The sequence below is a fragment of the Malus sylvestris genome, chromosome 17, assembly GCF_916048215.2.
Source record: "Malus sylvestris chromosome 17, drMalSylv7.2, whole genome shotgun sequence".
NCBI classification, from domain to species: Eukaryota; Viridiplantae; Streptophyta; class Magnoliopsida; order Rosales; family Rosaceae; genus Malus; species Malus sylvestris.
The window spans coordinates 17,730,997-17,803,085 of record NC_062276.1 but is presented as its reverse complement, the minus strand read 5'-3'; the positions used below and the strand labels follow the sequence as shown (position 1 = coordinate 17,803,085).

General features: G+C 37.1%; 2 protein-coding genes and 2 pseudogenes across 2 annotated transcripts; 2 read left to right on the top strand and 2 right to left on the bottom strand.

Annotated features, from left to right (window-relative positions):
- Nucleotides 1–5,393: 5,393 nt before the first annotated feature.
- LOC126611264 (probable phospholipid-transporting ATPase 4) lies at nucleotides 5,394–11,528 on the top strand. Its single transcript, XM_050279472.1, has 11 exons — nucleotides 5,394–5,616; nucleotides 6,233–8,176; nucleotides 8,267–8,377; nucleotides 8,661–8,937; nucleotides 9,027–9,115; nucleotides 9,254–9,341; nucleotides 9,428–9,637; nucleotides 9,782–9,907; nucleotides 10,117–10,215; nucleotides 10,284–10,475; nucleotides 10,562–11,528. The coding sequence occupies exons 2-11, from the start codon at nucleotides 6,360–6,362 to the stop codon at nucleotides 11,234–11,236; spliced, it is 3,684 nt and encodes a 1,227-aa protein (XP_050135429.1). The 5' UTR covers nucleotides 5,394–5,616; nucleotides 6,233–6,359; the 3' UTR covers nucleotides 11,237–11,528.
- A 16,409-nt stretch (nucleotides 11,529–27,937) lies between these two features.
- Nucleotides 27,938–29,282, bottom strand: LOC126610922 (uncharacterized; annotated as a pseudogene).
- A 14,163-nt stretch (nucleotides 29,283–43,445) lies between these two features.
- LOC126612703 (small nucleolar RNA R71) lies at nucleotides 43,446–43,556 on the bottom strand (annotated as a pseudogene).
- A 16,458-nt stretch (nucleotides 43,557–60,014) lies between these two features.
- On the top strand, nucleotides 60,015–65,634 carry LOC126610921 (casein kinase 1-like protein 2). Its single transcript, XM_050279080.1, has 14 exons — nucleotides 60,015–60,264; nucleotides 60,360–60,400; nucleotides 61,245–61,314; nucleotides 61,410–61,558; nucleotides 61,651–61,746; nucleotides 61,867–61,937; nucleotides 62,194–62,255; nucleotides 62,344–62,407; nucleotides 63,576–63,660; nucleotides 63,773–63,899; nucleotides 63,995–64,077; nucleotides 64,152–64,215; nucleotides 64,492–64,634; nucleotides 64,812–65,634. The coding sequence occupies exons 1-14, from the start codon at nucleotides 60,183–60,185 to the stop codon at nucleotides 65,106–65,108; spliced, it is 1,434 nt and encodes a 477-aa protein (XP_050135037.1). The 5' UTR covers nucleotides 60,015–60,182; the 3' UTR covers nucleotides 65,109–65,634.
- Nucleotides 65,635–72,089: the final 6,455 nt, after the last annotated feature.

Below are 72,089 nucleotides of genomic sequence, written 5' to 3'. Positions count from 1 at the left end.
GCGCCCAATCATTGTTCACGTGGGCGCCACGTCATTAGTTAACGAATGACTTAACATAAAACTTAACGGATGTATGAGATTGTCCCAAAATTAAGACTTGAGGTATGACTCTGGGATGAAAAAAACTTCATGTACCAAATGTTGAAAACCACGAAACTTCAGGATAGTAAACAGAGATTAACCATATTTACTAACTTAGTATTATGTTTTTCTTTTTATTATTAATTGGTTTAGAATATATTTTCTTTAACTGGTAACAAATTGGTCATATTATCCATTAATATTAAGGGAACTTTAACGAAAAGTACCCGGTACTGTTCACTTTAACGAAAAACCACATTTTTACACTAAAAAGTCAATCCTGGTACTATTCACTTTACCCTTTATTTTGTCCTTATCATTAAAACTCAAAGTTTTCAAGTCGTTTTCATTAGTTTTCCTTAATATTAACGGGCTGAGTTCGGGGTCGAGTCATATTACCCATTCATTTTAATAGATGTTACACAACATGACTTGTTAAGATATTGGATATGACACGAAAACGACATGAACACGGAAAACATGACACGAATGATAGGTTTACCCTCTACCACAGTGGTGGAGATGAGTGTTGCCCTTGCACCGCAGTGGGGGTCCGAATCCCATTGGTCCCTAATCTAACTAATCTATCGTTTAACAAAAAATAAAAGCCTTTGCAACAAGGGAGAACGACTTAATGAATTAGGATCTACTAGATTAAAGATCTGGTTCAATATCATGTGACAAATAAAACACCAAAAGAAAAATTGACCCATCACTGGCACTTCGACCTAGAAAATTTTTCTCTTTTGTTTCTAAGTGAAAAATTACAAATTCGATAGTGAGTTTCGATACCTAATTAGAGCTCCACCCGTTTTGTGATCTATGACAAATTCTAACCCTCTAGCATGGTATTAACGCAGGGTCATTTTTGACCCTCAACTAGTAAAGGTTGGGAAAAAGGCGGAGAAAAGCTCAAGAAAGATCAAAGTTCAAAGAGAAAAAGGAAGTCGAAGGGCCCAATGGAATAGGAAAGAGGGCATTTCCGAGTGCTATAGCCGACTAATCAGCATTCTGTTTTAATAGAGCAACATAAAGTACTTTATGACTAACAAGGACACATTGGTAGACTAACAACTTTATGGAACAAGGCTTTAGGAACAGGCCTACTCAGACACCAACCCAGGCAATGTCTCAGTCACCAATCAAAGGCAGAAGTTTAGAAGGTAGTCACAAGTCGTTCAGTACGCATTGGTTTAGAAGAACTATTTCGCAACATTGCTAAAAAAATACAGGCTTATTTTTTGTTGTACCCCTTGGAACTCCATTTTAATCTCACCTTGCCCCCTGTAACTCAAAAGTCATCACTTTACTCCTTGAAACTCAAAATTTGTTCCACTTTGACTTGTGGACTTTCCCTTTTCCCTTAAACTTAGAGGTTGTCTCCTGAAACATATACGGGACCCAACACCCAATAAGATTATGCAACATGTGCAGTAATTTTGATTATAAAATTATCCATTATGCGTCAACATTCAACAATAAGAGAATATTAAATTTAAAAGAAATTGAAGAGAGGGAAATAAAATAAAAAAATAAAATAATTAGCATGGCTCACCCAATTTAAACTCATATAAGAAATTAATGAATCTAAGGCAATGTGGAGCAAATTTTGAGTTTTATAGAGACGACTTTCAAGTTTTAGGGGGCAAACTAAAATCAAAATCGAGTTCCAGAAGGCAAAGTGAAGCGAATTTTGAGTTTCAAGGAGTAAAGTGACGACTTTTGAGTTACAAAGAGTAAAGTGTGATTCAAATCAAGTTCAAAGGAGTGTAGCTAAAAATAAGCCAAAAACATACTTTGAAAACTTTAGTCATTATTTTAAATTTTATCATTTAAATTAAATAATTATCTTATTCCTTTGAAAATTTAACATGTAGCTTATGGACGTGGTAACTGCGTATCTTATGAGGATCTTGGTACGAAAATCTACATGAAAGTTCCAAAAGGATTTCCATTAATGGATCAAATAGTTCTAGACCACAGAACACCCTCTCGATTAGATTGAGATGTTCACTGTACTTGGATTGAAGTAATATGGGCAAATGTGGTATGATCGTATAAGTGAGTATTTGACTAGTTAGGTATCTGTGAACAACGAACTATGCCTTTGCGTGTTCATTATGAAGTCACATTCCGGATTTGTGATTATCGTAGTTTATGTCTATAAAATCAGGCCTCCAAGAGAACTCGAGAGAACCAATGCGCACCTGAAGTCAAAATTTGAGATAAAAGATATAGAGAAAACTTGATATTGTCTTGGCTTAGAGATCGGGCATTGTCTGAATGGTAGTCTTGTTCACCAGTTGAACTACACTATAAGGTGTTATGTCATTTTAATGAGGATAAAGTGAAGCCTTCGAGTACTCTTATGGTCGTCCGAATGCTAGATGGAAAGTGAGATCATTTTTTGTCCTAAGGACGATGAGGAAGAGGTTTTGGAACTAGAAGTTCCTCAACTTAGTGCAATTAGCGCATTATTGTACTTAGCTCAGTGCACTAAACATGATATCTCCTTCGCTGTTAATATTTTAGCGAATACAGTAACAAACCTACATGCAGACACTGGACAGGTGTTAAAGACATATTCTGCTACCTCAAAGGTACAAAGGATTTAAGTTTGTTCTATCACTATGAATCCTCGACTAGAGCCACAGCCCCTTCGATTCTCAAGTTGATTCTCACTTTGTTGGTTATGTTGACGCAAGGTACTTGTCTAACCTGCACAAGGCACGTTTTCAAATAGATTACGTCTTTATTGTATGAGACACCACAATATCTTGAAGGTCAATTAAGCATAACTTAGTTGAGACTTTTTCGAATTATGCTGAAATACTCACCCTACATGAAACCACTCCGGAGTGATTTTGGTTGAAAGCAATTATGGAACATCTATGAAGCACTTGTGGACTTTCTTCCTTTGTTGACATCCATACAACAATTTGTAAAGATAACGCAACATGTATCGAACTAATTAAGAAGGGATATATCAAAACAGACAACACCAAGCATATTGCACCAAAGTTATTTTCTCTCATCAGCAACATAAACATCAAAACATTGAAGTCAAGCAAATTCGTTCCCATGACAACTTAGTCAATCTCTTCACCAAATTAGTGCCAAAGTTTACTTTCCAGAAACTTGTTCAAGGAATTGGTATGCGTAAACTTTCTAAGTTATAACATTGTTAGTTCTCTTTGAAATCATGTCAAACTCAAGGAGAATATCCTGAAGTATACTCACCTAGTCTTAATGTACTCTTTTTCCCTACGATTAGGAGTAGTTTTTTTCCTTTAGGTTTTTGTTACCTGACTAGGTTTTAACGAGGCACTAATCCTGCCCTAGTCATACCCTTGTGTACATCATGTAGGCATTTAATTGGCTTTTCATCCAACTCACTGTCTTCCTTATACTATGGGTTTTTGTCTCATATTGGATTTTGCCATAGTCTGGTTTTGTGAAACTTATTTCCAAATGCAAGTTCTATGTGAGACAAAAACGTTCCCATATCAGTGCCGACGAGTTGACTTCTTCAACTTTGCTGATCCTAATGTTACATCTACTTGAGTATTTGCACACTCAAGGGCAAGTGTTACACATATTATCTAATTGTGATGGTATAAATCCTAGACAGATTTGGTTTCTAAATTATCCATTATTTTAGTAGTTCTTTCCCTATAGGATTGTACTTACTTGGAGGACAAATTAATTTTCTCCCCTTGGTTTACTATAAATAAAGGCCCTGACATTGGGAGAATCACACATCCTTAAGCATTCTACAATTTCTCCTTATGTCTTTGTTGCCGCACCCTCTCTCTCCCTTAGATAAAATAAGCCATAACAATACATTTATACATTAATAATATTAGCCCAAGATTGTTAAATAATGAATTTAGGCTAAATTATTATTTTTTCGGTAGCTTTTTTCAAAATAAAATTGGTGGGATTTTCACAATTTATATTTACAATCATTTTAACCTAAAAATGTTTATATTTCGAGAAAAGTTGAAAATTCACTAAATCAACCCCATGAAACATGTATTTTATAGAGTTTTTGGGTGAAATTTTTTATTTAAATATCTTTTTTAATTGTTGTAGTTATAGGATTTAATTTTGGGCTGTTCGAACTTTTTTTTATTGTTAAATTTGATCATATTTGATTTTAACAATTGGATTTAATGTATTAAAAAAAATTTAAGTTGCCCATATTTTAGATTTTAACCCACAACCTACTTTACACCCAACCATTAGAGAAAGATTGACTTGGTTTAAAACCTAAATTTTGGATTAAATTTGCCCAATTTTTAGACTTTAACGCAAAACTTATTTTAGATCTAACCCATTTAAAATTAGGAAAACTAATATAAAAAACTTGAAAACTTTGAGTTTCAACAATAAATAAGGATAAAATAAAGGGTAAAGTGAATAATACCAGTATTGACTTTTTAGTATAAAAATATGATTTTTCGTTAAAATGAACAGTACCGAAAGCTTTTCGTTAAAGTTGCATTTAAAATTTTAGGTTTAGGTTTTATTTAAGCGTAGTACCATTATGTAGTTTATAAATATATATATATATATATTTTTTTAACAAACAATATTATTTGCATTAAGGGAGAGGAGTTTGAGTTTAATATTATAATGAATTAGCAATAATGTGATTCAAATTCAATTTTTACGAGAATCAAATTTAATATCTTTCACTTTCACTTACTACGTGGCATACTGTGTTTTTTTTTTTTTTTAAAGAAAACACAGCAACCATCTTGAGCAATGACGATGACACTAGTACCGGGGCAGAAGCAGTGAGTTGCAGACATGCCACGTAGGACAACGTGGGTCCCAATGTGTTGCACAGTGGGAAGGGAGCTTTTATACAACCTTAAAACAGGAGGAGCGAAAGGCCGGCCGGTTCTCATTTGGTGGCTGCTCAAACAAAGACCAACGAAATATAATTGTCCCGGTCATTCCAAACCTGCTCTCAAAACAAAATCAAATCAATAACAGAAATAATTTCTAAAAAAGTAAATAGATAAAACAATTTTATTATTATTATTATTTTAAAGAAAATATATTATTTACACCTAACAGAGAAGGGCTCCTATTCGCATTTAACAAAAATTCAATCTAAAACATTTCACTTACAATTTAACAAAAATTTCACTACTCTGTAATACTAAATAATAAGTCAAAACAATTTATTATTTTTATATAAAAAAAGGAAACTCCCAAAAAGAAGAAACCTCCAAGAAGTTGTGTAAAATGGAAATTATATATAAATATATATAATAATTAAATAAATATAGGGAAAGGAGGGCCCGGAAATTCCTGGCATTGGTTTGTACTTCACGACAGGCAGAGAGAGAAAGGGGAAGCTTGGTTCTTTCTTTTCTTTCTTCCCTTTCTGTTCCCTCCCATCTCTCTCTCTAGACTTTGTCTTCCTCCTTGATCTGCAGCTCAAAGTTGGTTCTTTCCCTTTTCTGCAAAATGGGTTCTTCGTAATTTTCCTTGAAGATGAGCCAAGGCCTCTGATAGCAGGTACCCGTTCTGTTTTTGTGCGTGTTTTGTTTGAATTTGTGTGCTTTTTGGGAAAAAGATTTGTTTTTCTCCTGGGTCGATTTGTTTTTCTCTTTTGTTTTTTTTTTTTTTCCGAATGCGCTGCCTTGTTTGAAGGATTTTTAAGGTTTTTGTTAATGATTGTTTCAACGTTTGAGCTGGACATTGTCTGATTCTCAGCTTGGATTTTGATTTTTTTTGGATTATTTTTGTTGTTGAATTTCTTGAGTTGTTTGGTTTTTTGAGTTGAATGTGTCGTTGGGTTTGTTGTGGTTTCTTTTATCTTTTTGTTTTACCAATTTTTATGTAAATTTTCACGTTTAGAAAGGAACAGAAAATGCTTAGGATTAATCTTTACTGTGAATTCCTCAAATCTGAAAGGTTGGGAAATCTAGAAATCTTAGCATGCACGGCATTTGATTGCGGTTTTGAATTGGAGCTCTAATAAGAAAGGAATTTAGTTTTTTCCGAATCATTAATGCGTGATGTTTGATTAATTGCATCATGGTGTATGAAATATGTTGAGGATGTTCTGTTCTGGATATTGTGAATTTTTAGTTGCTGACAGTTAATTTTCGCCTCGGTTTGTGTATGGTAGGCATTTTTAAGGAGAAATTGGAGGCAAGGGTGCCGTGTTAATCGTAGAGCGAGGACAGAGATTCGAGTCCTTTTTTTTTTAATGGATATGTGCCAATTATAGTTGGCGTTGGCTGGGATTGATAGAAATGGCAGGAGGAAAAATAAGGGCGAAGCTTCGCCAGAGTAACCTTTACACATTCTGCCATAAGCCAAAAGCCAATGAGACCGAGGCGCCTCACCCAATCCAAGGCGCCGGCTTCTCAAGAACTGTATATTGTAACCAACCTCTTCTCCATCAAAAGAAGCCTTATAAATACCGTTCAAATTTTATATCAACCACCAAGTATAACCCAATCACCTTCTTGCCCAAAGCACTTTTTGAGCAGTTCAGACGGGTTGCCAATGTGTATTTCCTTTTGGCTGCCATTCTTTCCCTCACACCCGTTTCACCATTCTCTCCAGTGAGTATGATTGCTCCACTGGTATTTGTTGTTGGTCTCAGTATGGCAAAGGAAGCGATGGAAGATTGGAATAGGTTCTTGCAGGATATGAAAGTTAATCGTCGTAAAGTAATTGTTCATAAAGGGGATGGTGATTTTGGTTTTAATCCATGGCATAAGATTTGTGTTGGAGATGTTGTGAAAGTGGAAAAGGATCAATTCTTTCCTGCAGATTTGCTTCTTTTGTCGTCAAGTTATGAGGATGGGATTTGCTATGTTGAGACCATGAACTTAGATGGTGAAACGAATTTGAAGTTAAAGAGATGTTTGGAAGTAACCTCACCAATGGAGGATGATGGCGCTTTCAAGGATTTAACGGCAACAATTCATTGTGAAGATCCAAACCCAAATCTTTACTCCTTCATAGGTAATCTTGAGTATGATCGGCAGGTGTATCCTATTGAACCCAATCAGATACTCTTGAGAGATTCGAAGCTCAGGAATACAGCTTATGTGTATGGGGTGGTGATATTCACGGGTCACGATAGCAAAGTCATGCAGAATTCAACGAAGTCCCCTTCAAAAAGGAGCGGAATAGAAAGGAAAATGGATAACATTATTTATATTCTTTTCACCCTCCTTGTAGGGATTTCAGTGATCAGCTCAATAGGCTTTGCCGTGAAGACAAAATTCAGCATGCCAGACGCGTGGTACTTACGACCTGATAATACAACGGATATGTATAGCCCAAAAAAGCCTGCCTTGTCCGGCCTTATCCATTTGATCACTGCTCTCATCCTTTATGGATATCTAATACCCATCTCTCTCTATGTTTCAATTGAGGTTGTGAAGGTTTTGCAAGCAAGCTTCATTAACCACGACTTACTCATGTATGATGAAGAGACTGGGAATCCTGCTCAAGCACGGACATCAAATTTGAATGAAGAGTTAGGCCAGGTAGACACGATCCTTTCTGATAAAACTGGCACGTTAACCTGCAACCAGATGGACTTTCTGAAGTGTTCCATTGCTGGTACTGCATATGGTGTCCGTTCCAGTGAAGTTGAACTTGCAGCAGCAAAACAGATGGCTAGTGACCTTGAAGACCATGATGATGAGCTTGCCAATTTTCCCATGCGAAAACGTAACACACGTTTTTCATGGGAGAAAGGAATAGGATCAGAAATTGAGCTAGAGACAGTTGTTACGTCCAATGAAGAAAATGATCTGAAACCTGCCATAAAGGGGTTTAGCTTTGAGGACAGCCGCCTCATGGTGGGAAATTGGTTGAATGAGTCCAGCCCTGATGTGGTTTCATTGTTTTTACGGATATTAGCAGTTTGCCACACTGCAATTCCCGAGCTAAATGAAGAAACTGGCAGTTATACATATGAAGCAGAGTCACCTGATGAAGCAGCTTTTCTTGTTGCAGCAAGAGAGTTAGGATTTGAGTTTTGTAAAAGAAATCAGTCAGGTGTAATTGTCCGCGAAAGGTATCATCATTCCGGAAAACCAGTGGAAAGGTGAGTGTATGAATGATTTATATTACTATGGCATTGCATTTAAGTTTCTACTTCTGTCATGACATTTTGTTGTTTCTTGGGAAACTACAGGGAGTACAAAATCTTAAATCTATTGGAATTCACTAGCAAAAGGAAGCGTATGTCTGTAATTGTGCGAGATGAAGATGGACAACTTTTACTTATGTGCAAAGGTGCTGACAGGTTAGGCTACAAATTATCTTTAATTCTTTTGGGAAATTGACAGCATAGTGTAGTGCGGCTGCTGTCTTCAGTCAGCATTCATATGCTTTCCAAGTGGAGTATTATGCAGTGTCTTCTGTTAGCTTTCATTTGTTGTTTAGTGTTAAATGCTTAATTGGGGATTCGTTCAGGCCAAATATATTTAATTAAGTGAACAGTTAGATGCTTTAAGCAGTTGTTTGATTCTTACTTTGATCTCATCTCTCCTCCTCTCTCTCATCATACCCTTACTTGGCTTATGCAGCATAATTTTTGATCGACTTTCAAAGAATGGAAGAATGTATGAGGAAGCTACTACTAAGCATTTGAATGAATATGGAGAAGCTGGGTTGCGTACATTGGCACTTGCTTATAGAAAGCTTGAGGAGTCTGAGTACTCTGCTTGGAGCAGTGAGTTTCAGAAAGCAAAAACATCTATTGGGGCTGATAGGGATGGAATGCTTGAGCGAGTAGCAGATAAGATGGAAAGAGACTTGATCCTTGTTGGTGCTACAGCTGTTGAGGACAAATTGCAAAAAGGGGTATATAAAGCATTGGTTCTTGCCGTACTTTGATATTCACTTACTGATCTGCTGCAACTTAGTTTCTTTTTTCATTTTCTTTTCTTTAGGTGCCCCAGTGCATAGACAATCTCGCACAAGCTGGTCTTAAGATCTGGGTTTTGACGGGAGACAAGATGGAAACTGCAATCAACATAGGGTTTGTCTCTAACTAATCAAGCCAAAAACACTTCTTTGCATAATCTTAGGAGCAATCATTGTTCCTTGTAACTGTTGTGATGCTCCTCTAGATAAATGTAATGATTTTAGTTCTTTCTTTGGGGTTTTTGCTGTGCAGATTTGCATGTAGTTTGCTCCGACAGGGCATGAAGCAGATCTGTATATCAACAGCAAATTTAGACACGTTGGGACAAGATAGCAAAGAGGTATATATTTCATTGAGAAAAAGAGTGAATTTCTTTTCAGGAGATTAATTTATATAATGTTAGACTGTCTTTTCACTAATGAGCAGGCTGTGAAAGATAACATTTTGAACCAAATTACCAATGCCTCACAAATGATCAAGTTGGAAAAAGATCCGCATGCAGCATTTGCATTAATCATCGATGGAAAAACTTTAAGCTACGCTTTGGAGGATGATATGAAACATCTATTCTTAGGATTAGGTGTTGACTGTGCATCAGTCATATGCTGCCGTGTCTCTCCCAAGCAGAAGGCATTGGTAAGATTTATACCTTTTTTGCTATTACTCCATTTCCAGAAAAGTTCTTTTTTTTTTTGTTTCAATTGTCAATGGAGTGATATCCTTATGAATGTGGGTATAGCCACACTGTTTCTTCATTCGTTTAGTTTTTTCTTGCACCAGGTAACAAGGTTAGTCAAACAAGGCACTGGAAAAACCACATTAGCCATTGGTGACGGTGCAAATGACGTTGGAATGATTCAAGAAGCTGACATTGGTGTTGGAATCAGTGGGGTCGAAGGTATGCAGGTTGGTATCTTTTCTGACTGACTCTTTGTTATAATGTCTTTTTTTGGTACTACATTTCTGTCCTTGTTGGTACTGAGTCTACTGATATTGGTGTTGCATATAGATATTGTGATGTGATTGTGTATCATATGATCAATCTCATAATATTGGTAATTTCTTAGTGAAATGTAGAAGCATGGGATCTCACAATACATGGTAATTGCCTGCAGGCTGTGATGGCTAGTGACTTTGCTATTTCCCAGTTTCGGTTTTTGGAGAGACTTTTGGTAGTACACGGGCATTGGTGCTATAAGAGGATTGCTCAGATGGTAATATCAGTAAATGCATGTAGTTGTTGTTAGTCTTCCACCTATTAATGGGGATGTATTGCTTTCAGGTTTGCTATTTCTTCTACAAAAACATTGCATTTGGTCTTACCCTCTTCTACTTCGAGGCATTCACTGGTTTTTCTGGGCAATCAATATATGACGACTGGTACATGTTATCATTCAATGTCATTCTAACCTCATTGCCTGTAATTTCGCTTGGAGTTTTTGAACAAGATGTTTCGTCTGAGGTCTGCTTACAGGTTAGTCCTTCTAGCAATGCCCTTTTAATTATCTATGTTTTGTGATAGCCTTGCAGTGACATTTGAAAACATCGTGTGTTTTGCAGTTCCCTGCATTGTACCAACAAGGACCTAGAAATTTGTTCTTTGACTGGTACAGGATACTGGGGTGGATGGGCAATGGTGTCTATTGCTCTCTCATAGTCTTCTTTCTCAACATCATCATCTTCTACGACCAAGCCTTCCGTGCCAATGGCCAGACAGCTGATATGGCTGCTATGGGTACCACTATGTTCAGTTGCATCGTTTGGGCTGTTAACTGCCAGATTGCTCTCATAACGAGCCACTTTACGTGGATTCAGCATCTCCTTGTGTGGGGAAGTATTGCAATGTGGTACCTATTTCTCTTGCTTTACGGAATGCTGCCTCCAACTCGCTCCAAGAATGCCTACCAAATTCTAGTCGAAGCTCTTGGTCCTGCCCCATTATTTTGGTCAGCCACTCTCTTAGTAACAATCGCATGTAATCTCCCATACATTGTCCACTTAGCATTCCAAAGAAGTTTCAATCCAATGGATCATCATATCATCCAAGAAATCAAGTACTACAAGAAGGATGTTGAGGATCAGCGCATGTGGAAGAGGGAGGCGTCGAAAGCAAGACAAGAAACCAAGATAGGGTTCACGGCGAGAGTGGATGCCAAGATCAGACATTTGAGAGGGAAGCTACAAAAGAAGCATCATACCCCTGTAAGTACGCAAGGAGGGATGTCACCGTCGTGACCGTGTCCATGATTTTTACAGTTTTGAAATCTGTAATTTTTTAGGGTTTTGGGGTTGGGGGCGCCCCGGGGGGGGGGGGGGGGGGGGGGGGACGGAGGGGAAGGGTATTGCAGTTTTACAGTTTTTTAGTTGGTGGGCGTTTGTAATTCTTTGTGTTGGTGTTGTTTTGATTCCACTAACATGGGGTTGGTTAGAGTCCCCTTGGTTGTAGAAAAAGAGGTTGGAGCTGTTATAATGTACAATATCTAGTAATTCTTGGAGTCAATCTTTAAAAAGCAATGGACCAAGTAAATAGTTGGTTATCCAAACAATCGAAAGAAAATCAACCACAACAAGTGACCTAGAGATAAAAGCACGGACTACGACTCCTTAATAAACAAAAAATGAGGGAGGTTCTGGGTTCGATACTTTGAGCTGGTGAGGCTGTTTGATCTTGGCTAAGGGTAAGGTGAAATTCCTTATAGCCTCTCTCGAAGGAGTAAATAACAGTGTTTTGCTATCAGTTATCTCATTTTTTTTTTTTTTAAAAAAAAAAAATTCAAAAGAAGATCTCAACATATGGTGATTCTCACTCATGTTTTCTCCTGCACTTGTACAATTGTTTATGTACAGTAATTTTTCTCTGATATAGTCAATCCAACCACTACAAATAAGAAGAGGAGAAACAAAAAAGCGGAAATCACTTCCGAAACTGAAATATCCAATAATGCATTGTTGGACAAATTCCTTTCAAGTCTAATAATTTGATGCATCTACTGATTCTAAACCACCAGTCTAGCCTCTACAGCTTATATGGTGTTGGTCATTCATCAATTTTCCACATTTGTTTTAAAATCTATTACAAGAGTGACTTTTTCCCACCCTACAAGATTATCTAATACATACTCAATTCCAACTCTCTCTCTCTCTCTCTCTCTCTCCATATATATATATATGTATGTGTGTATATATATATATGTATGTATGTATATAGGGAACTATACAATATAAACTTTAATAACAAAAACTCTATGATGCTTGGAACTATAGAATATTTAGAAATTTTTAACTGTTAAATCTTAATTTTTGTATTTCTTTTATACAAAAATCTAACAGTGAATACACATAAGATACTCGTGGGCATCGTAGTAAATTCCCTTTATAAGAAAAAGTTCCGTTGTGGTTTTTTTTTTTTACCTCCGTTTCATGTTGAAACTTTTGAATACTGGGTATAGCACGGATCGTTTTCTGTTTTCGCAAGATGGAGGAGAGAGAGGGAGGGAGGGAGAGAGAGAGAGAGAGAGAGAGAGAGAGAGAGAGAGAGAGAGAGAGAGAGAGGTGTTGCAAGTTTAGAGAGCGAGAGGTGTTTTGATACTGTTGGGCTCGAAGTCTCCCTAGCATGTTGAATTTGAAAATATTCTTGTTTGGAGTATTTTTAAAATGACTGAAAACATTTTTGGATTCCAAAAGCACTTTAAGTGTTTTATGCAAGAAACACTAGTTATGTGCTTCTTGTAGGAGAACTTCAAATGTTTTTTCATAATTCACTTGCATTTTTACGAATGATTGATTGAAAAAGCACTGTCATCAAAAGATCTTCCAGTAATTTTAGACAAACCGCTCTTAAAGCAGCTTTTATAAAAGAACTTTCATTAAAAGCTGGTAAAAAATTTAGTAAAATTCCGAGTGACTTTTGAAAAATAAATAAATGATAAGAACTATTGTGTCACAACAAAGTTATATCATTACAACGGGACTAGTCACAATTAAAAATCAAATCTATATCATCATGCACTTCATTCAAGTCAAATCCAAAAGAATGAGACCTCAACCTGAACCGACTAGGCAAGATGCTAGTTTGAGATCTCAACTTTGTAGGTTTGTTTGAATATCCATTTTTCTCATGGTTCATTTGAAACACCCAAACTCTTTTCGATATTGGAAGAGTTCTCGTCCCAACTTCGAGTCCTCCTCTCATTTAAAATAATAAAAACTACCTGAAACTCAATATATGTGAACAAACTATATACAAAGCAATATTAAGAACATGAAATTATCAAATTATCAAATGCAGATAATCATTTGATTCATGCATTGTTTTTTGTTGCCATATTTGATTTATGCACCCGTTCAATTTCTTTCTACACAAATAAATTATAGAGTAAATTACAAAAAACTACCTCAACTATTGGGGTCACGACAATATCATACCTCATATTTTAAAATTAACAATGTCATACCGTATCTTTAGAATTTGGTCCAATGTTATACCTCCGTTAGCTTGTCCATGAATTTCCTAGTTAAATGCTGACCTACCTTGATCCAAGGCCCAATTCCTCGCCCAGATGGATTCCACATGGCCACACCTAATGTTTTCCCGCCAAATGACATCCACGTTAGAAAATATATTTGATTTTTTTTTTTGTAATTTGAATTTCAAATTTTCCCACCAAAAATTTAGACAGATGATCTACCATTTTAAGCACTGATTATCATCCTTGACCTCAAATTAGAAAAATCTCACCCAAAAAATAATGATATAACCACAACAAAATAAGTGTATTCAAGCACAGACTACTCATCATTTCCAAGAAAAACATGAAATAGACCAAATTAAGCATAAAACTTACTTAATTATCTAGAAATTCATAAACTTATTCAAAAAACTAACAAAATTCATCTAGCAACTCCAACCAACATTACAAAACCTACCGAATTCATAAAAACCTACTACATCATCCATTCAATTCACAAAATACGTACTAGATGCATAAAACCTGTTCTAACTTTACAATTCCTTTACAAAAAACAATTATTTGTGCAAAAAACGTGGCTGGATTGCTTGGTATTTTTGTGCTTGGTGCCTTTGGATGATTCAGTTATGGGTTTGCTTGGTCTTTCTCTGCTTGGTGCTTCTAGGTGATTCAACTACTAATTGTGATGCCTAAATCCAAAGTTCATTTAGAGACCAAGCAAGCTTTTTAACTAAATCCAAATGTTTTACAACTAAGGAAAATAGTGAGTTCCTCCTTTTCGGCTGGGCTTAGTCGTGAGCCAATATTGGCCGTCTTTTCCGGCTGATGGGGATCAAGAATGATGTTTTTGGCATCCTCTTCAGGTTTCCATCCTATCTCGTCTGCTTGGGCGCCATATTCTCGATCCTCCTGCTGTAATTGCTATTTGGTAGTTGATGCGAAAATTAACTTAACACACAAATTTAACCCTCTTTTGACAACTGTAGTATAAGTATAAGTAGGGATCGTTCTAGACCGGGGATTAGGAGGGCCTGCTAATAACCTCTAAACTGACTCAAAAACATAAAACTAAACTTAATAACACTTAACAAGACTTACAAGACTCAAAGCAAACTTAAAATACTCAAAACAGCTTAAAACAACTAAATAAACTTAAATTAGACACTAAGAATGACTTTGGATGAAAATTGACTTTTACTTGAATCAAAACATTAAAAAAAACAAATTAAAACAGATTCTAACTAATTAGACACACTAAAGTAAAGGGGGATTGAGTTTTGGACGAAGTTGAAACAAACAAACAAGTATGAAAAACTAGACAGATTGTAAAACAAATTTGAGAAATAAGATGATGGATGGGATAGATAGAGGCTTTTTTCTCCACACATGATATGTATGCAAACAACTCGATTTCCAGTTACTACTTCATTGAATTATGAACGACAATGCTCCAAATTAACCATGACATCACTAGTTAACTCTCAGATTTTCCTTGTTTTATTGGATTGGATGACATCATTCGACAACCCAAAACATTCTTCTAAAGTTCCCTACATGACATCATAATAGAAATACAATCAAAGATCATTACGTTTAATGAAAATCATAAGCATTGACAAAGCACTTGCAACTATGACATCATGTCACTCATGCTAGGAATTGAACTTAACGCGATCGTTTATAAGCGACCTTCACTACATGTGAATATAAGTTTGTAACGATTATGTGAAACTTCCTTATATTCTAGCAACGGATTTATGCATGCCAATTAAATGTCGACCCTTAATTAACAAATACAAATAAGTTATCAAGCAAATAGTTAAGCCAATTGCATTCACGATTCAAGAGTTCATAACTGGAATTTATCAAATTATATTGCACACATAATCATGGCTTTGAAATCACCCCTAGCCAAGAGGGGTTTAGCCACTCATATTTACAACAAAACGAAAGGAAATGAATTTAAACATTAGAAACAAAAGAAAGAAAACACCTAAATGCTCCAATGATCCAAGTTGGACAGCAAGCACGTCCAAGCACTTTCCTTCCCCTCCTTTGCTACGGCACAAGGTGTTGGTGAGTGTTTGAAGGTTTGTTTGTATAGAGGAATGGATATGAAGATGAATGGATGTGTTTGGATGAAGGTTGTGTTGAAATGGGAGCAAATCATCTAACTAAGTACAAACTAAATTTATGTTACACACACTTTCTTTTATAGAGGAAGTGCATGGCAATGGAGGGGAACATGGAGTGGTGTAGCAATTGAGTGCAATGATGCATGAAATATGAAATGATAGTGGGAACAAGGAATGGTGTAGCAATTGAGTGCAATGATTCAATGTAATGATGCATAAAATCTGAAATGATAGAGGGAACAAGGAATGGTGTAGCAATTGAGTGCAATGATTCAATATAATGATGCATGAATATGAAATGATGGAGGGAACATGGAATGGTGTAGCAATTGAGTGCAATGATTCAATGTAATGATGCATGAAATTTGAAATGATTGAGGGAACAAGGAATGGTGTAGCAATTGAGTGCAATGCGTGGTGTTTGAAATGATTCAAAGGTGAAAGTGAAGTGATGATGCACAGCATGGGGGTAAAATGGAGTGGTGTTGCAGCTAGGGAACATGAATGATTGTGCACATGGTAGAGAAAGGAAATAGAGGTGGAATGATGCAACAAATGAGTCAATGGAGGGAACATGGATGATGATGCACGGCATAGGAATCCAAAGGGAGTGCAATGGTGGTGCATGGCAATGATGGAAAAGTGAATGGTGGAGTGACACCCCTTTGTGGCTGAGCTCTTTGTCCTTTTTACATTAATTCTTCTTTCTCTTTAACACATTCCTAGCCTCTTTAGTCTTCAATTTCGTCCATCCACCTTGCTCCATGCATGTGTTATTCATTCCAAGCCCAAAACTGCTCCAAAATGCATCTTATTGCTTCATAAGGCCTAAGGACCTACAAACACACAAAAATAGCTTAAAATACATAATTAACTAAGAAATAACAACATAAATGCATGAGAACAAGCTAACTCAGTTGCATAAATATGCTCCTATCAGTAAGCCCTGCATCAAAGAAGTTAGTACTTGAATTTTATCATTATCCATTAACGAACCTGAATTTGGTTGGGCAGATGGTGGGTGAGGCTGTAGTGGTGCAAATGGCCTTTGATAGAGCCCAGGAGGTGGCTATCTATATCTTCTTTGTTGTTAAGTGTGAGGTTCCCTCCACTTCATATTTGGATGATCTCTCCAGCCCGGAATGTAGGTTTCCGGATTGTAGGTGTTGGAGAATGGGTCAGTTCTTGGTTGATTTTGGCCTTGATAACCTATGACATTGGCACTTTCTCATCCCCCCATTCTCTATCAATTGAGGACATTGATCAATTGGGTGTCCTTGCATAGAGCACACGCCACAAGCATTTGTTACTTGCACCTTGGATCCTTCAACAACATGTTATAAAATAATAGAGAGATTCACCATTTGGGATTGAAGTTCTGAAATAGCACTTACCTCATTAACTTGATTGTGCCATGGGGGTTTTCTTTGTCCAACTCCTTTGTATTGTTGTACATTCAAGGCTCGATTTGCTATTAAGATCTTTACAGAGACTGATGTTTTGTCAACCAAAGCACCTCTTACTGAGGCATCAAGCATTTGTCCCTCAATTGGAAGTAGTCCTTCATAGAAATATTGAATTAAGAGCTTTTCCTTCATTTGATGTTGTGGACAGGATGCAACTAAAGTCTTGAAACGCTCGTAATACGCTGGAAAGGATTCTCTTTAGCCTTGTTGAATTCCATTAATTATCTTCCTCAAAAGAATGACTCTTAACGTTGGGAAGCATTTCTTTAAGAATGTTTTCTTCATGCTTTCCCAAGAAGTGACGGTTCCAGGTGCTAATTCAAAGAGCCAATCTTTAGCCTTTTCCAAATGAGAGAATGGAAAGGATTTCATCTTCAGAATGTTCCTATCTACATTGATTGGTGTCATGCTTGAGCACACCACTTCAAATTCCTTAAAATGCTTGTTCGGATCCTCCATGGACAGCCCATGGTATTTGGGAATGTGATGCAGCAAACTAGACTTCAATTCAAACTTATCGGTCTTACCTTGAGCTGCTCTAGGGTATTGAATGCAAAGAGGGACAACATTGTCCAATCCCGAGGCTGAAAGTTCCTTAATTGTTCGATTGTCTACAACCATGTCCTATTCCTGTTCCTATTCCTCTTCTTCATATTTGGATTCAGAACTAGAACTAGGTGGATTGGGTTCTGGCAGCTTCCTCTTCCTTCTCAAAGTTCGTTCAAAATCATTGTCAAACTCCAATATATGCCCACGAGCTGGTTGAGAACTTCTAGTCATAAACTAATACCTAAAACAAAGAGAGAAGAAACTAAACTAAATTAGAAACACAAGAAAAACAAAAACAGAAATATAGGGAAGAATAACAATTTTGCTAATCCCTGGCAACGGCGCCAAAATTTGATGTGGTATAAACTAACACACAAATTAAGCCTTATAATTTGTACGATTGTAGTATGAGTAAGTAGGGATCGTTCTAGGCCAGAGATTAGGAGGGATGCTAATCAACAACAATTAAACTTAAAAACGGAAAACTAAGCTAGACTAACACAAAATAAGAATTGAGGGGGTTTTTGACGAATTTTAAGAAACAAAAATAAATAGCAGCAATCAAATTGAGTTGTAAAGAGAATATGGGTGAAAAGCTAGCTAGAGGATTCTTCTCTACGCATGAAACATATGCATACAAATCGATTTCTAGTTATTCTTTCTATAAACCATGAATGACAATGCCCCAAATTAATCGTGAACAACCCTAATTAACTCTCAAATTTTCCTAAGTTCATTGAATTGGACTCAGCGACGCAACCAAATTATCCTTCTCAAGTTCCCAAACTATGAAAAGCATGATAGAGACACATATTAAAGGTCATTAAGTCCTGTGAAAATCATAAACATTGACAAAGCATTCGTAACTATGAAAAGCATGATACTCATGCCAAGAATTTACTTAACTCAATCATGACTAGTGACTTTTACTACTTATAAATATAAGTTCATAACGATTAGGTGAAATTCCCTTATATTCTAGCATCAAATCCCTGCATGCAAACTAAGTTTGCATCCTTAACATACAAGAACAAGTTCTCTATAGAACAGATAAGTAAATCGCATTCATGTTTTAAAACAATAACTGGATGTAATCAATTTATATAAAACATATGATCATGGCTTCGAATTCACCTCTAGCTAAAAAGAAATTTAGTTACACATGTTCATCATAATTGAAAAGCAATCTAAAATAAACATTGAAACTAAACAAGGATAGAAAGAACTCTGAAAATCTCCAATGGTTGAATGCAATGTGCGGCACACTCATTCTTCTCTGATCCTTGCAGGTTGCGGCACAAGCTTTGAATAAGGCATGCGGCACAAGTCTTCTCTCTCAATTGTTGCGGCAGAAATACATATATATAGGGTAGGGTTCGATAGAAACCAAGGAGAAAAAGGATTAGGGTGTTTGAATGGATTAAGACTCCTAGAATCAAATGGGAAGTATTTAGAATAGAATAAGGACTCCTTTTGTAGCTGGAGATAATATGAGATAATGTTGTATAAAATGGGATAATGTTTGGATAAGGTAAGATAAGATAAGGTAAATTGGATAAGATAAGATAAGGTAAACTGGATAAGATAAGATAAGTCTGGATAAGATAAGATAAGATTGGATAAGGTTAGATAAGATTATATCTTTCCTTGTCTTCCAAGCTTCCAAATTTAATTCCTCCAGATTTTAGCACATATTTAGCACATGTTAAACACCAAAAACGTCCAGCCCCACTGCTCTACACGCATGCCATCCAATCCAAGTCCAAAACTGCTCTAAATTGCTCCATTAGCCATTTATCGTCATCTTTACCAATTGGACCTACAATAATACGAAAATAACTTAAATTACGATAATAAATGGAAATTAACTAAGCAAATGCAAAGAAATAAGATAACAAAGTCGCATAAATATGCTCATATCACTTTGTTTTCCTTGTCCTATTTTTAGGTGCAGTTTGAGCTGAATATGTTGATGGTGATTGTCCTTGAGCAAATGTGGATGCCTACAAAGCAATTTAAAGGATTAAGAGTCTAATATGATGTTAAAGGATTTAAAAAACCACATAAAGTAGAAAATGTTACTTGTTTGTCCCTTGGAGGAAGATGTCCATGATGGGTTCTTGCATTATGACCTTCCTTTTTACATATAGTACATTTCAAAGTGCCTTGCCCTTTCCTTCCTAGCTTAAGTGGTTGAGGATGACCTTGAAGATTATTGGTTGGGTTTGTGGGAGTTTGTTCACCCTCATTGTCCCTCTCAGCAGCTTCTTTGTTTCTCCTCCTCTTCGGCTTTCCAGGTTGCCTTGTATATGTAGGAGGCAATATTGGTTGGTTATCAGTTTCCTCCCACAAAGACATCCCATTCATCGGCATTACTAAATGAGAATACACCTCCAAGTATCATGCCTTCGAATAATAAGCATCTACATAGTCCTTCGGTTTTTCTCTCTTGAAATTTATGGTCGCTATTGCATGGTTGCATGGGATTCCTGTCAGGCCAAAATTTCTGCAAGAACATGTCATCTCAACCAAGTCAACCACATATTGCTCCCCCCTCCAGCATCAACTTGAAATTTAGTGCCCCTTGACCATTGTGCAATGCACCTGCCACTTTGAATTTTGGCTTCCTCCAACTTCTTCTTGATTTTAGGATAGAGATCTCTAACTTTGTTCACCATTATATCCCTTATGATCTGAATTCTCTTCATCAAAAGTGTGTGAATAAGGAGTAGCATGGTGGCAATAGATTTTTGTCTTAGCATAAGTCAGCATTGAAAATTTCACAGAAATTGTTTAACAACATGTCACACTTGGGATATCCACTATTGGAAATGCTTCTAGAAAAGGTCATCCAGATACTTCAGCTGCTTCTCATCGGTTTCATCAACATCCCAATGAACCTATATTAATGCCAATAATAATAAATTAGTAATTTAAAAAATACTACTTTTTAACAAAAATAATTATACCTTATTTAATACAAACTTACTGATAACTCCCCAACCATGACTTCTTCAACTCCTCAAGCACCTTTTTCCAAGACTCAAACTCGGCAGAACATTGCCTCCGCACCAAACCCCCAATATCAAACCTAAGTTTGGCGTACGCATTAGCCCTACTTTCGTCTTCAAAGTAGGGCGCTTGCTTACGCCAGTACCTCTCTATTTACAATACACATTTCCTTTTGCAATAGCCTTCTCCCCGAATCGGGCATTGCCTTTGAAACAAAAACTTTGAAAATTAGGGTTCTTAAATTGTGTTTATATGGCACTCGGAACACTTTGCGCGACAAACAACTTTGTCACGCAAATTGCCTTGTTCGTTGCACAAAACGCGTTATAAATGCGTAATAAATGGGAGCGTTTAAAGGGCATCTGACCGTTTCAGTGAAACATTGCACGACGAATATGTGGAAATTTTCATCGTGCAAACATTTGGCAGCAAAAAAAAATTTCCTACGTTTTCTTGCACAAGAACCAAAATTATTTGTCACGCAAAGGATTCTTACGTGACGAACACTTTCGTTGCATAAATATTTTTTTTTCCCCTTTCTTGCCATTTTTGCATAACGAATTTTTTTTTTCGTCGCACAAATGCCTTTTAGGTGACAAAATCTCTTTCGTCGCACAAATTGTTTTTTCTACTAGTGCATCCTCTTAGGAATTATGATTACTTGCGGTCCATACCAATTCCTAGATTGTAAGAACTCCAAGACTTATATGTTCTGATTGTGTCCATATTCGGATTAAAGCATGTGTCTTGCGGAACAAGCATGGTTATTCAGCGGAGTTGCCAGGACTTTGCCTAGTGCCCGGGAGTAGAGTGATGGTGGTACCGTTACTTCGTCTGATACAGCTCTACTCAAAGCTGACCGGACTTCTTAGGTAACTTCTGTATTTGGATCAGTCTTACTCCGACCCTAAAAATCATGGTCCCATAATTGCTCCTAATTTGTACATGATTTTGCCATTGTTGTTTTCTTCTTTACAGAGCGAGTTTCAATGGCCATGAACCTCGTAGTTATCTTAGCAATGGTCCCTCTGGGATTGCCAAAATGTTGACCTTAAAAATTGCAATGCCTACATGGCGCACCGACCGAGTAACTATGAGCTAACTATGTTTTTCTTATGAATGCAAGAGGAATAAATGTTGTGGTGGTGGTGTTGAATGCACTGCCAACTTCTGCACGTGAGCGATTACAATCGAGGATGGAACACGTCTTGGTCTCTGGGTTCAAAAATCTGAAGACAAGGTTGTTAGATCACTACGAAGTTTAAGGACTAGTTCAGTTTTTAATGTGCCAAACACAAAATAAAAAGGTAGCACATCAGTTTGGCGATAAGTTAATACGTTGACCTCTTTAGGTGAAATAATCAGAAACTCTTGGCATGTCGAAACTTAGGTAGATAACCAACTGACCAGAAGCAGTGTTGTTTACTTATCTAAACTAAATGTGTTGCTGAATCGTCTGGCTCTATGGCTTCATTGATGCTTAAGTATCCAAGCTGAAGATGTCATCGGTTGTCAACATAGTGATGCTTACTATCTAAGCTAAAGATGTGTTGATAGAAGGGTTAGGATAGTGTTTTTCTCAGTGTGAGAACGGTTTCGTGTAGAGCGAGGTTTTCTCGTAGAGTGTTTGAGTTATTTGTTAAGTTGAAGGGGCTTTTAATGCTGCAGGACTTCTTCTATTTATAAGGACGAACGGTTTCCATGATAAATAAGCTTGCAGAGGCAAAGTCTTAATTGGACTTTGTTTGCTCGACATTTACCTGAATATTCTCTGTTTATCTCTTTAATTTCCTTCTTAGCCTATTAAGATTCTGAACTTGATCCCATTATGTGATTAATTCATTCTTATTTGATCCAGAATGAATTATGATTATTAGAATAATTCATATTTAATCAAGGCTTGCTCTGATCCTTAGCAATTTCAATTTTCCAGGACTTGAGCGAGCCACATCTGAACTTAATCCTCACATAATCCTACTTCCATTAGGATTTGGTCGAATTAACCCTTTATTGAGCTAAAAGCCTACTAGCCTAAGATATCTTTACTAAGGCGAGGATTGTGAATTTTCAACTCGGGTTAGCCCATGTCGGCCCAAACAGTGTACCACGTCAAAACTATAATAGAAAATTAACAAAATTGGATTACAAATATTACTTTAATGAGTTAGGTCAATTTTAAACATGAAATTAAGAAACTTAACTAATAAGAACATCTCCAATAAGAAGCATTATATGGGGCTAGAAAAGTGGTGGATATAGCCCATTTTAGAGCCTCGAGGAATCTTTAGGCTCTAAAAAAGAATCTCCCTTAGTGAGGAGCTATACCTTTTGGGCTCTGTATGAGGCTCTATATTTATTTTTGTGTTAACTTGATTACGCGGTTTTTTTTTTTTTGTGAACTTTTCATAAGTTGAATTTTGGACGTGTTATCTTATATATATTTTTATTAACTTTTCAACCTAAAAAAAATCAAATTCTGATAAAATTAGATTTCATCACTTGTGAACCATTGGTTTGCTTCTTTGAAATCAGACAAGATAAGATTTCATCTCATAACAACCATTGGATTGGATTATCTTATCTCAATCTCATCTGATGGTTTATTTCTTCAATTGGCACATTCTCTAATGGTTTATTTCTCTGATTGGATTATCTAATCAGCTTTATTTCCAAAGTGACTTGGTACTACTAAAATTGTTTTTTTTTTTTTCATAAAACAGCAGCATGCCTGTTTTAGATTTACATTTTCCTATACTTCCGAACTTGAAAATCCATGAAATTTTAACACAAGTTAGTTTTATATGTCTACTTTGGATCTGCAAATTTTCATACTTTTTGGTTGGACGAGTTATGTTTAGTGAATTTTACGGTACAGATCGGTTCTGCAATTTGTATTACAGCAAGAAGTCTTAAACTTTGTTTCTTAAAATTAACTTTGTAGTTTGGTTTTATGTATTTGTTGAGTTTAAATTTTCATTGACATAATCTTCAGCTAATATTTGTTTTACGTCCATAAACAACCACGTTGTTCTATTTATTTCTCTTAATCTCACAACTCGAGTTTTGGGGTGTGACAATTTTGGTATCAGAGCCTAGGGAGTAGAATAGGGTTGAGTCTAGAAGTTTTAGCTGAATGGGTCTTTTCTTGGGGAGTCTAGCGAAGTCTGTTATGGTCGAATAAATGTTTCTACATCTTCTCAGGATTGAAGGATGTCCGCTGTATCCAACGTTATTGGTCATGATGGGGATGAACAAATGAATATTGATCATCAAATGAATGATCTGGGAGTTAATGTGGTGAATTGAAGACTGGCATATTTGAAAGATTTTCAAAAGCTAAATCCTCGTAACTTTGGTGGAACCGCTGAACCTTTAGAGGCAGAGTCTTAGCTTAAACAAGTGAAAAAGAAATTAGATGTTTTGAGAATTCCAGAGGATTTGAGGGTGAAGTTTGCTACCTATTTGTTTATCGGTGAAGCAGATCATCGGTGGGACTACATCAAGAGAACTGACATTGTTGCAACCATGACTTAGGCTAATTTCGAGAATACCTTCTATGGCCAATACTTCCCTCAAACCATAAAGAATGCAAAGTTGAAAGAATTTGTTGAGCTAACTCAAGGTGAGCGATCTCACGGTGACTCAATATGCAGCTAAATTTACACAACTCTCTCATTATGCACCACTACTAGTTACTAATAAGGAGGATAAAACTAACAGATTCGTTGACGGTCTCATACGCCCTATATGGAAGATGGTTGTCGCATTGAGGCTGACAACCTATGATAGGGATTTTACTACTCATGTGAACGGGCTAAAAACTCCTATTATACTTCCAAGAATCACAAGGTTGTTGTAGTGTAAACGAATCTCGTAAGGTCGTTTTCCACATGGATTATTAAATAATTCAAAGCAAATCAAATTTCAATTAATTATTGTAAAGTAGAAATTGAGGTGATTTAAAAAAACAAATTTAATTAATAAAAATAAGACAATCTGCAATATTAGAACTGGGGAAAAAGAAAACAGTTTTGGAAGAAATCAAATTAAGAAAGCGCTAGGGTTCCACCATCACCTAGCAATCCTATGAACTTTTACCAATTACTTATGATCTACACATGCCACTTTGAAGGTTAGATTTTCATAATTCATATTCTACTTGGAACCTCCAACATAGAACATATATCTAACATGCAACCCGTCCAGACGTTCGGATCAAATCTGAACATGAAAGACTCATTATGCTTTATGAAAACCCTTTGAAAAACCATGCAACCCTTAAGACGTGGTATTCATCCTAAGTGAAATTACAATTATTAATCACAAGAAGCCATCGTCAATTTCAGGGAACCTTCCAACCAAAATTGCATCAAATTACTTTTCTAAAGATCCTAAAGGTGATCAGGCATTAAAACAATTAGAGAGTTTTTGTTGCGGTGATTAACAATTCAAAGTATGCATGCAATCAATCATAAGCAATTAAATAAAAATCACATGTTTATGCTAAGGCTCAAGGCTTCGCCCTAGCAAAAGAAATTAGTTACGCATAATCATAATTGAAATCATAGAAAATATTATTAAGAAAATGATTGAAAACACCTTCAAGTAGAAAATCTCCAAAACCCTAGCAATTCTCTCTGTTTCCAAAATTGCATAAAATAAAGCATACGTAAACCTATAGACGGCCAAGCAATATATCTGCCAAGCCCCCACACCAACCCTAAAAGCAGGTCCTTTATTCCCCCTAGGAAACTAAAATTAATAATCAAATAAAATAGGAAACAAAATCCTAAATTAAATGGGGACCCATAAGCTACTCCAAAACTGGCCCAATATAGCTGGATCTAATGTTTGGAATATTCTGAATACTCTCCAGAAGGCTACGAACCCATCCGAGGTCATCTTGGGCTCCAAAAAAAGCAATTTAAGTCCAAAAACGTCATTTTCCAGCACTGCGCATCGCTCCTTTATTTTATCGCCAGAAAATAACCGCTTGGTGGAAAAATCCAAAATTTTGATACGATCAAGCAAAGTGACTCACAAACGTTTTTCAACTAGAATTACTCCAAAATTCGTCCATTTGGTCCTATTTTGCTCCAGATGAAGTCGAAAGTCCTATATTGGAAATACAATTCAAAGTATCAAAATTCTTCCAAAATATTGACCAAAATATACTAAGATTAGGGTAAAACATATAATATAAATCTACTCATCAAAATACCCCCAAACTTAGCTTTTTGCTTGTCCTCAAGCAAAACAAGACTCAAACAAAAATAAAAACTTAACAAACTAGACAACTAGCTAAAATTAACTGACAAAAATTTTCACCTTCAAAGTTGCAATCCATAGCAAATGTTAAAAACTAGAACATCTTTTCAAAAGTTCCAACCAATCCCACCACAGAGTCTAAACCATTTAGAATCAATTAGAAAAGAATTCACAAACTTCCTTTGGTGTAAAGTGAACCAACATAGTTAAGGAGACTCGACTAAAACTCTTACCTCTCGTCCTTTTTTATTTCACACATACTAACTTTGAATATAACTATTTTTCTTTTTCTTTTTCAAACTTTTTTTCTTTTTTTTATCTCATTTATAACTTTTTTTTTTCAGTAACAGTAGTGGTCGTGCAATGTCGGTTCACTTAAGCTTTCGATCCAACCCATGTAGCGAGTTTTAGGTCAATGACTCCCAAACCACTAGGGTTTTAGGGCACTAGGTGTAGAACACCCCTAAGGACTTATTAACCCGAGCTGAAAAGGCTACGAAACCAACTAACCACCCTGCCCCATGCCAAAACTCTACCGTTTGACGTGAGAATCACTGCTGATTAGGCAGGACTGGCCCGGTTACTAGGCAAAACCTCGGGTGAGACAATTATTACTTTATTCACAATAATAACTGACTTTACTTAAAACAAAAATAAAAAATAAACTTAGACTAAAAGTAAGTGTTTCAATCTCACTTCCCACAAACCATGTTGGTGTGATGTGCAAAGAGCAAGGTATAATTCATGAATTAGTGTCTAAGCAACGATAAATAGAAAAGACTCTACTGTGGGATTAATCTTTACCATGTCCATTTGTTCTAACGTTTAAAATAATCTATGGATATTAACTTACAAAGAATAAAAATTCTTAACTGACAAATCTTAAAAAAAAAACTGAAATTTTATATTTTCCCACCCCCAAACTTATTTCACACTTTGTCCTCAATGTGTGGAAAATAAATAGAAACTAAAAAAAAAAAACAAAACTGGAAAAAATAAAACAAAAGCCTAGACTAAATAAACTAAAAGAAAAAGGAAAATAGAGAAGAAACAAAGAAATTAAAATAAACAAATAATAGAACAAACAGAAAAGAAGGAAAAGGACAAAGAGCACCTGGATTCGAACTGAAGACCTGGCGCCAGTGAAAAGAAATACGGACCAACATGGACAATGCCACACTTGTGTCAACTTGCGCAACAACTGCTATAGAAACAGGTGTAGCAACTGCATTTGTCATTTGAAAAAAAACCTAGCTATTATTGAACACGTATAGGATTCCCTTCCACTAGCCTCGAGCTTTGCGCCAAAAGGCTCTCTTCTGTCCGTTCCCATTCCCTTTTCAGACAAAGAAGTATAATAGTGTTATTTGTGAACCCCGAAGCCTCTTGTTCTCTCTAGAAAAATGGGAGACATCTCTCATGGCTTTCATTTCAAACCCATCCATCTATGCTCTCTCTCTTCTGCATGACTTTAAAAAACGCAAGAGCTTTCTGTCTCTTTAGAAATTAGCCCTCCCTCTCTATTTCACTCAGACCCCATCTCTTTAAAATGAAAAATAGCCATCCTTCCCCCATATTTTTCCCTCATTTCCACAGCTGCTCCTTCATCCTCAGAAATCGAGCACCCCCAAACAGTAATATCAACAGCCGCAAAGATGACACCGCAGATCACATCCCTATCTGATTCCAACACATTCATGGGTAATTTTTATCCACATCTCCCTTCGATTTTTTTTAATTTTTTTATATGCTTAGATTTGGGGAAAAAATGGATGAAAATTATCTAATGCATGTGTGCTTCTGCGGCAGAAGCTGCAGAATGCTGATTCGACATAGAAAAGAACGGTAAATGTCTGGAGCTTATCTAAAAAGGAAAGGTATAGAACATAGATGCCTAACTCTTATTTGTGCATCATGCATGATAATGTTCTCCACATGCTCATAAATCTCTATCTGTGTGCTTGCCTATACCCACTGATGTATATTTGAGCCCAAAAGTGTGGATAATAGAAACTGTATCATGCCTTGATGAATCGTGTCCTTTTTGCTACTTAGATCCCTTAACTTTGTTTCTGCTCTCCGCACTGCCTAATCTCATGAATGTAGAGGAATTGATGATGAATGTGTTGGGGGAATAAATGTTGATTGCACCCCCTTAGTTGGGATTAGGCCGAATCAGTTCCGAATGCAACATGCAATAAAAAACCTAATTAGATAAGTAAAGAAAAATAACAAGAATTAAAAATTGCAATTTTTTTTCTTTCTGATTTTTGTAATTAGGAATAAAAACAGGAAAATAAATTAAACGAAATAAAAAGAAAAGAGTTAGAAAAATTGAGTTGCCTCCCAAAAAGCGCTTTAGTTAAAGTCTATAGCTAGACGTAACGGAAAGAATTGTTCATCACGTCACTTGTTCTTTCAAAGTTAACCACTCTTTAATGACGTCATAGTGCACTGTGCTTCCAAATTTAATGGTTGAATTCTTCTTATACGCCTTTCTTTTTTAATGAATATTTGTAAAGATATAGGTTCCTTTCCAGCTATGTTTATTTCTCCATCGAGCTGACTTAAATCGTGTATTTAACACCCATAGTTTTCGCACTGGCAGAAATTTACTACAAGGAACTTGGCTGTCAATAAGCTTCCTCTTTTCCATATAGATCTTTGCCTGTTTTCAAGATTCATCTGGCATTTCTTTGAATTTGATGGGCTGTGTAGGTGCACTGTCCGTTACCGCCGCTAAAATTTTCTGATCAGTAAGCAGCTGTTCTATAATTAGATTTGTCAGAGTATTCATGCATTCTTGCTGCTTAATGGGTTGCCTTGGAGTCTCAGGAAAATGCATGAGTGGCACACAGACTTTTGTAGGAGCAGATTCTATGGAAGTTTCAAGGTCATCAGGGACTGTTTCCTCCTTTGGGCGTGAATAACAGGCAAACGGCTCCTCGGTTCCTGCACCAACCTCTTGATCATCATAGCTTCTCCCACGGTTTACTGCTTGAATTTGAAATCCTTGATTGGTTATTTCTACGCACGATTCAATTGATTCCAACAATTTAGATAGTTTGTCCGCCACCAAAAGCTCTTGTGGCACATTAAGCCGCTCAAAATACTGCCCAAGATGCTCTTTCAAACTTTGAGTGTAGAACTTTGAATGGGGATTGTTCTAGTTCCATTTTGAATCGTTTCTCATATTTATATACTTCTGGACATAATCTGGAAAATATTCTCTCTCATGACATTGCAAAATATCATGAGTATTTGAATTACAAAGAGCACAAATCGTAGGCTTAAATCCATAATAACCTGTTTTTGTTAATGAAACCCAAAGAGGTGGTCCACCAGGTGTTAGATTGAATTCAGGAGGAACTGCAAATTCCATTGTTGCACTGCTAAAAAAGAAACAAATTGTAACGAAAATTAATTTTTTTTTCTTATATGTATAAACAGCAATAAGTAATTGAAATTCTGATTAGTAGGAATTATTTTAATAATCCCCGGCAACGGCGCCATTTTCTTGATAGGGATTTTACTACTCATGTGAACGGGCTAAAAACTCCTATTATACTTGCAAGAATCACAAGGTTGTTGTAGTATAAACGAATCTCTCAAGGTCGTTCCCCACATAGATTATTAAATAATTCAAAGCAATCAAATTTCAATTAATTATTGTAAAGTAGAAATTGATGTGATTGATTTTATAACCTACTTAAAATTAAAAAACAAATTTAATTAATAAAAATAAGACAATCTGCAATATTAGAACTGGGGAAAAAGAAAACAGCTTTGGAAGAAATCAAATTAAGAAAGCACTAGGGTTCCACCATCACCTAGCAATCCTATGAACTTTTACCAATTACTTATGATCTACACATGCCACTTTGAAGGTTAGATTTTCCTAATTCATATTCTACTTGGAACCTCCAACATAGAACATATATCTAACATGCAACCCGTCCGGACGTTCGGATCAAATCTGAACATGAAGGACTCATTATGCTTTATGAAAACCCTTTGAAAAATCATGCAACCCTTAAGACGTGGTATTCATCCTAAGTGAAATTACAATTATTAATCACAAGAAGCCAGCATCAATTTCAGGGAACCTTCCGACCAAAATTGCATCAAATTACTTTTCTAAATATCCTAAAGGTGATCAGGCATTAAGACAATTAGATAGTTTTTATCGCGGTGATTAACAATTCAAAGTATGCATGCAATCAATCATAAGCAATTAAATAAAAATCACATATTCATGTTAAGGCTCAATGATTCACCCTAGCAAAAGAAATTAGTTACGCATATTCATAATTGAAATCATAGAAAATATTATTAAGAAAATGATTGAAAACACCTTCAAGTAGAAAATCTCCAAAACCCTAGCAATTCTCTCTATTTCCAAAATTGCATAAAATAAAGCGTACGTAAAACTATAGACGGCCAAGCAATATATCTGCCAAGCCCTCATACAAACCCTAAAAACAGGTCCTTTATTCCCCCTAGGAAACTAAAATTAATAATCAAATAAAATAGGAAACATAATCCTAAATTAAATGGTAAAATTCGCCTAAAATCTGAACAGCCACGTTTTGGACCCATAAGCTACTTCAAAATTGGCCCAATATAGCTGGATCTAATGTTTGGAATATTCTTAACACTTCTCTAGAAGGCCACGAACCCATCCGATGTCATCTTGGGCTCCAAAAACGCAATTTAAGTCCAAAAACGTCATTTTCCAGCACTGTGTATCGCTCCTTTATTTTATCGCCAGAAAATAACCGGTTGGTGGAAAAATCCTAAATTTTGATAATCAAGCTAAGTGGCTCACGAACGTCTTCCAACTGGAATTACTCCAAAATTCGTCCATTTGATCATATTTTGCTCCAGAGGAAGTCGAAAGTCCTATATTGAAAATACAATTCAAAGTATCAAAATTCTTCCAAAATATTGACCAAAATATACTAAGATTAGAGTAAAACATATAATATAAAATCTAGTCATCAACCTACAAAGAGGCGATGGCTGCAACTTTACGAGTTGAGCAAGAACATAATGGGAGGTAATGGCTGCAGCTTGACGAGTTGAGCATGAACATAATGATTACATGGCTAAACAAGCTAAGAGCAAGGCTTCTTCGAATAGTGGAAGAAAGATTACGCGAAGAACTAATTATAGTGGACAAAAGGGTAGCAACAAAGGGGGCAGCAGTAATGGGCTCTTTCAGAAATCAAGACCCAACCCTTACCCTTGTAATAAGTGTGGCCAACCTGGTCATATTCAACGTTTTTGTCCACAACAAATTGTTTCTCAGCCACGTCAATCATTCTTTTCTCCACAAACCAACCAGCAACCCCAGACTTCTTCTCAGAGTGAGATATTTCAACCACAAAGGTCTCGGAGCAGAGGAAAAGATAATAGGCCTTAGGGAAGAGCATATTGCAGTCACTCGAACTGAATCCGTGGGGCAAACTAACCATGCTCTTGTGGAATGTAAAATTCTTGTTTCCAACTTTTGCGCAAAAGTTTTATTTGACATGGGGGCTAGTCATTCTTTCATTTCCCTAGGTTTGGTTAATTTCCTTGGATTGAAACCCGAAAAATTGGATCCTCCACTTACTCGTATAACAGCTTATGGAGTATTGGATGTTACTACCATATTTAGAGCATGCTCTGTAGAAATCTCTAGACATAGACTAGAAGCAAATTTAATTATGCTAGATCTATATCCCTTTGACTTGATTTTGGGCATAGATTGGCTATCCAAGTATTGCGCATTGACCGATTGTTATAGTAGAAAGGTCACCCTACGTTTAGAAAATGGGTCAATTCTTCAGTTGTATGGGAACCAATGAGTGTTTCCTCAAAACCCAATACTTAAAGCATGTTTTGGGGGAAAAAAAAACTAGGATAACGCTGCTCTTTTTGCAATCATAGAGAAAACTAAGGGTGCTAATAACACATTATGCATTTCGATTGTGAGTGAATTTCTTGATGTTTTTCCTGATGAGTTACCAAGCTTTCCTTCACAAAAGGAAATCGATTTCGCTATTGAAGTTTGCCCAGGGACTTCTCCAATATCTATTTCTCCATACAAGATGGCACGAGCAGAGCTAGCAGAATTGAAGAAGCAATTAAAAGAGTTGTTACATAAGGGATTTATTAATAAAAGTATTCTCCATGAGGTGCACCAGTGTTATATGTTGCGAAAAGTGACGGAACTCTATGCTTGTGTATTGACTATCGACAATTGAATCAAGTCACTATTAAGAATAGGTATCCCTTGCCTCGAATTAACGATCTCTTTGACCTATTGGGTGGATCTTGATATTTTTCTAAAATCGACTTAAGGTCAGGTTATCACCAATTGAGAGTAAAAGAATAAGACATTCCCAAGACAGCTTTTCGGACCCATTACGGACAATATGAGTTCCTTGTAATGCCGTTTGGATTAACAAACGCCCCTACAGCCTTCATGGATTTAATGAATCAGGTCTTCTATCCATACCTTGATAAGTTCGTGATTATTTTTGTTGATGACATTCTGGTTTACTCTAAGATGTACAAGGAACACCAACAACACTTGAGAATAGTCTTGCAAACTTTAAAGTAACATCAACTATATGCAAAGAGGGAGAAATGTGACTTCTGGATGACAAAGGTTAAATTTCTCGGTCATATCATCTCAGGCAACGACATATTCCTAGATCCATCTAAGGTTGAAGCGATGGTGAAATAGGAGAGTATTCAGAACTTCTTTCGAATTGTTTCTCCAATGACGAGACTTACAAGGAAATATATCAAATTTGAATGGATGGCTGAATGTGATGTTGCGTTCTAGGAATTGAAAGTGAGATTAATTACTGCTCTAGTTCTTGCCATTCCAAATCCCGAAGAACCTTATGTTGTTTTTAATGATGCCTAGTCGAAAGGTTTGGGTTGTGTCCTAATGCAACACGATCAAGTGATAGCATATGCTTCAAGGCAACTCAAGACACATAACAAAACTATCCCACGCATTACTTAGAGTTGGCAGTTGTGATTTTTGCTTTGAAAATCTGGAGATGTTATCTTTATGGAGCACAATTTCAAAAATATTCAGTTCATAAAAGCTTGTAGTATCTTTTAACACAAAGATATTTGAATTTAAGGCAGCGAAGATGGGTAGAATATAGATGAAGGACTATGATTTTTCTTTACACTACCACCCTGGAAAAGCTAATGTGGTATCCGATGTTTTAAGTCGAAAGTCTGGTGATGTTGCTACATGTATAATGTTAGAGGAGTGGAAGAGAGGTGTATGGTTGCAGATTTTAATTTGTCTCTCTGCAATACTACTTAAACTGCTTATGTATTTGGTGTAGTAGCGAGGCCTACACTAATTCATAACTTGATCCAAAACCAAAATACATGATGATGAGCTAAAAGATGTGATTGCCCACTTCAAAGCGGCGTAGAAGTTGTTGGGTGGAGCATGCACTCTAATAGAGGGCTTAGATTTCAAGGTCGTTTGGTTGTTCCAAACAATACACAGTTAAAATAAGAGGTATTGAATGAAGCGCATCGGTCATGGCACTCTATTCATCCAAGAAGCACTAAAATGTACAGAGATTTAAGAAAGCACTAATGGTAGAAAGGTATGAAAAGGGATGTGGCTCAATTTCTAGCCAACTGCACGATATGTCAACGAGTTAAGGCCAAACATCAAAAACCCGCTGGACCTCTACAATCACTACCTGTTTCTGAGTGGAAGTGGGACAATGTCACCATGGATTTAGTGAGTGGTTTGCCAAAGCCTAAGAAAGGATACGATTTTTTTTGGGTGATTGTTGACAGACTTGATCGGATCATATTTATATATATTTTTACTTCGAATTCACTCGTCTTTTCTTAGTTAGTTCATTATATTTTTGAGCTATTTACGTTATTTTTATGTTTATAGGATTTGTTATGCAAAGAAAATAAAAATAAGCACAAATGAGTTTTAAATAATAAACAGAAAGAATATTGGTTTTATTTTTGGATTGGGTTTTATTTTGGTTTATTTTGGTTTATTTTATATGCATTGAATTGATTGTTTCATAGAATATTGGTTTTGGATTTGTTACTTGAATTTGTTCTTAATTCCCAACTGCTACTAATTTAGAGTTTATGATACAAATTAGTTTTGTATTATTTTGTCAAGGAAGAATCCAAGGACAGCAAGAGGTATAAAATAAAGAAAGGGGATCCAAGAAAAAAAGGAAAGACAACGAGAATCCAAGGAGAGACTTGCGGAGCGCCAGGCATGAAAGCAGGCGGGACAGCTAAGGAAAAAAAAGGTTGTCTTGCAGCCTTGAGAAACAGGAGAAGAATATAGATAAAGCTGCTTTGAGCAGCGTGAGAAGGAGTCAAAAGCAGAGAACAAGAGGTCAGAAAAGAATAAAAGAAGGAGAAGTAGATTGGTGCAAAAGAGGGGGGTCTTGGAGCGGGGTGGACAGAGGGGCTGCCCTTTGGGCAGCTCGCAGACACGGCAGGAGCGAGAAAGGCAGAGGCTGCCCTTTGGCAGCAAAAGAAAAGACGCAAGGAGGAAGCTGCCTTTGGGCAGCGAGAGAGACGGACCGAACCAGGAACGAGAGAGCAGCAAGAAGCTGCGTGAAGAAGAGAGAGTAAGCTGCCTTAGGCAGAGGGACACGGAAAGATAAGGCTGTCTTGGGACACGGAAAGAGAAGGCTGCCCTTTGGCAGCGAGGTTAGAGAGACAGAAGCGGAAAGAGGAGAGCAGAGGCTGCCATTTGGCAGTTTGAGCCTTGACTGACCAGAAACCAAGGCTGCCCTTGGCAGCGCAGAAATATAAGAGAGAGAGAAAGGGGTAGCTGGAGAGAAGGCTGCCTTTGGGCAGGTCAGCACGCAAAATAAAGGACTGGTCAGCACGGGGGGGGGGAGAACGTGAACAACCAGAGGCTGCCCTTGCAGCCTGGAGCTCAGAAAAGAAGGGTGCGCTGCTCTTGGCAGCACCGAGGGCAGAAAATGGCAGCGCACGGACGAACAGACAGTTCTCTCCTCTCGGTTAAATCTTTCCAACTTATGTTTTACTTTCGGTTTAATCTTTTCAAACTCCTATTTTATTTTTGTTTTAATAATGTGTAATTAATTTTATTTTGGCTAGAGGTTAATTCGAAACCATGAATATATTTGTAATATGAATTGATTACCTTCGGTTGTGATTTCATAAGTTGTGATTTCAATTTACTTATCCGTTCGTATAAAAACTGATTTGTGTATGTTGGTTGAGAGTGCACGCTTAATTTACATGCATGAATTTGATGCTAGAATATAAGTGAATTTCACCTAATCGTTATGAACTTATTTTCACAAGTAGTAAAGGTTGCTAGTCACAATCACGTTAAGTAAATTCTTGGCAAGAGTATCATGCTTTTCATAGTTACGAATGCCTCGTCAATGCTTATAGTTTTCACAAAGTTTAATGATCTTTGATTGTATCGCTATTGTGCTTTTCACGTAGGGGACTTTTGAAGAATGTTTTGAATTGTTGTATGCGTTTTTCCGTCCAATTCAATAACTTAAGGAAAACTTGAAGATTAAAAAAGTGCTGTTCACGGTTAATCTGGAGTATTGAGATTCACAATTTATTGAAAGAACAACTGAAAATCAATTTAGGTTGCATATGTGTAATGTGTGGAGAAGAACCCTCTAGCTAGTCCGTCATTTATCATTTTACCTTAATTTTATGTTTTTATCAATTCTGTAATTTAATTAAGTTTAATTTACTTTTCATCAAAACCAAACACCCATCCATTATTAAATTATATTATTTAGTTAGTTTTCTTTATTGTTAGTCTTTTAATTCAATTTCCGTCCATTTCAGTTCCTAGTGTTTAATTTAATTGTTTTCATTATTTTGAGTCATTTTAAGTGTGTTTCGAGTTATTAGAGTTTTTAGCCTAATTTTGTGTCCTTGAGTCTTATTTAATATTTTTAAATTAATTTAGAATAGATTAGCAATCCCTCCTAATCCCCGGCCTAGAACGATACCCTACTTATATCTATACTACAATTGTCAAAAAGAGGGTTTAATTTGTGTGTTAAATAATTTTCGCATCAAGACTAACAAAACATGCCCATTTCCTTCCAGTTAAAACTACATATTCTTTATCAACCTTGAGTGATCTATACATAAAGGAAATTATTAAATTGCATGGAATTCACTTATCAATAATCTCTGATAGAGATCCTCGGTTCACGTCTAAATTTTGGAAAAGCTTGCATAATGCGTTGGGAACAAAAATAGTTTAGCACCGCATACCATCCTCAAATGAATGGATGGTTAAAGAGACTCATTCAGATACTTGAAGGTATGCTCAAAGCATATGTCTTACATTTTAAAGGTAGCTGGTGTGATTTCATGCCTTTGGCAGAATTTTCGTACGATAATAGTTATCAGTCGAGTATAGGCATGGCTCCTTTTGAGGCTTTGTATGGGAGACCATGTCGATCTCTATTAGGTTGGGCAGAAATGGAAGATTACAGTCTTCTTGGGCCTGAATTAGTTCAAGAAACTAGTGAGAAGATCAAGATTATTAAAGATAGGTTACGCATCGCTCAAAGTAGACAACAGAGCTACGTTGATCGAAGATGGAGACCGCTAGAATTCCAAGTTGCTAATTTTATTCTCTTGAAAATCAGTCCTCGCAAGGGAGTTTCAAGATTCAGAAAGAGTGGGAAATTAGCTCTAAGATATTCGAGATAGTAAAACGAGTTGGTGAAGCTGATTACTAACTTGTGATAGGAGCATATTTATGCAACTTAGTTAGGTTGTTTTCTTGCATTTATGTTGTTAGTTCTTGCTTATTATAGTGTTTTAAGCTATTTTCGTGTGTTTGTAGGTCCAAATGACAAAGGTGGCAAGAAAGTGCATTTGGTGCATTTTGAGCCAAGAATGGATGACACATGCATGGAGCAAGGTGGATGGACGTTTTTTAAGTTCAAAAGGCTAGGAATATGATAAGGAGATGAAAAAATTAAATTCTCAACAAAAAAGATAAGGAATCAGCTCAAAATAAGGAAACATTATCCAAAACCTTATCCAACCTTATCTTATCCTATCATAATCTTATCATACCTTAAATCCAGCTGCAAAGAGACCTAAATATCTGATTTCTAGAAGGCCTATCATTTCCCCTAAACTTATGCCGCACCACCCTTTCTAGAATCCCTAGAAATGTGGCACCTATCATCCTTTCTAGAAGGTTTATTTCTGCCACAACACATTCCCTCTAGAAGCCTAAATAAGTGCCACACTCTCCCTCTTCTAGAAGCCCTAAAATCTGCTAAGACCCTAGTTCTTTTCCCCCTTGGATTGGGCTGAGCCTTTCCTTGTTCTCCAAGATATTGGTGCCGCAAACCCTAAGCCTTTTCCCTTCAAAAATTGTGAAAACCCTAGCCTATAAATATATGTTTTCAGCCACAATTTCGCACCATCACCCCCCATACAATTCTACAATACAATTCACACAAATTCACAGACAATCATCAAGTGTCGCAGCAAGGGAATGGAAGGAGAAAATGAGCCTTGTGTCGTGCCATCCTTCAAGGGTTGTGTCGCAAGTCACCTACAACCATTGGAGATTTTCATAATTCTTTCTTCCCTCGTTTCGTTTCCATGTTTATTTTACTTTACTTTTCAATTATTATGAACATGTGGAACTAATTCCTTTTTAGTTGGAGGTGAATTTGAAGCCATGATTATATGTTTTATATGAATTGATTACATCCAGTTATTGTTTCTTAAGTCTTGAATGTGATTTTCTTATTTGAGTTATCAAAACTTGTTTATGTATGTTGATTGAGGATGCATACTTAATTTGCATGCATGAACTTGATGCTAGAGTATAAGGGAGTTTCACCTAATCGTTATGAACTTATATTCACAAGAAGTAAAAGTCACTAGTCATCATTGTGTTAAGTAAATCCTAGGCATGAGTATCATGCTTTTCATAGTTACGAATGCCTCGTCAATGCTTATGGTTTTCAAAGAACATAATGACCTTTGATATGTCTTTCTAACATGCTTTTCATAGTTAAGGAACTTGATAAGGATAATTTGGTTGCGATGTGTATTCTATCCAATTCAATGAATTAAGGAAAATCTGATGGTTAATTTGTGCTATCACGGTTAACTTGGGGTGTTGTCATTCGTAGTCTAAAGGAATAATAACTAGAAATTGGTTTGTATGCATATGTCATGTGTGGAGAAGGATCCTCTGGCTAAGTTTTCACCATCCAAATCACCTAATTTACTTTGTTTTGCAATCTATTTAGTTTAGTTAAATTTCGTCCAAATCAATCCCCTTTTAATTAAGTGTGTTAGATTAGTTAGAAAAGTGTTTAAATCTGTCCAATTTAGTGTTTTGAGTCTTACTAGTCTTAAATTCGTCCAAATAACTCCCTAGAGTCTGTTTTGAGTCTATTTTCTAGTATTGTGCTGTTTAGAGTCTGTTTAATGTGTTTTGAGTTTTTAGTGTCTAGTTGAGTGTTTCTAAGTCTAGTTTGGTGTTTTTGAGTCATATTTGTGTAGATTAGCATCCCTAGTTAATCCCCGGTTTAGAACGGTCTCTACTTTCATATACTACAACTATCTTAATAGGGTTTTAATTTGAGTGTTGGAATATTTCACATCAACTTGCCTTGCATTCTTCTTTATCACATGTGCACGATGTATTCCATGTGTCAATGCTACAGAAGAGTCAACCCAATGCAGCTCAAGTGATAGAATAGGCTGAGGTACCACTTCAAGGAGAGATTTTTCAATGTGCCCGAAACACAGGTTGATACACCACGATAAAAGTGGTGAGATTCTTGTGTTAAAAAAGTAATAACATAAAAAATAAAATTTCCCACCACTTATAGAATAACACGTGGTGTACCACTTATGTTACGGGCACAAGAAAAAATTTCTTCACTTCAAGATGATGTTATGTACAAAAAAAATTTGGGGGTGACAGGAACACAGACCTTAGCAAGGCAGGTGGTGTTCCCAACTTATTATATTTTGACAACTAGATTTTGTCATTTACTCACTTAATTATACCTGAAGAAGCTGAAAAGTCAAAAAAAAAAGGGATGCCCTTTTGACTCTGTTACATTCTCCGCTATACCGTTGTCCATGTCTTGAAAATTGAGGAAAGTTGCACAGACTCAAGTAAGTCCCTCTTTTCTTTCTTTGAAAAATAACAAGAATTCCCTCCTTTTCTCTATTTCTTAAAGTAAAAACCTTAAAAGTTGAAGTCGTTTTCTCACACTTCCTTGCTGTAAGCCTCATCGGAACAGAGCTATTGCCATTTTTTTTCCCAAATTATGGATGGAGATTCAAACTTAGACCAAGGTATTATGGATGGAGACTCAAACTCAGGCCAAGGTTTTTTATTTTTCCTTTTAATAAGTTGTATGTGTTAACTCTTAAACATTTTGCATGATTATAGGACACTGCTTTTTTACTCTTGGCCATGATATTATTTTTTATAAAACTGATTATTGTTCGTCGATATTCTATGAAATTTTTGGTTTATAATATGGTAAAAACAATCTCTCAATTAATAATGCAGTCATTGATGTCAAAAGCGATGAAGAAAATATTGAAAGCTATGCTCGAGAAAAAAATCCACCTATTGTAAACCCCACCAAACTTACATTCACCAATATGCTTCAACGTCAAAACTGTATGACACATTTGAATCAGGTATTGTGTTTTCCCTTCTACTCTTTGCTTTGAATTAGGTATTTGATTAAATTCATTGTTGAAGTTAAATTCTATGTAATGCAGGATGCCTTTACTTGTGGCTTTAAGGAACATTAATTAAGATACTTGTAACTCCTAATTCTGATTATTTTAGACTTCACATCAAAATTCCAGTGGCTTTAACAAACATCAAGTTCATGAGAGAATGTTTTCTTGTTGTACTATGTTAAACTTGTTATCATAAATCTGAAGCTCCATAATTTGACATTAGAATATGTAGATTGGAAGTTTGGAATTTGACATTAGAATACATCAACAACAACAACAACAAAGCCTTTTCCCACTAAGTGGGGTCGGCTATATGAATCCTAGAACGCCATTGCGCTCGGTTTTGTGTCATGTCCTCCGTTAGATCCAAGTACTCTAAGTCTTTTCTTAGAGTCTCTTCCAAAGTTTTCCTAGGTCTTCCTCTACCCCTTCGGCCCTGAACCTCTGTCCAGTAGTGACATCTTCGAACCGGAGCGTCAGTAGGCCTTCTTTGCACATGTCCAAATCACCGGAACCGATTTTCTCTCATCTTTCCTTCAATTTCGGCTACTCCTACTTTACCTCGGATATCCTCATTCCCAATCTTATCCTTTCTCGTGTGCCCACACATCCCACGAAGCATCCTCATCTCTGCCACACCCATTTTTTGTACGTGTTGATGCTTCACCGCCCAACATTCTGTGTCATACAACATCGCTGGCCTTATTGTCGTCCTATAAAATTTTCCCTTGAGCTTCAGTGACCTATGACGGTCACACAACACGCCGGATGCACTCTTACACTTCATCCATCCAGCTTGTATTCTATGGTTGAGATCTCCATCTAATTCTCCGTTCTCTTGCACGATAGATCTTAGGTAGCGAAAACGGTCGCTTTTTGTGATCTTCGCTAGATTGCTCCGGTCATTAGTATGGATAAGTATATAAATGGATAGAGATAGAAAAGCGAACACAAGATGTACGTGGTTCCCCCAGATTGGCTACATCCACGGAATAGAGGAGTTCTCATTAATTGTGAAGGGTTTACACAAGTACATAGGTTCAAGCTCTCCTTTAGTGAGTACAAGTGAATGATTTAGTACAAAAGACATTAGGAAATATTGTGGGAGAATGATCTCGTAATCACGAAACTTCTAAGTATCGGAGTGTGGTATCGTCTTGACGTGCCTTATCTGTCTCATAGGTAGATGGGGCATCTTCTCTGGAAGTACTCTTCCTCCATCCCGGGGTGGTATCTTTAACTGGTGGAGATTGATGTATACATTTTGTGTGCATTTATATCATCCTTATTTGGCAGTTTTGTGATTTTTTGGATCAAGCTAGTTGTGTTTTTACAATATTTGGTGTTAGTGTGCAGCCAAGTGTGTTTTAGGATCAATTGGATTGCAAGTGAAGTAAAATCAACCCTTTTGGTAGCTGATCATCATCCCTAGCGTGAAGAAGGTTTTTGAGGAGTAATTTGAAATCCCAAATGAGGAATATAGAACTACTTTGGCTGTTGGAATTTCAGGAACACATGTGGAAGTGTAAGGTGGAGCATTCGGCCATATTGGGTGATTCTAGGCAAGACAAAAACATTGAATTCAGATTATGTGGTTTTAAACACCAAAACATGCAATCACATGCATGTTTTCAATCTTGCCGTGCATTCCATTCCCTTTTTGCACCAAGAACATGCACTTCCATTACTTAATGCCACATCCACACCTCCAAAACATGCAGCCACATGCATGTTCACAATCTTGCCGTGCATCTCCTTACATTTCCAGCCCTCTTTTGCAGCAACACATGTGCTTCTATTAAACTAATCCATTCAGCCACTTGTACACCTCAAAGTAAAGCCATGCAGTGCACATTCATTCCCTTTTCCAGATTTGTTCAACCAATTCCAGGTTGTCCATTTCAGCTTTGCAGCAAACACACATGCATGTTCAATTAAAATAGCTATATGTATGCATCTACACCTTGTGCCGTGCATCCACCACCTCAGAAATCACTTCATTCCATCATCATTCAGATTGGCAGCTTCATTCTTTGGCTAGACAGCCGCATGTTCTCCCAAGAGACTTCAATTTAAAGTCCATGCAATCTCACTTCTGAAAAAACTCTCGACCATACCACCATTCACTCACCTAGCAACTCCATTTTTCTGTCCATTCTCTCTCCCATCCGCAACAACCATTCATCCACAGCAGCTCATCCTTCATGTTACAACACATCTGGAGAACCAAGACCGAAGGCCACTCTTGAAGGATTTCAACATCAATTCTGCTTCAAGGGTTTCTTCTTCTCAATTCTATGTTAATTCATGTTATGTATTTCTATGTTAAAACGTTTGTAAACATGAAATGTAACTAATCTCTTCTTAGGGATTCGATGTAGCCTAGCAAGAAACCCATGTAGTTAATTCATAATGCTCATTTGATCCTTTTATTTCTTGTTTCATTCTCTGATTTCATTGTGACTTTGTGTGTTAATTCTAATGCTTGATCACCACTTGAATTAATCACAGGTTGTATAACCAAAATTAGAAGCACACATCATGCATAATTTTGGTAGATATGGGAATGATTGAGGGAGATGTTTGGCAAACATCCTGCCGTGTGTCCCCTTTGGTTTTGTGAAAGTTTCTTATGTATAAAACATCCTTGGTTGAGAACCAAAGTTGCACATCACAATTTGGTTCTTGACTAGGATGATTTGATCAAATCCACACATCATATGGTTGATCATATCTAAGTGAAACAAACTCAAGAAATAGGTAAATGAATGAGCATAAACTGATTTAACAAACATGTGATTGATTTAGCTATGGTGAAACCGAATCCCTAGTTTCATCTCCATTGGTTTTATTCCATTTTATTACTTGTTGATTCATTCACTTGTGTTCACTACATTTTTGTGAGTTTTCAAGTTACACAACAACAAATCTGTCTAAGTTGCTTAGTTTAAGTCATTTAATATGGTTCTTGCAAAGCAAGTGATTGTATAGGTCCAATTAGTCCCTGTGGATTCGACACCCTTACTTGTGCTATTATACTCAATATGTTTTAGCATTAGGAAGGAGTAAAACATATCAACAACAAAAATGGCGCCGTTGCCGGGGACTGATTTCAGTCCCTTGTAATTGCTTGTTTAGTTATGAACCATTGTTATTTTCATTTTAAGTAGAGTACTAATTTATATTCAAACTTGTTTTATTTTGTTTTCAGGTAGTTTATGTCAAATAGACTTGTTGAGTTAGGCCAAAGAATTGAACGGTTAAAGAGCAACACTTTTGACAACTTTGTGCCAACAAATTCATCCAATTTCCGTGAAGAAGAGGAAGGGAATTCGCCTAGTTCAACAAGTGAAGGATCTAAGCACATTAATTGGGAAAGAGAAGAAGAGATGGCGGACAACCAAGATGAGCTTCGAGCTTTGGAAGACTTTGCTCAACCAATCATACCAAATTCTCCTTCATGCATCTTGCTGCCCACCGAAGCTAGAAACTATGATCTTAAATCTTCACATTTCCATATGCTTCCCTCTTTTTATGGCTTACCTAATGAAGATCCTTTAGCTCATGTTAAGGAATTTTATAACGTTGTAAGTGGTTTACCTTTGCAGGGAGTAAGTGAAGCAAATTTGAGGATGAGAGTGTTTCCTTACACATTGAAAGATAGGGCTAAGAGTTGGTTGATGACTCTAGCACCTGGTTCCCTCATCACTTGGGATGCCGTGGCTAAGAAGTTCTTGGAGAAGTTTTTTTCCACCCAAAAGACAGCCACATTAAGGGGACAAATCTTCAACTTCAAACAAGATGATGGAGAACCTTTCAATGAGTGTTGGGAGCGTTTTAAAGGCCTTTTGTTGCAATGTCCACACCATGGGTTACCTTTTCATTTACAAATGCAAATTTTCTATGATGGACTAACCCAAACATGTCAATCCACTGTTGATAATGCAGCAGGTGGAGCTTTGAAGAAAAAGAATGCTCAAGAGTCATATAACATTTATGAGATGTTGGGGTCTAATGCTCAACACAAAGATTTAAGGGGTAAGAAAGTTGGAGTATATGAAACAAACTCTAATCATGAACTTTCCTTGCAGGTAGCTAACCTAGAAAAGAAGCTTGAAGCCATGCTCAACATGGTGCCAAAAGCAAATGAGGCGTGTGCCATTTGCAACATACCAAACCACCTTACTCATCAATGTCCATCTAGGGAAGCCTACCCCGAATTTGTCCAAGAGCAAGTGAACCTCATGAATTCTTACAATCAAAGGCCAAGGAATGATGTGTATTCAAACACATATAACCCAAGTTGGAGAGATCATCCCAATCTTTCATGGAGGAACAACAATCAAAATCAAAATCAATTCCAAAACTTCCAACCAAAACCGGCCACTACACTTGAGGACACGGTTAAGTTGTTAGCTCAAAACACCTTGCAATTCCAACAAGCTACCAATAGCACTTTCCAACAACATTCGGCGGCTTTAAACAAAATGGAGACACAATTGGGACAGATTGCTGATGCCTTGAACCAAAGAGAGGTTGGAAAGTTTCCAAGCCAACCCGTGATACTCCAAAGGAACCAAGAGCAAGCCAAAGCAATCACTACACTTAGAAATGGTAAGGTTATCAATAATAGAGTTGGCAATGAAGTTACTAATGAATTTGATCATGTGAATGCAGGGGTTACTCAAGGAGAAAATGAGAAACCAAATGAGGAACCAAGCCATGCTAATTCCTCATTTGAAGCACCAAATCTTCACAAGGCCGAGAAGCCTTACACTCCACCAATACCATTCCCTGGAAGACTTGCCAAGAGCAAGCAGGATAAGTCATTTAAGGACATTTTTGATATTCTAAGTAAAGTGAATGTTAACTTACCGTTGCTTGATGTCATTAGGAACATGCCAGCTTATGGGAAGTTCTTCAAAGAGTTAAACAACTACAAAAGGAAGTATGGACCACATGAGAAGGTAGTGGTGTCTGAGAATGTAAGTGCAGTGTTGCAAAGAAAACTTCCACCAAAGCTCAAAGATCCAGGGAGTTTCTCTATCAACATTACCATAGGAGAAAAGAAAGTAGAAAAGGCAATGCTTGATTTGGGTGCTAGCATCAATTTAATGCCCTATTCCGTGTACCTTCAACTAGGTTTGGGGGAATTGAAAGCCACCACCATTTCATTACAACTTGCGGACAGATCCGTGAAGTATCCAAGAGGTATAGTAGAGGATATTCTAGTTCAAATTGATAAACTAATCTTGCCTGCGGATTTTGTAGTGTTGGACATGGAAGAAGCGCCTATACATGACCGAGAGTTGCCTATTTTGCTTGGAAGACCATTCATGGCCACGGCCAAGACCATCATTGATGTGCAAAATGGACTCCTCACTATGACAGTGCTAGGAGAGACCGTGCAATTTAAAGTGTTTGAGTCTCTTTCTCATCCTTCTTCATCTCTTGAGTGCTATGCCATTGATGTGCTTGATTCAATTGTTTTCTCTAAGTTCTTGCAGGCATAATCTAGTGAACCATTACAAACTGTTTTGACTCAATCTCAAGATGAGTTTGATGAAGAAGATGCACTCATGGAAGTGGTAGCTACCTTGGAAGCATTGGCACCGTATCCTTTAAATGTTTCACCTCTTGTTGAGCATTTAGAATCATCTAGGTCACATTTAATACCTTCCATTGTTAAGGCACCAAAACTTGAACTTAAACCACTTCCACCACATCTTAAATATGCATATCTAGCTGAATTTGAAACTCTTCCTGTTATCATAGCTTCTGACCTGAATCCAAATGAAGAAGATAAACTAATGAGGGTGTTAAAAGAGTCTAAATCAGCTATTGGATGGTCTATTGCAGATATCAAGGGGATAAGCCCTACTATGTGCATGCATAGGATTCTTTTGGAGGATGGATCAAAGACAACCCGTGAACCACAAAGAAGACTCAATCCACACATGAAGGAAGTGGTGAGGAGTGAAGTGTTGAAGTTGTTAGATGTGGGAATCATATATCCCATTTCTGATAGCAAATGGGTGAGTGCTATTCAGGTGGTACCCAAGAAGGTGGGAATCACAGTGATGAAGAATGAAAACAAAGAGCTTGTGCCCACAAAGCCCACGGCTGGTTGGCGTGTTTGCACCGACTACAGGAAGTTGAATTCTAGCACTAGAAAAGATTACTTTCCTATGCCTTTTATAGATCAAATGCTTGAGAGATTGGCAGGTTACTCACACTATTGTTTTCTGGATGGTTACTCAGGTTACAATCAAATTGCAATTGCTCCAGAGGATCAAGAGAAAACTACATTTACTTGCCCATTTGGCACATTTGCATATAGGAGAATGCCTTTTGGACTTTGCAATGCTCCAGCAACATTCCAAAGATGCATGTTAGCAATCTTTTCTGACATGGTAGAAAGATTCATTGAGGTATTTATGGATGACTTTTCAGTGTTTGGTTCTTCTTTTGATGAATGTCTTAACCATCTCTCTTTAGTACTTCAAAGATGTCAGGAAACAAATTTGGTTCTCAATTGGGAAAAATGCCAATTCATGGTAAAACAAGGAATTGTGTTGGGACATGTAATCTCTAGCAAAGGAATGGAGGTAGACAAAGCCAAAATTGACATCATCACCAATATGGCAGCTCCCACAACCGTGAAGGGGGTGAGAAGTTTCTTGGGACATGCGGGTTTTTATCGACGTTTCATTAAGAACTTTTCAATGATCACTCGTCCATTATGCAATCTGTTAGCTAAAGATGTTGCATTTCATTTTGATACAGCTTGTATGGATGCATTCAATACTTTGAAGCAAGAATTAACCTCGGCCCCTATCATTATGGCACCAGATTGGTCTTTACCTTTTGAATTAATGTGTGATGCCTCTGACTATGCTATTGGTGCAGTTTTAGGGCAAAGGGTGAACAAGCTTCCACACGTGATCTACTATGCAAGCCGGACTCTAAATGATGCTCAACTTAACTATTCCACAACTGAAAAGGAGTTGCTTGCTATTGTCTTTGCCTTAGAGAAGTTTCGGTCATACCTTGTGGGATCTAAAGTTATTGTGTTTTCTGATCATGCAGCCCTTAGGTATTTGATGACAAAGAAGGATGCTAAACCACGCTTAATTAGATGGATACTCTTACTACAAGAGTTTGACTTGGAGGTTCGAGATAAAAAGGGAAGTGATAATGTTGTGGCTGACCACTTGTCACGGCTTAATGAGAACCATGGCGTTGGACAACCTTTGCCTCTAAATGAATCATTCCCAGATGAACAACTCCTTGTTGTTCAAGAAAAAGAACCGTGGTATGCTGATTTCGTTAATTATCTTGCTTGTGGTGTAATGAGAAATGACATTTCTTTTCAGGAAAGAAAAAAGTTCCTTGCCATGGTAAAGCACTACGTTTGGGACGAACCATATTTGTTTAAATATTGCCCTGACCAAATCATTAGGAGGTGTGTCCCAGAGAGTGAGCAACAAAGCATTCTAACGTTCAGTCATACATTGGCATGTGGAGGACATTTTGGTGCCAAAAAGACATCTCTTAAAGTTTTACAATCTGGTTTCTTTTGGCCTACTTTATTCAAAGATGCTTTTGATTTTTGTTCTAAGTGTGATAGGTGCCAGAAGATGGGGAACATTAGCCGAAGAAATGAGATGCCATTGAACAACATTTTGGTGGTAGAGCTTTTTGATGTTTGGGGAATCGATTTCATGGGACCATTTCCATCATCTTTTGGCTACTTATACATATTAGTGGCAGTAGATTATGTGTCCAAATGGGTTGAAGCCATTGCTACAAGAACTAATGATCATAAGGTTGTTTTGCACTTTCTTAAAGATGTGATTTTTTGTAGGTTTGGAACGCCAAGAGCTATTATTAGTGATGGTGGTAGCCATTTCTGCAGCAAACCCTTTGAATCATTGATGAAGAAGTACAACATCAACCACAAAGTGGCAACCCCGTACCATCCTCAAACCTCAGGACAAGTGGAGATTAGCAATAGGGAGATCAAGAACATTTTGATGAAGACTGTGAGCCCTAACAGGAAGGATTGGTCATTGAGGTTGAATGATGCACTATGGGCATATAGAACAGCGTACAAGACCCCCATTGGCATGAGTCCTTATCGCCTTGTGTTTGGGAAAGCTTGTCATTTGCCAATGGAGCTTGAACACCGAGCATATTGGGCCATTAAGAAGCTCAACTTTGATTACAAGGATGCTGGAATAGCAAGGAAGCTCCAACTTAATGAGTTGGAAGAGCTCAGAAATGAGGCATACGAGAATGCCAAAATTTACAAGGAAATGACTAAGCTCTATCATGACAAAGCCATCCTAAGGAAGGAGTTTCACCAAGGTATGAAAGTACTTTTGTATGACTCACGTTTGAGACTTTTTCCAGGTAAATTGAAGTCTAGGTGGGTAGGACCATTCAAAGTGCTACAAACATTTCCCCACGGAGCTGTGGAGATAGAGAACATGAAGAATGGCACGTCTTTCAAAGTCAATGGACAGAGATTGAAACCATATTTGCACCAAGTGGAGGAAGGGCAAGTGTATCAGATTGTCGATTTGCTTGAGTTTACAACACCATGAACAAGCTTCAATGTCTTGCCTAGACATTAAATAAAGCGCTTGCTAGGAGGCAACCTAGCGTGGTTTGTGTCCTATCTTCTTGTTGTGTTTATGTTGTTACCATTCCATATTCTTTGCCTACTTGCTTTGCATACAATTTTAAGCATTGAGGACAATGCTTATGATAGGTTTGGGGGTATTTATTATGGAATGGAAGGTTTGTTTTTTTTTTATGTTTGGTTAAGTGTGTTTTTGCTTACTAATACGAATGCTTATGAGGACTATGTTTGAAAACAAACTTTTGGGTTGCTATAAAAAAGTTTTGTATCTTGTGTCTTGTATAAGATGTAACTCTTGAAGATATGATGATAGAGGTACCATACTCAAATTCGTGAAGAAGAATAGTGGAGACTACCCTAGTGAGTTATTTTGAGCCTAATTGCGTCGTTGTGAGGGTTTAAAGTGTTTCTACTCATATCTTTTCTTTCAATTTCACTTTAAATGATCTCATTATTTCTATTTTGTTGGATGCTAAGAATTACTCTACTTTGCAGATACCATGTGTTTAGTATCATTCATGAATGAACTCAATGAGATGATGTTAGGCTATGCATGTTTTAACTACCAAAAGGCTTAAATCCTATCCCTTTGTGTGCTCCATTCACCCTTGTTGCAGCCAAACACTTTAGCTTAATTCTTTCATCACCCACTCCATACTTTACCCATTCTAGCTCAATACAAGCCATACCTTATAGTTTGGGGAATACCAATTTGATGAAAGATAAAGGTAATTTGAATGATAGATCAAGATTGTGGCGTGTACCAAGGGCACCTTTGTGGAAGTTGTTTCTAAAAATAAAAGTTATAAAAAAAAAAGAAGAGAATCAAAGTGGATACAAGTTCCAAATCTCCTCATTATAAGGTTTAGGGCCTGGACGCCAAAAACAAAGAAGGAAGAAGACAAAAGCAAGTGAAGAGAATGATTCTCAAATTATTTGGTATGCCCCAAACTCTAGATTTTCATATCACTTCTTTTGTAGCCTATAACCTGAGCCTTACATTACAATCTTGAGAAAGACCTAGCTGATCATTGAGTATATATTCATGAGTGATGATAAGTGTGTGTGTTATCTATGTTCTTAGCATTTGATTCATTTCATGAGATCTACTCAGAAATTGTGCTTCCATTTCAGATTTCATATGTGAGAATTTTGATTTCCTTTACGTAATTTCACTCATATATGTTGTGGAGAGACTAAACTTTAGGATCTGAGAAAGAAATTGAGTGGAACCTGTGAGGAGTAGAGTTGAGGCGATTTCTCTCTTAAGCATTTGGGTATGGTGGCCTTGAAGTTGTAAGGCATGGAGAAATATTTTTATACATCACAATTGATATGATTCTTTGGAGTAGAAAACTTTTGAGTTTGAATGTATGACAAAGTTTTCTTTGGTTCTTATTATTTGGTGTAAAGCATGTTTTAACCAACATACATGAATGTTTTGTGTGTTGTGTGTGTTTTAGTTTTAAGTTTGCTCGAGGACTAGCAAATACCAGGTTTGGGGGTATTTGATGTATACATTTTGTGTGCATTTATATCATCCTTATTTGGCAGTTTTGTGATTTTTTGGATCAAGCTAGTTGTGTTTTTACAATATTTGGTGTTAGTGTGCAGCCAAGTGTGTTTTAGGATCAATTGGATTGCAAGTGAAGTAAAATCAACCCTTTTGGTAGCTGATCATCATCCCTAGCGTGAAGAAGGTTTTTGAGGAGTAATTTGAAATCCCAAATGAGGAATATAGAACTACTTTAGCTGCTGGAATTTCAGGAACACATGTGGAAGTGTAAGGTGGAGCATTCGGCCATATTGGGTGATTATAGGCAAGACAAAAACATTGAATTCAGATTATGTGGTTTTAAACACCAAAACATGCAATCACATGCATGTTTTCAATCTTGCCGTGCATTCCATTCCCTTTTTGCACCAAGAACATGCACTTCCATTACTTAATGCCACATCCACACCTCCAAAACATGCAGCCACATGCATGTTCACAATCTTGCCGTGCATCTCCTTACATTTCCAGCCCTCTTTTGCAGCAACACATGTGCTTCTATTAAACTAATCCATTCAGCCACTTGTACACCTCAAAGCAAAGCCATGCCGTGCACATTCATTCCATTTTCCAGATTTGTTCAACCAATTCCAGGTTGTCCATTTCAGCTTTGCAGCAAACACACATGCATGTTCAATTAAAATAGCTATATGTATGCATCTACACCTTGTGCCGTGCATCCACCACCTCAGAAATCACTTCATTCCATCATCATTCAGATTGGCAGCTTCATTCTTTGGCTAGACAGCCGCATGTTCTCCCAAGAGACTTCAATTTAAAGTCCATGCAATCTCACTTCTGAAAAAACTCTCGACCATACCACCATTCACTCACCTAGCAACTCCATTTTTCTGTCCATTCTCTCTCCCATCCGCAACAACCATTCATCCACAGCAGCTCATCCTTCATGTTACAACACATCTGGAGAACCAAGACCGAAGGCCACTCTTGAAGGATTTCAACATCAGTTCTGCTTCAAGGGTTTCTTCTTCTCAATTCTATGTTAATTCATGTTATGTATTTCTATGTTAAAACGTTTGTAAACATGAAATGTAACTAATCTCTTCTTAGGGATTCGATGTAGCCTAGCAAGAAACCCATGTAGTTAATTCATAATGCTCATTTGATCCTTTTATTTCTTGTTTCATTCTCTGATTTCATTGTGACTTTGTGTGTTAATTCTAATGCTTGATCACCACTTGAATTAATCATAGGTTGTATAACCAAAATTAGAAGCACACATCATGCATAATTTTGGTAGATATGGGAATGATTGAGGGAGATGTTTGGCAAACATCCTGCCGTGTGTCCCCTTTGGTTTTGTGAAAGTTTCTTATGTATAAAACATCCTTGGTTGAGAACCAAAGTTGCACATCACAATTTGGTTCTTGACTAGGATGATTTGATCAAATCCACACATCATATGGTTGATCATATCTAAGTGAAACAAACTCAAGAAATAGGTAAATGAATGAGCATAAACTGATTTAACAAACATGTGATTGATTTAGCTATGGTGAAACCGAATCCCTAGTTTCATCTCCATTGGTGTTATTCCATTTTATTACTTGTTGATTCATTCACTTGTGTTCACTACATTTTTGTGAGTTTTCAAGTTACACAACAACAAATCTGTCTAAGTTGCTTAGTTTAAGTCATTTAATATGGTTCTTGCAAAGCAAGTGATTGTATAGGTCCAATTAGTCCCTGTGGATTCGACACCCTTACTTGTGCTATTATACTCAATATGTTTTAGCATTAGGAAGGAGTAAAACATATCAACAACAGAGATGCACAAGGTAATGTATCAATTTCACTTAAAGCTTACTTGTAGTTTCAGGCTTGGTCAAGCGCGATACAAACCATGTAGTATGAGTCCCCCAAGTCGCCGAGCTAGCGGATCTGCTGAAAGAGGTGACAGACAAGGTAAGCAATCATAGCTCCGGCTGATTGTTCACAGTCTCCCTATCTTGCAGGCAGCATGAAGGATAAAGAGAAGAAAATGAGAAGAGATGATATGGGATACGTTTGCTTTTGAAGAAGTAACTTTCCACAAGCTTATTCTTGAACTGAGCTGGAGGGTTTTCTGGTTTCCTCCAGAGTATAAGGCCGACTGAAGAATTTGAGGGTCAAAACAAGTCCATCAAATCTAGAGTACGTTCGACCTTGCTGATATGGGATACTTTTGCTTTGACAGAGTAATGGATGTATTGGCACGTGTGCTGTTACGCTTGTCTCCACATGCTTCCTTGTATCCTTCTCCCTTGCCCTATCTGTTCCTCAGGCAGATACGGTATCTTCCCTGGAAGCATAAGATGTTGAAGATGAGTACTCGAGAGCAATGTCAGGTAAGTAATCAGGTAAGGGGTTCCATGCAGTCAGTCCCTGGCTGGAAGCTTGATTCCAAGTACTGACTGATTGCTCTCTTTCTCCTTGTCTTGCAGGTAAGAACAAGGTCCAAGGAAAAGACAGGGAAAAAGCATGATATGGGATACTCTTGCTTTTAACCCTGATGATATGAGATATTCTTGCTCTAGTATAGCTTGTTTGCAGAGGGATTATCGGGGGGAAAGAAAGCTGAATATTTCGAAAGGCTTCGTTGGGAGTGCCCTTTCAGATATGAGGAAGGGTTGAGCATTTTTGCAGGTCTGCCTGTCCGTTGGGGATGGAGGTCAACATATATAGGAGTCTCCTTAACAACAAGTAGTAATGCTATTCCTTTACCCTACTTGGTCATAGCACGGTAGTGGGAGCTGTCAGCTTCACATGTTTTATCATTTAGCAAGCAACCAATGTTTTCTTTGAAACAAATCTATATATGCTTCAGAACTCCATTACCTCGCACAAACTCAATTAAAGACCAAGATAATGACAATTCCCAAACAAAGCATTTTAACCAAAAAAAAAAAACTTTTCAAATCATCCGGAAAGAGAAATTACTTCATCAATGGAATCTATATATTGCATGGCTCCTTTATATAGGGACAATAAAAAACTGCTAAAATTTTCAATTAAAACCCAAATTCTACATCTAGACAAGGAAATTGAAAACCCCAAAAACTAAAACTAAACTAATCAAGGTACAAAGGCTTCCATGGGTTTAGGGGTGAAGAAGAATATGGAATTGTGAAAAGCCTCGAGCTTTGGTTTCCCTGATGAAAATTGAACCACCAGTCCTTGGGGTTGTGGGTTGTGGGAGCACTATGATTCAGCAGACAAGATGGAAGGGCTATTTTTCCCTTTTTTTTCCCTTTTCAAGCAAAGCAATTTTCCTCCCTTTTCTCTCCTTCATACAATAAGGATGAGGAAGAAGATGGACTTCAGATTGCTGGCAGCCCTATTGTGTTGAGGCTCAGTCTCCATCCAGAATTTGGAAAAACAAAAAACTGGAAAAACAAAAAATTTGGCAGTAGCCTTGTTGTGATCACCCGACGACAAGCAAAGTGTGAAAAAGCTTTCGACTTCCTCCAAAATGTGCTTAAGTGAAGGAAAAGGCGCAACAGCTTTTCAATTTGGTGGAAGGAAAAGGATGATTAATTAGTGGAATAATGGTGAAAATGGCAGTATAACGGAAGTCGGAAGATATAACAGTGTTAAAAGGACGTCTTTTGTTTTTTACTTTTTAGCTTCTCCATACGATTGAGTGCGTAAATGACAAAATTCAATTGTCAAAATTTAATAGGTTCGGAACACCACCTGCCTTGCCAAGGTGTATGTTCCCGTCACTCCCAAAAATTTCTCATTACGTACGAAGAACAACCCATCCAAATCTTGGATCGAAAAGAAAAGACCTTGAGCAATCGGGTAATTCCTTTGGTCAAAGTTCTTTGGAAGCATCATGGGACTAAAGAGGCCACTTGGGAAGTTGAGTCTGAGATGCTTAAGAAGCATCCACATCTATTCTAAAATTAAGGTACTTATTCAAATTTTGAGGATGAAATTTATTTTAAGGAGGGTGGATTGTAATATCCCGAAAATTTTAAGTGGTGATTAAGAATGGCTTACTTGTGGCCATTGTTAGCAAATTTAAGTTGCCTTGTTTGGGATTTGGATCAATTGGTCTTTGGCCCATTAAGAGATCCCTTACTATTGAGACCAACCCTTGGTTAGAAAGGGAAAAAAAAGGAGTTTGCTTACGTTAGTAAGGAGAAAAGGATTAGGGATGTTCTAGAAAACCCCATTTCCTTGCTGCTCTCTTCTTTTTTAGCTCTTAATTTGCCAAAAATTTTAAGAAAGAGGAACTTAGTTTTCTTTTCCTTTGCTTGTGAAGATTAGGACAATTGAGGATCCTTCCTTTGTCTCCATTAGAGGTATCTATTTCTTACATTTCAAATCTAATTGTTATTTGGTTAGATAACCCATGAATTAGTTTGGGTGGGAGTAGGAAAAATGAAAGTATCATATTTCATGTTATAGTTTTAAAGATGAGCACCAAGTGCTTTAATAAAGTCCCCAATTAACTTTGACTTAGGGTCTGCTTGTCTGTTATTTGTACAAGCAATGTTTGATGATTTTTCTTACTTATAGATAAGGAAGAGAAGGACAAGGTGACTATGGAACAAGTCAACGAACACCGTGGGATTTGAACATCAACAAAATTGTCTTGAGGTAGGGGAATTTTAACTATAAAAATATTTGGATATTTCATTTTTCCTTATAAAGGATTGTTGCCATTTTAGCTCTATTTCAATCTTACTTCAAATGTTTTACATTTACGATTACATGAAAGAAGTGAAGAAAATGTTTCTCTATGGTTTGATTCTAATGATTTTCATTTTCTTTCTACAACTTTGGTGAGTTTAAAGTGATTGTAAAGGTTTTTCAAGATCGCATTTTTAACGTGCATGCCTTTTATTTTACTCATTATGAGATTTTGAAGCATGTTGAGATGAATGTTTAATTGTGAAAGTAGATGGAAATTAGTATAATACATGTGTAATTAAGAATGTTGAGAAATGTCTTAATGGTGTTTGATTATGGCACAAGGACCCAATGTTTCCTAGGGAAAGCTCCATACGTGGGCTGTGAGAATGAGTTACCAATGTGATAAATATGTATGATATGTATATTGGTCAGGTATATTACGATTCTTTCCAATCTGCTAATCAGCTTTATTTCAAAAGTGACTTGGTACTGCTAAAATTGTTTTTTTTTCTTTTTTTAAGAAAACAGCAGCATGCTTGTTTTAGATTTAAATTTTCATATACTTCTTGAACTTGAAAATCCATGAAATTTTAACACAAGTTAGTTTCATATGTCTACTTTGGTTCTGGAAATTTTCATACTTTTTGGTTAGGCGAGTTATTTTTGATGAATTTTATAGTATAGGTTCTTTCTGCAATTTATATACAGCAAGAAGTCTTTAACTCTGTTTCTTAAAATTACCTTTGTAGTTTGGTTTTATGTATTTGTTGAGTTTAAATTTTCATTGACATAATCTTAAGCTAACATTTGTTTTACATCCTTAAACAACCACTTTGTTCTATTTATTTCTCTTAATCTCACACCTCGAGTTTTGGGGTGTGACAATTTTATGTCTTAAGCATTAAACATACTAACAAAATGAAGGAGGATCTTTGGAACAAAAATATGTAAAGGAAAAATGAAAGAGAAGAATAAAATGAGAGTATAAGTGTATTTACAAGGGGAGAGAGAGTGACAGAATTTGGCTCACATGGACAACTACTTTTCATGTAGGACCCACTACTTTTTGGGTTGGATGTAGCATAATTTTTAGCTACGCAAGTAAAGAATTTGCTAGCCCAAGTGGTGGATCCAGTCCCATTTTTTGGCCCATTGGGATAAATTTCTCACTAGAACTTCAAATGTAATAGTCTTATGAAATATAAATCCCCTATTGAAGATGCTCTGAACTAGATCAATTTCAAGAATCATTTGAGAAAAACCGATTAAGTGTTTTTTTTTAACAAACGATATTTACACTAAATGAGAAGGGTTTGTGACACACCCTAACCGGAATCAAGGCATTCTGGCCGTCGTGTGAGGGTAATGTAGTCATGAGCACATAGTGGAAGTGATAGTGATATGACAATGTGAGTAATTAAAAACCAAAACTAACTAATTTACATTAAAATAACCATAAAAGTGTTCAGAGGTGTTTAAAGTAGTAATGCAAGTACTCAGAGCGTAGGTATCCTAAGTACAGTGTAGCAGGCTACGTATTAATTATACAAGACATGAAAGAAATTCCTACATTAATTGAAGTCGGTTAGAACCGCTGTATAATCCTCGTAAGCCACCAACACGAACGTCTAACTAAAACTTGGAGGGGCGCAAAACAGAAAACGTGAGTGGGCAAAAACAAAGCTTTCTAAAACCATTTCTCTTTCCAAAAATAATAACCCCTTACCATAAAACCCATATAATTTCCCAGAAAATAATAATACATACGTATATAGAAGTTATGCTCGAGAGTAGTGAAAATAAAGTACATGCCATGTCAGCAATGGAATAAGTAAGTTAGGTGAAATAAATCAATGTAAACTGACATGTCAACCGGAGTCACCTAACGTGACCTGTACGGTTGAGCCTATAGCTTATCTACCAATTCCTGCACATGAGTTGGAACCACCTAATGTGGTCTGTATGACAGGCTGAGTGTAAATAGATACACTCAAGTGATATGATCACGTGAAAGCTGTGCGAAGTATCGCAAGTCATCTACAAGTCAGAACCACCTAATGTGGTCTATATGATAGGCTGGCACCTGCCTTGGATCCAAGGTGAGCGTGTGGTGCGGGAGGTGAACAATCACGTGAAGGCTAGGCCATGGCCTCAGGCGGAGCATTAACACCGAGGTGCAAGATAATGAGCACTAAATTCATCTAAACATAACCATACATACTGCAATCACTATCATCAATATGTACTCACTTGAAGATTACCTGGGCGTCCTAGCGTCTTGCAATAATATGCATATCTCTACTAATGCATATACTAAAATGTAATGCAATTGACATGGCATTTGGAAACGTAAATCCATTTAAAACCATTTCTAGGAAAATGGAAAACATATATACGTATATATAGAAAACCAAAAGCCCATTCACTGGTATGTAGCAGGGTCATAACCCCCGAGTTTCGCCTGGCTACGCTCGTTCTCCGAAAACGTCTCACCTATATGCGAAACAACTAATTTAATGTTAATTTTAAGCACATAACCAAAACCGTGTAGTAACGTCTCATACGCTACTCAATTGGGGTGTTTGAATATACCATCGTGGCCTACTCAATACCACGAACATCCCCACATTTTTAGAAAAAAATTCTGATGTCTCACGCGCCGGCCACTCGCAGGCACGTGCCTGGCACATTGGACGGAATCTTTAACGCCATTAGAGAATATTCCAATAAATAATAGAATATTCTATTAAATAGGCAAAGTTGACATAATATTCTTCTTTCTTTTCCGATGCTTTGCTGGATTCCGAAACTGATCGCCGCTGCGTTGCCGGTTTCTGGAAAAATTTAAAATTTGATTTTCTCTCTCAAATCTTAACCAAATTTCACAAACTTTACATGGATTTGAAGCTCTCGGAGAGGAGAACAAATCCTTACCAGTTTGAAGTCTTAAAACCGACGAGAAACGGTCAGAAAAAACTCTTGAAAAAATCCGGCTAAACTGGAGCTTTTCGAAAACACCTACTCCGACGTCAACTTTGTCCCAAATCCCTTCTAAGGTTCCTACAAAGTTGTTTAGGAGCTTCCTCGAGCCTTAAAACCTTCAAAAAAGGCCTCAATCACAACAAAGCAACAACCAACTTGCCGAAGCTCGAGAGTTCTCAAGTTCCCGTGACTCATTCCATGGCCAAAATGTACCTCTCAACTCGTGAAGTCACGAGGAGTACGATGGTGACCTTCAATAGCTCGATCCGTGACGTTTGGTTAAGGTTATAGACGATGGTCTTTCAGTTGTATGGACGAGAGAAAAATCGAGAAGAGAGGAGAGAGAATGTGAGGTTGCACATGTGTGTGTGTGTGTTTTGGGATTGGCATAAAGAAGAAAGAAAATAAAACCTGATTAGGCCCAAGGAAGTAGGAACCCAATATAATTGGTCCATAACTTACCCGTTTACGCTCATTAATAATCGTAACTTTCTCGTTACGACTCTGATTCAACCCTAACTCACCTCAACGCGCTCGTGACGTCGAGTACAATTTAATTACGACCATGAGAAAATAATTTAAAACTATATATGTACATCCACATCACCAAGCCAACGAGGGCATAATCGTCATTTTCACACATTCAGGGAGAAAATATATATTTATTCGGGACGGGTCGTCACAGTTTGAGCTTGGCCTTACAATGAGCTTGCAATTATGTGATTCAAATTCTCTTTTGATGAGAATCGAACTTAAAACCTCTTATTTACAAGTGAAGATGAATACCACTAGATCATAATATTAAGTGGCAACGTTATACTTATATCTGATTAAAAACTCGTAACAAGTAATATTTGTGAAAGATGATCTAGTGATGATCCTCTTTGTGAGGATCCCGAGAATTCTCAAATTACATCCGTTCATTGTACATTGTGCGATAAAAAATTATTGTAAATTTTTTTATTTAAAATTGAATATAAACAGTATCTGATGAAAACTAACCGCATGATGTACGATGAACGGATGTGATTGAATGATCTTCGCTGAATCCTCAACGAGGATCCTCTCTCAATATTTGCAACCAAAACCAATGGGGTAACCCAAGCAGATTCCTCCAAAAAAGGATTTTGGTTTCTCGAAGCAACCAAAACAACGCCGTTGTGGGAATTTAATACCCCAAAAAGAAACAAAGGTAGGCGCGGGGCGTAGGAAAAAGGGATCAGTATCCTCTCTTTAGCAAATGGAGATGATCCTCTTGACCAAGCCCATCGGGCAGTTCAATTTTTATTCAACGGCTATAATTATTATAACTTTTAGAAGAACCCCTTTTTATAGTCATTGGATAAAAATTGAACAGCCCGATGGGCCTGGTAAAGAGGATCCTCTCCATCTGCTCAGAGAGGATCCTGATCCAGGAAAAAGTACCTCTTCAATTCGATCGAAGTGCTCGAAACGACAGGGCGTGAAAAATGTCATAACGCATTCTCACGGTCTTCTTCTTCTCTCTCACTCATGGTATAAAATATCGATGATATCGGAAATATCGGTAGTCCAAAAATATGGAAATTTCGATGGAAATATCGGGATATTATCGATATCGATAAAAATTGAATAAAAACCACATAAATTGTATGAAAAACTTGGAAATTTTTATTGAAACTTTGGAGAATGTTTATTTAGTCAATTATCTATTAGTTTATAAAAAACAATTAGAAGGAAATGCATTACATAATGGATTTAACTTATTTAAGTTGATTATACAGCGAGCTGGCAAACACTATGAGTGTAGAAAATATGTAGTAATTAATGAAAAAATGATTAAACACACCATAATCATTTATATATAATGATTTACTACAATATTTTATACTTTATACATTGCATGGTAAGATACATGAGTGATTTAGTATCACATAAAGTTCCTATGAGGTTCAAAATTTTCACTATCTTCATCATCTCTATGTGTAGAGTAAGTTTATTGTGAAGAGTATTCATCAAATGATAAATCCCCAAAATAGTTTTGCATGTAATTGTCAACATGCCACTCATATAAATATAAATATTTTAGCATATTATTACTAAAACATAAGTGATATATAGTGGTTACGGTGTTGGAGGAGTAAAATGGGAGGGGTTCAAATCCTTTTTGTCTTTTTTTTTCCTCCCTTTTTCCCCTTTTTTCTTCTTTTTCTTTTTTTTTTCCTTCCTTTACATCGATATTTTTGATATTTTAGCGATATTACATCGATATTTTGACAAAATATTGCTGAAGTGTGAGTGAAATTATCAAAATCGATATTTTTCGATATTATCGTCGATATTGTCGATATTTGTACGATATGTACATGGATATGTTCCAAAATGTCCGTGGTTCGAAAAAATCGAAATATCCTAGATATTTCGTCGATATTATCGATATTTCAGACTATGCTCTCACTCTAATCCTAGACTTCTATAGAGAGAAAGTCCTCCCACTTTCCACTTCTATCCCTCCCCATCCCTCCATTTGCCATCCCTGCCCCCACCAACTTCTCAAGTTTATCTGACTCCCTCTCCAAGACTTAGGTTTGGTCAAGGCCTCGTACGGCCCCAATTTTTCTTTCTTTTTAGGGATTTTTAGGTTTGATTTAGGGCTAGGGTTTCTCTGTGAGGGATCGTTTCGAGTTTTGGGGATGGCGATGGAGCCGCGGGTCGGCGGCAGGTTTCGACTTGGCCGGAAGATCGGTAGCGGATCTTTCGGAGAGATCTACCTAGGTTTTTTATCTTTACCTTTTCGGTGATTTTGGTTAGTTTTTATTTTTTTTCAATTTTATTTCTTTTTTATTTTATTTTTCTGTTATTATTTTCAGGTACTAATATTCAGACAAATGAGGAGGTTGCGATTAAGCTTGTAAGTTCTGTTTGGAATTATTTTTTTTTTTGCCGCATTGAGAAATTATCAGTTTTTTTCTTGGATATTTGTGCTTTTATGTAATAATCTTTTTGCCAAATTGACTTCAAAACTGTGATCAATTAGTAGTTGTATCATTGCTTGCCGAAGTGATGATCATGCTGTATAGAAACAGACTATGTTTGGATGAGTGTTTAGAAGTGTAAATTTGGGCTCGTTTTAATGCGTAAATGTGACTTTGGCGGTTTTAAATTGTGTTTCGCTGTTATAAACTTAAGGAGGGCATTATGATTGTGGCATGATGTTCACAGTTGGAACTGAACCTAGTTTGCTTTATGATCTTTGGATTTGTACTTGTCGACCCATCTTCCACATTGTGGGTGGTTGAAATCGGGTGATATTGGGCAATGAAATTTTGAAAAAGCAGAATGTGATTTTGTATGGTTGAGCTTAGTTTGGGCACGTCGGTTCACTGTATTGGGTGCCCCAAGTGGAGTAGTACGTTCATACTTTGGTATCAAGGCACTATAGAAGTAGATATTGGAATGTCTACACTTAGCTATTGACAATTCTGGGTGGTTGCTAGGTTACAATCAAGTGGCCTAGTGAACCTGAACTTTCTAATGCTTCAAGTGCCCCCTGTGGATTACGATAGTTGCATCCACATATTTCTTTTTTTCTTTTCTTTAGCAAGTCTTTGTGACTGTAAAATTGCCTGCTGTTTGATCCCTTGAACTGTGTTGTGAGTATTAACGTTAAGATTAGGAAGTCTGGTTGTGTGCATATTTGGATGAATATGCTGTTATATATATATTATTAAATTCAATGTACTTCTTTTTCTCAGGAAAATGTCAAAACGAAGCATCCACAATTGTTGTATGAATCAAAGCTGTATAAAATACTACAGGGAGGAAGTAATGGCCTTTACCATTATCCATGTTGCTTTTTAATATTTTGTAAGGTCTAGTATGTATCTTTCTGAACTGGCTGCTATATACAATTTTCGCAGCTGGAGTTCCAAACGTGAGATGGTATGGCACTGAAGGAGACTATAATGTTCTTGTGATGGATTTACTGGGACCTAGTCTTGAAGATTTGTTCAACTTTTGCAGTAGGAAATTATCTCTTAAGACTGTTCTCATGCTTGCAGATCAAATGGTAGGTTTTTTTGCTTTTTGCACAAATGCATATTCTTCTAAAATCTAATCTTCCGTACAGCTTGATCATCCTAGTCTTGAAATTTGTGTCAGATCAATCGAGTGGAGTTTGTTCATTCCAAGTCCTTTCTACACCGTGATATTAAACCTGACAATTTCCTAATGGGTTTGGGTCGAAGAGCAAATCAGGTTTTTGGAACTTGCTATTTAAATTTGTTTTTCTTTCTTAAGATGTGTTCTATGTAACTCACTATGAAATTTAGGTTTCTATTATATATAAGTGCATATTAAATCTCTTCTTTCATGTAGATTTACATCATTGACTTCGGTCTTGCTAAGAAGTATAGAGACACTTCGACTCATCAGCACATTCCTTATAGGTTGGTTTGTTTGGATTATTTAATAAATGATTCTTTGTTTATATTAATTAGTTACATAGCTCACCTCAAATATGAATGTTGTTAGTTCTGTTTGTCTTGTCGCTATTTTTAATAGTAAAATGTGTTTTCAGGTGTACGGCCAATTCTTTAAGTGGTTGGTCATTTTGGGAACTGCCCCAGTTCAATACTGTTTTGACAATTCATGTCTTTCTTAGCTTTTCTATGTATTGTTAATTTGGTACTTGTTTAACTACAGAGAAAATAAGAATTTGACTGGTACTGCAAGATATGCAAGCATGAATACTCACCTTGGCATTGGTAAGCAAGCTATCTCTCTCTCTTAACTTTTTCTCTTCCTTGTTCCCGCCTTTCATGTGACTGATCATGTTAATTTTATGCTGCGTAGAACAAAGCCGCAGGGATGATTTAGAATCACTTGGATATGTGCTCATGTACTTTCTAAGAGGAAGGTAATTGTTGTGCCTGCCATTGTTACATATGTGTATATATTTAATTGGGTATTTATCACAAATGATCCTTGAAAATGACCAAACTCATCATTTTGGTCGCTCAATGTCAAAATCATTCCATGTTCTTGAAATTGGCTGTCCCAAATTAATTTGGTCCTGTTACAATTCCTTCAAAACTTTTGTTAATATGCTGACGTGACACAAATGGGACCCATTGACACAATAATATGGTGCCACATGGTATTTTACAAAAACTACACTTTGAAAAATCTTTTAAATCAAAATTATATAAGAATAAAATAATAATTTAAAAAAAAAAAAAAAAAAAAGCATAATGTCGTCTCCTTCTGCAGCATATCCTTGTCATACTTTGACGTTTCTTGAACCTAGGCACCAACTCCTGCCGGCCACCCTTCTTCTAGATTTGGGCTGCTAGTGCCATCTCTTCGTCGAGCTGCCCATCCTCATTAATCCCCCGACTCCTCCGTCCCTGTCTATTCATATGCCTATCCCTTCCCGTCAAATTACTGCCGCAAGCGTCCGATCAGACGGATCCACCCTTCCTCGTAGACTCCCCTCCCCATTGAGCTGCTACACCGAGACCCTTTCCCTCTTCTCCCCCATCGATCTGCTCGAACACAAATGTTCTCCCAATAGATATGTAAGTATTTGAATCATCTGATAAAGGTCGCAGCTCCTCTAGGGTTAGAAAGCACGCTTCTTTTCTCCTTCCTTGTTCCGCGTCTGCATCTGCGCCTGCTTCAATTTAGCAGTGGGCTCAATCATACGGCCTGTTGTCTTCATCGACCATTTTCCCCAAGATTGAATCTTCTGAGTTCCTGGTTTTTATTTAGTTTATTTTTCTTTTTCCTTTATATTTAATTTTATTAAGTTTTAGAACTTTAAAGACTTTTTTTTGTACTAGCCACGTGACATCATATTAATGGACTTGTAGACCCTACATGTGTGCCACATCAGTATAATTGACGGAATGCTTAAGGGAATAAATTGATTTGGGACAACCAATTTCAGGGATGACATTGATTTATTTTGAAATTGAGGGACCAAAATGAGGAGTTAGACCAATTTCAGGGACCATTTGTGATAAAAAGCCTATATAATTTCTCATGTTCTATTATTTTATGACTTTTTTTTTTCCCTTCTTTAGTCTTCCTTGGCAGGGATTGAAAGCAGGAACAAAAAAGCAAAAGTATGAGAAGATCAGTGAAAAGAAAGTGTCAACTTCGATTGAGGTAAGCTGAAATCTATTGATAACAATTCTTTGTTAATTTTTTTTATAAAGACAAGATTATATATAATAATTCATTATAAATATTGACTGCTTTTCTCTTGATTCTTTCATAGGCATTATGCCGTGGGTATCCCACAGAGTTTGCGTCGTACTTCCATTACTGTAGGTCTCTGCGATTTGATGATAAACCAGATTATGCTTATCTGAAGAGACTCTTTCGTGATCTTTTTATTCGGGAAGGTTAGAAATCTTTCTTTGATAGGTTACTGGAAGCAGCTATAGTGATGTTAGCGTCGTTAGACTTGCCTACTGACATGGTTGTCTTCTTTCTTCAGGTTTTCAGTTTGATTATGTCTTTGATTGGACTATCTTGAAATATCAGCAGTCACAGATTGCCACACCTCCTACTCGACCTCTTGTAAGTGATGTAGTGGTACGTTTTCAGTGCATTTTAGTGCATACATTTATCTGACATTACATAATATGTAATAGGGTCCTAATGCTGGACCGAGCTCTGGCTTGCCTCCCACTGTTGCAAATGCCGAAAGACAATCTGGTAATTCTGCCATTCTTTTCATTTTCTACATAACAGCTCCATTTACACGTCAAAATTCTGTTTCATGTCTCCCTGTTTACTTAGTTTAGTGCCTTGGAAAGTGCACTCACAAACTTTTTTGCTGCATCATGCGGTTTACTTTATATGGCTACTTGAAGTGTTCTCCGTATCTTCTTGAAGAGCGGCTTATTATATTTTATTCTAGTTTTGTATGTCTTTCTCTTCAAGTAGCTCAAGTGTTAGTTATTCATCTTCTTGTTCTTAACTTTTTTGTAGGTGGTGAGGAAGGTAGACCAACTGGTTGGTCGTCATCAGATCCCTCTCGTAGGAGAAACTCTGGACCACTTGTAAATTCTGGAAACCTGTCCAGACAAAAAAGTCCTGCTGCAAATGATCCATCTCTTTCTAAAGACGCAATGGTAAAACATTTCTGTTTGTATCATGATTCATTAAGTTTCATCCTGTTTGGTTGTTTTTTGATTTACCAGTTTGACAAGTTCATCTCAGTTCTACAGCTAGTTTGTTTTATTCATTGCTATTTGGGTTTGTACCATCTTGGATTAATTCATTCCATTCAATTTGCTTTGATCGTGCAGTTATCAAGTTCTAATTTCATGCGGTCAAGTGGATCATCGAGGAGGGCTGCAGTCTCTAGCAGTCGGGATGCTGTGTTTGCTAGCAGTGAAACTGATCCCTCTCGCCTTCAAACCACAGAAATAAGTCCCGGAACACTAGGTAAAATTTCTGGTGGCCAAAGAAGTTCACCGGTTGTGCCTTCAGATAGCAACCGTACATCTTCAGGAAGAAATATTTCAAACACAAAGAACTTAGAGTCCACTCTCAAGGGTATTGAGAGCCTGCATTTTAATAATGATGATAGAGTACAGTATTAACAGCAGCCTCTCTCAATTTCTGGTACACTGTAAATTTGAAAAACCGTATACATTTGTCATGCGCTTGGGGTGGAATTTGTTTTAAAAGTGTAGTATGTTTGAGGAAAGCTGCAACGTTTGGGGGCCGTCTCTCGAAAGCAGTTTGCAATAAAGACGTGATGCAGAAGTGGAAATTGGATGCCCCGGAAACCTACCAGGTGAAAAGGCCTCTGTCAATACAGTTCAAGTTGGGTCGCCCTGGTTTCACCTTCTAAAATACCTTTGTTTCCAAGTAACTTGATGTTATCATGTATGTTTGTGCTTTTCATCAAACATTGTGTGCCTCGAATGCAGATAGACACTGTAAAACTGTAAGTACACCAGTGTTTTGATTTGTTGATGCATATTATGATATTGTAATCCTCCTTGTTATAAGTAGTTAAAAGTACCGAGGGTTTAGGCGTACGAGTTGATGTTAAGTATATTTTCGGGGCAATGTGTGTCAATATTTACTTGTACGGAAATTTATGGCAGAAGATTGTATCGATTTCTTGTCTTGGGTGTTTTCTCTAACTAAAATTATAGATTTGAGTCGCCAACTATTATCCCTCGCTTATTAGCCACTTTGCCGGGCAAATTGGCAATTTCGCAGGCCCTGCTGCCCGCGTTTAGTGTGTTTCTTGAGCGCGCCCGGTAACCTGCCAACCAACTATAGCCAAGAGGGGCTGGCTCGGCTCACCGCTCACACTGTCGAAATTTTAGGAGGCTCGCTGTGCATTCTGTCGATACTTTGTGAGGCTCATTGAACATATGTCGACATTTCGCAAGGCTTACTGCACGCCATGTGATGATGGCGAGGGTCGCTGCACATGCTACCGTACAACCAAACCTAAGAACCCTTGCTCACAATCCTGACATGCTCTCTGACAGTTTCTCGATAGCAACCCTTCTCTTGACGCCATGAATTTCTGACATCAAATCTCGGCAGCCACCCAGGTCATGGACATGTTCTCTCGACAACAAGCTTTCCATGACATCCGAATCCAACCCTAGCCACCCCTTGTAGCCTTCGCAATAGAACCTACCATCGCCTTTGCTTCGCCATCGTGACAAATGTCAAGGCATCGCACCTTGTTGTGGCCATGTCACTTGGTACCCCTACAAAAGAGTTAGCCACCGTCGTCGAACCCTTTATTTGTTCTTCGTCGGAGGTTATCTCAACGACCTCCTTTATTTGTTCCTCCTAATTATCGGAACTGAGTACGAACATCTCTTTCCAACCACTCCATCTGATCTTCCATGCCTTGATCTTCTTCGCTCGACCCATCCAAGTCACCACCTTGGATTCCTTGTGAAACATCCAAGTAACCGCCTTGGACTTCCAAAGTTGCTGCCCTCCTCACAGCAAGATTCTTCTCAATCCGGCCAAGGCCTCGCGACCTCACTCTTCTTCCAAGTCATTGTTGCGCCTTGAAGAATTAGTACCCTTTCTGCACCACTAGCCTCCACATTTTCTGATATATTTTCAACTTAATATTGCACAATCCTCGCAAGGTTTTCTTGGACATCCGCTTCATCACTAGAATCTTCGGTCGAAGTTGGGATACTTACCTCGGTATCCCATTTAGAATTCTTGTCCAAGTTCATGGCAGAGCATCCAACCCTCTGTTCCTCTGCTCATCCTTAGCCACCATGTTAGCAAGGGTTGTCTTGTACGCCCATTCAAAGTCGTAGGAATTCAAGACATCCATGTACTGATCAAAGTCCCACCAATTTGTTCACTCGAATAAAGGTTCAAAACATTAACACGGGAATACATCACAAATCCTGTACCTCGTAACATCAAATCCCACATGTCAGTGCATGTTGCTACTGCATTGTAACGTTTCAGAGATGCAAGTTGTCGCGGTAGTAACATGCATTGACATGTGGGACACGATGCTGCAAGACACGAGATTCGTGGTGTATTCTTGTGTTAATGTTTTGAACCTTCATTCGAGTGAATAGATTGGTGAGGACTTTGATCAGTATCATGGATGTATTTAGTGCCTCTGACTTTGAATGGCCGTACATGACAACCCTGGACACGGTGGCTGAGATTGAGCAAAGGCAAAGAGGGTTGAATGCTGCCATGAATTTGGACTAGAATTCCGAGTGGGATTCGAATGTAAGTATTGATAAGAACATATTTGTGCGACTTTGTGAGCTTGTTTCTTTGCATTTAGTGAGTTAGTTTCTATTTATTATAGTGATTTAAGCTATTTTCGTGTGTTTGTAGATCCAATTGGCAAAGATGACAATAAATGGCTAAATGAAGCAATTTGGAGCAGTTTTGGACTTGGATTGGATAGCATGCGTGGGGAGCACTTCGGATGGACTTTTTGGTGTTTAAATAATGCTAGAAATGTGCTACAATCTGGAGGAATTAAGAGTGAGGCTTGGGAGACAAGGAATCATAACTTAGGGAAACCTTATCCTTAACAAACCTTATCTAATCCAATCCTATCCTTATCCAAACTTACCTTATCTTATCCAGTCTTGTTTTGTCTCAGATCTTATCTCATCTTATCATATATTTATCCTATCTTACCTTATCTCCAGCTGCAAGGGGGATTCCTTATCACATTCAACCACTTTTAATCTGATTTAAGGAATCATAAAACACTGCAAACAACTCAATCCGTTTCCACCACAAAGTAGGCCGTGCCCTAGCCCTATAAATACAAGTTATTGCCACAGTTTTTAGGGAGAGTTTTAGAGAGAAAATTGGTGAGAGTACTGCAGGTTTCTGGATGAGAGAAGGAGATTTTGAGCCCTGCTTGCAATAGAGGAGGAGCCGAATTTGCCATTGCTGGAGTGTCTCAAAGTTCTTTCTATCCTTATTTGTTTTCAATGTTTAATTTAGATTGTTTTTATTTAGTTATGATGAACATGCGTAACTAAGTTCCTTTTTAGCTAGAGGTGAATTTGAAGCCATGATCATATGTTTTATATAAATTGATTACATCCAGTTATTGTTTCATAAACCATTAATGCAATTTACTTATCTGTTTTATTAAGAACTTGTTCTTGTGTTTTGATTAAGGGTGCACACTTAGTTTGCATGCAAGGATTTGATGCTAGAATATAAGGGAATTTCACCTAATCGTTATGAACTTATATTTACAAGTAGTAAAAGTCACTAGTCATGATTGTGTTAAGTAAATTCCTGGCATGAGTATCATACAATTCATAGTTACGAATGCCTTGTCAATGCTTATGATTTTCACAGAACTTAATGATATTTGATATGTATCTCTATCATGCTGTTCATATAGGGAACTTGATAAGAATAATTTGATTGCGTTGCTGAGTCCAATTCAATGAAATTAGGAAAATCTGAGAGTTAATTAGTGCAGTTCACGATTAATTTGAGGCATTGTCATTCATGGTTTATAGGAAGAATAACTGGAAATCGATTTGTGTGCATATGTTTCATGTGTGGAGAAGAATCATCTAGCTAGCCTTTCACCTATATCTCGTACAAGACCTAATTCGTTTGCTGCAATTTACTTTATTTTTGTTAAAATTTGTTCAAAAATCCCCCTCAGTTCTTATTTTGTGTTAGTCTAGCTTAGTTTCCAGTTTTTAAGTTTAATTTGTGTTGGTTAGCATCCCTCCTAATCCCCAGCCTAGAACGATCCCTACTTGCTCATACTACTATTGTCTAAATTATAGGGTTTAATTTGTTTGTTAGTGATGTGAAATAAAACAACACTCAAATCAAACCCTCTTATTGACAATTGTAGTAAAGATGTAAGTAGAGATCGTTCTAGACCGGGGATTAGGAGGGATTGCTAATCTACTCTAAACTGACTCAACAACACAAAACTAGGCTAAAAACACTTAACTAGACTCAAAGAATTCAAAACAAACTGAAAAGACTCAAAACTAACTAGAATGACCCAAAACAACACAAAGCAAGCAAATAGACTCAAAACAGACTCTAGGGAGTTATTTGGACGAATTATAACTTTAATTTGACTCAAAACAATAAAAGACACAAAGTTGGACAGATTCTAACTAGTTTAACACTTTAAAGTAAAGGGGATTGGGTTTTGGACGAAATTAAGGTGAAAACAAGTGAATTAAAGACTTAAACAAAGTTGGACGAATTTGGTGAATTAAATGGATGATGGGCTAGCTAGAGGGTCCTTCTCCACACATGACACACTTGCATACAAATTGATCTCCAGTTGCTTTTTTCCATAAACCATGAATGACAATGCCCCAAATTAACCGTGCCATCCCTAATTAACCCTCAGATTTTCCTTGAATCATTGAATTGGATGGGATACGCATCATCAACCCAAATTATTCTTCAATAGTCCCCTACATGCACATCATAATAGAGATACAATCAAAGATCATTAAGCTCTATGAAAATCATAAGCATTTACAAAGCATTCGTAACTATGACATCATGATACTCATGCTAGGAATTTAACTTAACGCGATCATGACCAGCGACCTTCACTACTTGTGAATATAAGTTTGTAACGATTATGTGAAACTCCCTTATATTCTAGCATCATATTCAAGCATGCAAACTAAGTAGGCCTCCTTCATCAACATACAAGAATAAGTTTTGAATAAAACAGTTAAGCAAACTGCATTCACACTTTATGAAATCACAACTAGAATTAGTCAATTCATACTGCAAATATGATCATGGTTTCGAAATTCCCCCTAGCTAAAAGGGGTTTAGCTCCTCAAGTTCACAAAACAAAGATAAACAAACTTAAACATTGAAATCAAAAGATAGATTACACCTAAGAATGATCCAACAATCTAAACTTGAATGGCAAGCACTCCAAGGGTCCTCATTCTTCTCTTTGCTGCGGCACAAGGGTTGGGTGAAGGTTTGGATGGTGTATTGTATGGAAGAATGGTTGAAATTGTGAATGGTAGTGAATGGATCCCGGAAGGCTGCGGCAAAAGCTTCATTATATAGCAAAATATGTCAAAACCCTAGCGAATAAAGGCTAAGGTGAGGCAGAAATAAAGGGAAAGAGAAAGGAAAGTTTTAATTATTTTTAGAAGGATTTTAACTCTAAATCTGCTAGGAAAAGGCTAAGTCAAAGTCAAAATCCAAAGGGAAAAGGAAATAGGGTGCGGCAAAGGGTCCTAGAGGGATAAGGGAAATGGATATGCACACAAGGAAAGGGAAACAATGATCCCTTGCACGGCAAGGGAACAAAGGTGGAGGAAAGGTGCGGCATCCCTCTTTGACTGGGATTAGGGTTTCTAGAACATTTATTTAAGTGTCCTAAAATAATTAGGACATCTCTTTGTAGCTGGAACATAGGTGAATTAGGATTAGGAAAGGTGTAGGACAAAATAAGGAAATTTGATTAACATTCCTTCTTTCTTGCTTGCATCCTTTACTTCCTTTTCGTGAATTAATTTCTTCATAACTTCAGCATAATCCTAGCCTCTTTTGATCTTCAAATTCATCCATCCACCTTACTCCATACATGTGTTATTCATTCCAAGCCCAAAACTGCTCCAAAAAGCTCCAAAATGTACTTTCTTGCTACTTTAGCCATTTGGACCTACAAACACACGAAAATAGCTTAAAATATTAAAATAACTACGAACTAACAACATAAATGCAAGAAAACAAGCTAACTAAGTCGCATAAATATGCTCATATCAGTTAGTTTCTACCACATTAAGTACCCAAACTTCGAACGAAGATTCAAGTGATGCTACAGATGTCCAAGAATACCTTGCGAGGATTGTGCAAGGTTATGAAGAAAATATAGCAGAAAATGTTGATGCTAATGGTGAGAAAAGTACTAATTCTTCAAAGCGCAACATTGACTTGGAGGAAGAGTTGGATCACAAGGCCTTAGCCAACATTGAGAAGAACCTTGTTGCGATGAGGGTGTGGGACCATGATTTTTTAGGACCAGAGTAAGACGGCTCAGAATACAAATACTTCAAAAGTTCGGTCATGGTCTCAACAACTTCTAGGCAGAGTTGCACAGACGGAGCAACGATGCCACCATTATCATGTTCCGAAGTAGCAGGCGACGTCCGACTACTTCACTGAGATTGACCATGCTTGTTCCGCAAGACACAGAAACCTAATCCATAAAGGAATCATTAGGTTTCTAATATTCTTAAAGTCCTTACCATTTAAGGATTGGCGTGCGCCGCAAGTAATCATACTCCTAAGAGGATACAATATTTACTTCCTAGATACCCTATAAAATTCTATACGGATTTCATATCCTGAAAAGGTATCCATCTCGACTAGGATAAATACACCTTTTTAAGGTTCATATCTGGTAATGCAAGTATCACACACTTATTCCCACACTTTGCCCTTCTTTCCTTCTGAGTTTTTCCGAAACGCTTCTGTTTCCCTCGAGAGTAAGTTTTGGATTTTTCGAGGCTTCCCATGACGCGGCTTGGGAACAAAGTTTCTGGGGTGGCATACCTGGATTTTGATAAGCCATTCTTGTCAGTGACCAAATGGTTAGTTCTTTGACATGGGTGATAGTGTATTCAATAGCTTTCATTCGTGTTGCATGCCTGGAGAGTCTCACCCGTCCTTTGGCCCGTAAACTTCTCAGGGAGGTCTTTTATAGACGCGCGTACCTTCAGCACGTCGTCCTATACTAATCCACAAAGGAGGCCTATTTGTCGGATATGGCGATGGTATGACTGTTGGGTGATCGTCTGGGGAAGATTTCTATAGAGGTAGAGTGTTCTGGTTGAGAGGAATACGGGTTCACTCTTAATGAAAACACCAATTGTTGGAATCAAATCTGCACACAATCACGGATGGTGGAAGCACAAATTCAAGCAACTTGCAAAATAGAGAACAACCATGAGCAAGCCTAAGATCGGGGGAGGGGTGTGTGTCGGCCAAAGGCTATCCAACGGTCAAGTTAGTAAGAAATTTTAGACTCAAGTAGTGGGCAAGAGAATTAGAGTACAGAGATAGATTGG

Bases quoted from the DNA above. Each gene is read 5' to 3' on its own strand.
- LOC126610921 (XM_050279080.1), top strand. From the start codon at position 60,183: ATGGCGATGGAGCCGCGGGTCGGCGGCAGGTTTCGACTTGGCCGGAAG. The intron at 62,408-63,575 runs GTAATTGTTGTG...TCCCTTCTTTAG, and splicing joins ATGTACTTTCTAAGAGGAAG to TCTTCCTTGGCAGGGATTGA. The intron at 63,661-63,772 runs GTAAGCTGAAAT...ATTCTTTCATAG, and splicing joins AAGTGTCAACTTCGATTGAG to GCATTATGCCGTGGGTATCC.
- LOC126611264 (XM_050279472.1), top strand. From the start codon at position 6,360: ATGGCAGGAGGAAAAATAAGGGCGAAGCTTCGCCAGAGTAACCTTTAC. The intron at 9,908-10,116 runs GTTGGTATCTTT...AATTGCCTGCAG, and splicing joins GTGGGGTCGAAGGTATGCAG to GCTGTGATGGCTAGTGACTT. The intron at 10,216-10,283 runs GTAATATCAGTA...TATTGCTTTCAG, and splicing joins ATAAGAGGATTGCTCAGATG to GTTTGCTATTTCTTCTACAA.